This window comes from Geotrypetes seraphini, chromosome 16 (assembly GCF_902459505.1).
Source record: "Geotrypetes seraphini chromosome 16, aGeoSer1.1, whole genome shotgun sequence".
In the NCBI taxonomy this organism is placed as follows: domain Eukaryota; kingdom Metazoa; phylum Chordata; class Amphibia; order Gymnophiona; family Dermophiidae; genus Geotrypetes; species Geotrypetes seraphini.
The window spans coordinates 8,113,859-8,185,947 of record NC_047099.1 but is presented as its reverse complement, the minus strand read 5'-3'; the positions used below and the strand labels follow the sequence as shown (position 1 = coordinate 8,185,947).

Below are 72,089 nucleotides of genomic sequence, written 5' to 3'. Positions count from 1 at the left end.
AAGTTAAAACATACCTGTGTCATCTAACTATAAATAATTTAAAGAACATTATAAAATACAAATATTTTTTTAAAAAAGTAATACTTTATATGAAAGTAAGATAATATCACCATTGTCACACAGCAGATTCTCCTTCAATAATCCTTCTAATCCCCCTCCCCCCATTACAAAGGCTCAGTAGCAGCTGCCATGCAGCAAATGCTACGAAGCCCATTGAATCCCTATGGGCATTGGAGTGATTACCATGGCCCACTGTGATAATCGCCTTTGTAAAAGATGCCTTATTCCAGAGGTGGCGTTGGGCAAGTTTGGGCCTGTGCACTTTGGCATCTTAATAAACGATCTGGACATTGGTACGACGAGTGAGATGATTAAATTTGTGGACGATACAAAATTATTCAGAGTAGTGAAGACATAGGGAGATTGTGAAGATCTGCAAAGTGACATAATCAAGCTCAAGAAATGGGCATCGACATGGCAAATGAGGTTCAACGTGGATAAATGTAAAGTGATGCATGTCGGTAACAAAAATCTCATGCACGAATACAGGATGTCCAGGGCGGTACTTGGAGAGACTTCCCAGGAAAAAGACTTGGGAGTTCTGATCGACAAGTCGATGAAGCCGTCTACACAATACGCTGCGGCGGCTAAAAGGGCAAATAGAATGCTAGGAATGATAAAGAAGGGGGATCATGAACAGATCGGAGAAGGTTATCATGCCCCCGTACAGGGGCAAGGTACGCCCCCACCTGGAATACTGCTTCCAGCATTGGTCACCGTATATGAAGAAGGACACATTACTACTCGAAAAGGTCCAGAGAAGAGTGACTAAAATGGTTAAGGGGCTGGAGGAGTTGCCGTATAGTGAGATATTGGAGAAACTATGCCTCTTTTCCCTTGAAAAGAGGAAACTGAGAGGGGACATGATCGAAACATTCAAAATACTGAAGGGAACAGATTTGGTAGATAAAGACAGGTTGTTCACCCTCTCCAGGGTAGGGAGAACGAGAGGGCACTCTCTAAAGTTGAAAGGGGATAGATTCCGTACAAACGTAAGGAAGTTCTTCTTCACCCAGAGTGGTGGAGAGCTGGAATGCTCTTCCGGAGTCTGTCGTAGTAGAAAACACCCTCCAGGGTTTCAAGACTAAGCTGGACAAGTTCATGCTAAACTGGGACGTACGCAGGGGAGGCTGGACTCATTTAGAGCACTGGTCTTTGACCAGGGGGCCGCCGCATGAGCGGACTGTTGAGTGCGATGGACCACTGGTCTGACCCAGTAGCGGCAATTCTTATGTTTGGAGACAGGACGGGTTTCGTTTCTTCTACAATGCTTTTAGTTACTGGGGTTGTTTGTTCTTTTTACAGTTCAAGAAGTAGAGATGGAGCCAGGAAAACGTAGAGGGTGTGAATGATAAAGTGTAGGGTTACCATATGGCTCCAGAAAAAGGAGGACGGATTAAGGCATTCAAATTTTACTTCCAGTGAAAGCAATGGAAGTAAAATCCAGTGTCCTCCTTTTTCTGGAGCCATAGGGTAATCCTAATAAAGTGTCCTAATCCCCTGAGTTTATATTGTACCCCCAAATCTCTATTGTGCTGTCCAGTCAAACTCATTAGCTGGAGTCTCAATCCCAGGTCCTGAATAGATGAGAGATTTGAAGTAGAGGAGCTGGAATTAAAGGCGAGAAAATGCATTTCCTGCTTCCTATCCTTACAACAGAGCTGTAAAGTTACCCAGTTACAGGAAAACTTGTTGGCAAGTCCTGGTTTTGAACTTATGTCCCCAGGCATTGTGGGATTTGCAGTTCCTGATCCTAAACCAGTAGTGTAGGCCCCATAAGGTCAGAAATCCAGGCCAGGCCCAAAATCTCCCTCCTGGAAATGGATATCTTGGAAACTCTGTTATAAAGAGCTTGGTTGGCCAGGGGTGTTAAACTGCAATACTGGAGGGTTGTGTACCTGTCAGGGTTTCAGGATATCCTTAGTAAATATGCTTGATTACATTTGCATACAAAAATAGATATGTTTGTTACCTACATCTTTATGAATATCCTGGATAGTTTGTTGCATTCCAGGACTGCAGGTTGACACTCCTAAAATCTCATTGCGGCTTCCAGAACCAGGTTAACTATTAATCAGCCAGGGCAACCAGGGCTGCTGAAAGCTCCACAGGAGACACATTGAACAGAGCGAAAAAGAAGTGCTTCTGTCCTAGTGACAGCTCCCGCCTCCTTTTATAGCCTATTGGCTGGAATATCTGAATATTGAAAGCAATGGAAGTAAGGAGAACAGATTGAGACATCATGGTTGCTTTCAATGGAAGTAAAACCCGGATGTCTCAATACGTCCCCTTTTTTCTGGAGCCATATGGTCACACTAGCAGCTGAATGTTTTTGTTTTTCATTCCTACCGATATGGAGTTCTTTTACTTATCTTTATTATTTATTTATTGTAAACAGCTTTGGCCTTTATTTTGGGATCGGAGGGAGAAGAATAGGAAGGGTTTACTGGCTTGGAAAAGGAAGGCAGGAGTTGGCAGAAAGGAGATGTAAGATGAGAAGCTGGGTGATGGGGTCAGAGGATGGGAGCTGTGAGTTAGAGATAGAGGGAGCAATAAAGGGGTAAAGAGATCTGAAAGGGATTGTTGCTCAGGAGCGAGAATGTTGCGGTAAAGAGCTGGAAGTGTCTAGAAGTTTAGGAATAAAAAAGGTTCACTACTACTACTAATAATAATTATTTCTATAGTGCTACCAGATGCACGCACGTTCTGAAAAGTTCTTAATGTGAAAGCCTGGCAGGCTCAAGGTATGAGTGCTGACTTAGTAACAAGAAGCTGAGGATTCAAGTCTCAGCTAAGGAGCAGGAGTTGAGGATGGTTTTACTCAAATTTAGTCCATATTTTATACTAAAAAGTAGCTTATAACGCAGGTCCACCCTCTTCTCTCCAACCCACCTAGCTTGAGAGAAAGCTAGACTTGAACCTGTGACCTTCTATATGGGATGCAGAATATTTAGAAGGCATCTCTTCAGTATGTGTCTTTATACTTATCACATTTAGAACATTTAGAAGGCATCTCTTCAGTATGTGTCTTTATACTTATCACATTCAGAACATTTAGAAGGCATCTCTTCAGTATGTGTCTTTATACTTATCACATTCAGAATATGTAAAATGTATCTATTCATTGGTTTTATGCTTATCACTTTCAGAACATTTAGAAGGTATCTCTTCAGTATCTTTATACTTATCACATTCAGAACATTTAGAAGATATCTCTTCATTATGTGTCTTTATACTTATCACATTCAGAACCTTTAGAAGGTATTTCTTCAGTGTCTTTATACTTGTCACATTCAGAACATTTAAAAAGTATCTCTTGGTTTTATGCTTATCACTTTCAGAACTTTTAGAATGTATCTCTTCAGTGTCTTTATGCTTATCACATTTAGAACATTTAAAAGGTATCTCTTCAGTGTCTTTATACTTATCACATTCAGAACATTTAAAAAGTATCTCTTCATTGGTTTTATGCTTATCACTATCAGAACTTTTAGAATGTATCTCTTCAGTGTCTTTATGCTTATCACATTTAGAACATTTAAAAAGTATCTCTTCAGTGTCTTTATACTTATCACATTCAGAACATTTAGAAGGTAACTCTTCAGTATGTTTCTTTATATTTATCACATTCTGAACATTTAGAAGGTATTTCTTCAGTGTCTTTATACTTGTTACAATTAGAACATTTCAAATGTATCTATTCATTGGTTTTTTGCTTATCTCTTTCCGAACATTTAGAAGGTATCTCTTCAGTGTCTTTATACTTATCACATTTAGAACATTTAAAAGGTATCTCTTCAGTGTCTTTATACTTATCACATTCAGAACATTTAGAAGGCATCTCTTCAGTATGTGTCTTTATACTTATCACATTCAGAACATTTAAAATGTATCTATTCATTGGTTTTTTCCTTATCTCTTTCCGAACATTTAGAAGTTATCTCTTCAGTGTCTTTATACTTATCACATTTAGAACATTTAGAAGGTATCTCTTCAGTGTCTTTATACTTATCACATTCAGAATATTTAGAAGGTATCTCCTCAGAATGTGTCTTTATACTTATTACATTCAGAACATTTAAAAAGTATCTCTTCATTGGTTTTATGCTTATCACTTTCAGAACATTTAGAAGGTATCTCTTCATTGGTTTTATGCTTATCTTTCCGAACATTTAGAAGGTATCTCTTCAGTGTCTTTATACTTATCACATTCAGAACATTTAGAAAGTATTTCCTCAGAATGTGTCTTTATACTTATCACATTCAGAACATTTAGAAGAAATCTCTTCATTATGTGTCTTTATACTTATCACATTCAGAACCTTTAGAAGGTATTTCTTCAGTGTCTTTATACTTGTCACATTCAGAACCTTTAAAAAATATCTCTTGGTTTTATGCTTATCACTTTCAGAACTTTTAGAATGTATCTCTTCAGTGTCTTTATGCTTATCACATTCAGAACATTTAAAAAGTATCTCTTCATTGGTTTTATGCTTATCACTTTCAGAACTTTTAGAATGTATCTCTTCAGTGTCTTTATGCTTATCACATTTAGAACATTTAAAAGGTATCTCTTCAGTGTCTTTATACTTATCACATTTAGAACATTTAAAAGGTATCTCTTCAGTGTCTTTATACTTATCACATTTAGAACATTTAAAAGGTATCTCTTCATTGGTTTTATGCTTATCACTTTCAGAACTTTTAGAATGTATCTCTTCAGTGTCTTTATGCTTATCACATTTAGAACATTTAGAAGGTATCTCTTCATTGTTTTTATGCTTATGACATTCAGAACATTGAGAAGGTATCTCTTCATTGTTTTTATGCTTATCACATTTAGAACATTTTAAAGGTATCTAATCAGTGTCTTTATATTTATCACATTTAAAACATTGAAATGGTATCACTTTAGTATGTGTCTGTATATGTATCACATTTAGAACATTTAAAATGTATCTCTTCATTATTTGTCTTTATACTTATCACATTTGGAACATTGAAATGGTATCTTTACATTCCTTTTATGATTATCACATTCAGAACATTTAGAAGGTCTTTATACTGCAGAGATGCTCAGTGCTGCCCTCCTGTGGCAAACATATAGCATTAAGGCTGAACCATTTTTCCCCTATCTGAGCAGAGTTTCAACATCACCCCCATCAGCATCAAAACAGAACAGGTGGTTAATATGGAAGAAGAGTGGGAAATGTAAATCAATCAAAACTGGACACATTTAAGGAAATGAGAACTGAAACCAAAGGATAAGAAATTGGAAATTGCAACCCAGGACAATGCATCACGGGAGATATGGATCGCAGCAAATACAGGAGTGGGAAAATGGAAAAACAGAAATGTAACTGATAGGAACAGTTATTCTATTCATAGATGGCTGCAAGGTGCTGAGGGTAGTAATTTTCAATGTAGAAAGATGCAATGAAATAACATCTCACATCCTATGGGAACTTTGTAAACACTTTAGCATCATTGGACTGGAAGAGCACTGGGAGACCCACAATCCTAAGAGAATTCTCAAGAATGAAGAGATTATGATAACCTGGGTCATCCTCATTCTGACCATTAAAAAGCTGGATGCAAAGAAACTGGTGGTGAAAGAGAAAACCCTCAGATGGACATTAATCAGCAAAGTGTCTGCCCTTAGCGATAACTGTAAAAGCTGCAGGAAAAGAAAGAAGATCCGGTCAGAGTAGTTGCCAGATTTTATTGTAGTAAAACACGGACCTCTAGGCCCGCACAGTTATGCCCCAGTCCCACCCCATTGGCCTGTGCAAAGCCAGGGATATGCAGTCACCTAAAATGAGATGTACCATTTTCTGTCCTCACAATTTTTTATTTTTTCATTACTGTTGACAGTGTGTAGCCTTCTGTAAGAAAGCGCACAAGCAACGATACTGGACTACGTATCCTATGCAAAAGTGAACCATTTGGAGACACTGCTCCTGAGAGAAATTGACTTATCTGCGTGTCCTGTAACCAGAGCATTTAAAGTGTAGCCCGAGAGCCTGTCTTGATGGTTGGAAAGTAACATGGGGCTGGGAGGCTCACTTGTTGCCCATCGAGACAGGCACGTAGTTAAGGGGGGGGGGCAGTAAGTGTAGAGGGCCATAAGTTTTCCCGCCGGTGATCGCATTGAGATTGGGTGGGGAGTGTGTGGAGTAGTAGTTAAAGCTACAGCCACAGCACCCTGGGATTGTGGGTTAAAACCCATGCTGCTCCTTGTGACCCTGGGCAAGTCACTTAATCCCCCCATTGTCCCAGGTATAGGAACAGGGAAAAATGCTGAAGTACCTGAATAAACTCATGTAAACTGTTCAGAGCTCTCCTGGAAGAACGGTATAGAAAATTGAATAAATAAAAAAGGGGGTTGACTTTGTCGGGGGTACAAGACTTTAAAGCTAGGACGTGGTTCCTCCGGCAGCCCTCCAGGGTGGCTTTTCCCACCCACCTGCCTGTGCTTTTGGGGTAATGGTGGCTTGGGAGGGCGTTTCGCCTGAGATACAGGGTGCTGGGGCTCGATGAGCGGTGAGCCAGATGGGAGCCGTGCCTTGGGGTCAGGTGACCCAGTTAAAGGGGCATGTGGTCATGCCACCTCTCAAACTCTTGCTGCTGTGGCGGAGTTGGGGGCAATATAAAGTTATGTATATGGTAGCTCGGGAGGAGATTGGTTTGGGTAATGGATGTTAATTTATGTGAATATTATGTTGATAATGTTATTTGTTATCATGATCAATAAACTGAGCTGCGGCTATATTCATCATAATTGGAGACTGTGTGCTAATTTTGATAGAAGGGGTAATGAGGCAAGTGGTTGGGGGGAGATGGATGGGCAACAGACGGGACAATCCAGATCCCGATCTTAAAAAAATTTTCTAGTCACAAAAACACTACAAGGATGGCCACAGGAAAGCAGTCCAAAATGGAATCACCAACACTCTACTTTTCTATGCCCTTGGATTAAGGGCGGTTGTCGCTTATTATTGCATCCCCCCACCCCATTTCTCTGTTCTCCAGTTGGCTGTCTGTTTCATCACTGAGTTCTTCCTCCAGCCATCCGTGCTGTATTCATATTTGACGTGGCCTCAGGCTAGAGGGATCTGAAATTTACAATGGCAAGGCAGTTGGGTTCTATTGGTCCTTTTTTTCATATTCGAGAAAGACGGGAAAAGTTAAAACATACCTGTGTCATCTAACTATAAATAATTTAAAGAACATTATAAAATACAAATATTTTTTTTTTAAAAAGTAATACTTTATATGAAAGTAAGATAATATCACCATTGTCACACAGCAGATTCTCCTTCAATAATCCTTCGAATCCCCCTCCCCCCATTACAAAGGCTCAGTAGCAGCTGCCATGCAGCAAATGCTACGAAGCCCATTGAATCCCTATGGGCATTGGAGTGATTACCATGGCCCACTGTGATAATCGCCTTTGTAAAAGATGCCTTATTCCAGAGGTGGCGTTGGGCAAGTTTGGGCCCGTGCTCTTCGGCATCTTAATAAACGATCTGGACATTGGTACGACGAGTGAGATGATTAAATTTGTGGACGATACAAAATTATTCAGAGTAGTGAAGACATAGGGAGATTGTGAAGATCTACAAAGTGACATAATCAAGCTCAAGAAATGGGTATCGACATGGCAAATGAGGTTCAACGTGGATAAATGTAAAGTGATGCATGTCGGTAACAAAAATCTCATGCACGAATACAGGATGTCCAGGGTGGTACTTTGAGAGACTTCCCAGGAAAAAGACTTGGGAGTTCTGATCGACAAGTCGATGAAGCCGTCTACACAATACGCTGTGGCGGCCAAAAGGGCAAATAGAATGCTAGGAATGATAAAGAAGGGGGATCATGAACAGATCGGAGAAGGTTATCATGCCCCTGTACAGGGGCAAGGTACGCCCCCACCTGGAATACTGCTTCCAGCATTGGTCACCGTACATGAAGAAGGACACATTACTACTCGAAAAGGTCCAGAGAAGAGTGACTAAAATGGTTAAGGGGCTGGAGGAGTTGCCGTACAGTGAGAGATTGGAGAAACTGGGCCTCTTTTCCCTTGAAAAGAGGAGATTGAGAGGGGACATGATCGAAACATTCAAAATACTGAAGGGAACAGATTTGGTAGATAAAGACAGGTTGTTCACCCTCTCCAGAGTAGGGAGAACGAGAGGGCACTCTCTAAAGTTGAAAGGGGATAGATTCCGTACAAACGTAAGGAAGTTCTTCTTCACCCAGATAGTGGTGGAGAGCTGGAACGCTCTTCTGGAGTCTGTCGTAGGGGAAAACACCCTCCAGGGTTTCAAGACTAAGCTGGACAAGTTCAAGCTAAACTGGGACGTACGCAGGTGAGGCTGGACTCATTTAGAGCACTGGTCTTTGACCAGGGGGCCGCCGCATGAGCGGACTGTTGAGTGCGATGGACCACTGGTCTGACCCAGTAGCGGCAATTCTTATGTTTGGAGACAGGACGGATTTCGTTTCTTCTACAATGCTTTTAGTTACTGGGGTTGTTTGTTCTTTTTGCAGTTCAAGAAGTAGAGATGGAGCCAGGAAAACGTAGAGGGTGTGAATGATAAAGTGTAGGGTTACCATATGGTTCCAGAAAAAGGAGGACGGATTAAGGCATTCAAATTTTACTTCCAGTGAAAGCAATGGAAGTAAAACCCAGTGTCCTCCTTTTTCTGAAGCCATAGGGTAATCCTTATAAAGTGTCCTAATCCCCTGAGTTTATATTGTACCCCCAAATCTCTATTGTGCTGTCCAGTCAAACTCATTAGCTGGAGTCTCAATCCCAGGTCCTGAATAGATGAGAGATTTGAAGTAGAGGAGCTGGAATTAAAGGCGAGAAAATGCATTTTCTGCTTCGTATCCTTACAACAGAGCTGTAAAGTTACCCAGTTACAGGAAAACTTGTTGGCAAGTCCTGTTTTTGAACTTATGTCCCCAGGCATTGTGGGACTTGCAGTTCCTGATCCTAAACCAGTAGTGTAGGCCCCATAAGGTCAGAAATCCAGGCCAGGCCCAAAATCTCCCTCCTGGAAATGGATATCTTGGAAACTCTGTTATAAAGAGCTTGGTTGGCCAGGGGTGTTAAACTGCAATACTGGAGGGTTGTGTACCTGTCAGGGTTTCAGGATATCCTTAGTAAATATGCTTGATTACATTTGCATACAAAAATAGATATGTTTGTTACCTACATCTTTATGAATATCCTGGATAGTTTGTTGCATTCCAGGACTGCAGGTTGACACTCCTAAAATCTCATTGCGGCTTCCAGAACCAGGTTAACTATTAATCAGCCAGGGCAACCAGGGCTGCTGAAAGCTCCACAGGAGACACATTGAACAGAGCGAAAAGGAAGTGCTTCTGTCCTAGTGACTGCTCCCGCCTCCTTTTATAGCCTATTGGCTGGAATATCTGAATATTGAAAGCAATGGAAGTAAGGAGAACAGATTGAGACATCATGGTTGCTTTCAATGGAAGTAAAACCCGGATGTCTCAATACGTCCCCTTTTTTCTGGAGCCATATGGTCACACTAGCAGCTGAATGTTTTTGTTTTTCATTCCTACCGATATGGAGTTCTTTTACTTATCTTTATTATTTATTTATTGTAAACAGCTTTGGCCTTTATTTTGGGATCGGAGGGAGAAGAATAGGAAGGGTTTACTGGCTTGGAAAAGGAAGGCAGGAGTTGGCAGAAAGGAGATGTAAGATGAGAAGCTGGGTGATGGGGTCAGAGGATGGGAGCTGTGAGTTAGAGATAGAGGGAGCAATAAAGGGGTAAAGAGATCTGAAAGGGATTGTTGCTCAGGAGCGAGAATGTTGCGGTAAAGAGCTGGAAGTGTCTAGAAGTTTAGGAATAAAAAAGGTTCACTACTACTACTACTAATAATTATTTCTATAGTGCTACCAGATGCACGCACGTTCTGAAAAGTTCTTAATGTGAAAGCCTGGCAGGCTCAAGGGTTGAGTGCTGACTTAGTAACAAGAAGCTGAGGATTCAAGTCTCAGCTAAGGAGCAGGAGTTGATGCTGCTCTAAGAGAAGAGGATGGTTTTACTCAAATTTAGTCCATTTTTTATACTAAAAAGTAGCTTATAACGCAGGTCCACCCTCTTCTCTCCAACCCACCTAGCTTGAGAGAAAGCTAGACTTGAACCTGTGACCTTCTATATGGGATGCAGAATATTTAGAAGGCATCTCTTCAGTATGTGTCTTTATATTTATCACATTCATTGGTTTTATGCTTATCTCTTTCAGAACATTTAGAAGGTATCTCTTCAGTGTCTTTATACATATCACATTCAGATCATTTAAAAAGTATCTATTCATTGGTTTTATGCTTATCACTTTCAGAACATTTAGAAGGTATCTCTTCAGTGTCTTTATACTTATCACATTCAGAACATTTAAAAGGTATCTCATCAGTGTCTTTATACTTATCACATTCAGAACATTTAAAAAGTATCTCTTCATTGGTTTTATGCTTATCACTTTCAGAACATTTAGAAGGTATCTCTCCTGTGTCTTTATACTTATCACATTCAGAATATTTAGAAGGTATCTCCTCAGAATGTGTCTTTATACTTATCACATTCAGAACATTTAAAAAGTATCTCTTCATTGGTTTTATGCTTATCACTTTCAGAACATTTAGAAGGTATTTCTTCATTATGTGTCTTTTTACTTATCACATTCAGAACATTTAGAAGGTATTTCCTCAGTATGTGTCTTTATACTTATCACATTCAGAACATTTTGAAGATATCTCTTCATTATATGTCTTTATACTTATCACATTCAGAACATTTAGAAGGTATTTCTTCAGTGTCTTTATACTTGTCACATTCAGAACCTTTAGAAGGTATTTCTTCAGTGTCTTTATACTTGTCACATTCAGAACCTTTAGAAGGTATTTCTTCAGTGTCTTTATACTTGTCACATTCAGAACATTTAAAAAGTATCTCTTCATTGGTTTTATGCTTATCACTTTCAGAACTTTTAGAATGTATCTCTTCAGTGTCTTTATGCTTATCACATTTAGAACATTTAGAAGGTATCTCTTCAGTGTCTTTATACTTATCACATTTAGAACATTTAAAAGGTATCTCTTCATTGTTTTTATGCTTATCACTTTCAGAACTTTTAGAATGTATCTCTTCAGTGTCTTTATGCTTATCACATTTAGAACATTTAGAAGGTATCTCTTCAGTGTCTTTATACTTATCACATTTAGAACATTTAAAAGGTATCTCTTCATTGTTTTTATGCTTATCACTTTCAGAACTTTTAGAATGTATCTCTTCAGTGTCTTAATGCTTATCACATTTAGAACATTTAAAAGGTATCTCTTCAGTGTCTTTATACTTATCACATTCAGAACATTTAGAAGGTATCTATTCAGTATGTTTCTTTATACTTATCACATTCAGAACATTTAGAAGGTATTTCTTCAGTGTCTTTATACTTGTTACATTCAGAACATTTAAAATGTATCTATTTTTTGGTTTTTTGCTTATCTCTTTCCGAACATTTAGAAGGTATCTCTTCAGTGTCTTTATACTTATCACATTTAGAACATTTAAAAGGTATCTCTTCATTTTTTTAATGCTTATCACTTTCAGAACTTTTAGAAGGTATTTCTTCATTATGTGTCTTTTTACTTATCACATTCAGAACCTTTAGAAGGTATTTCTTCATTGTCTTTATACTTATCACATTCAGAACATTTAGAAGGTATTTCCTCAGTATGTGTCTTTATACTTATCACATTCAGAACATTTAGAAGATATCTCTTCATTATGTGTCTTTATACTTATCACATTCAGAACATTTAGAAGGTATCTCTTCATTGGTTTTATGCTTATCACTTTCAGAACTTTTAGAATGTATCTCTTCAGTGTCTTTATGCTTATCACATTTAGAACATTTAAAAGGTATCTCTTCAGTGTCTTTATGCTTATCACATTTAGAACATTTAAAAAGTATCTCTTCAGTGTCTTTATACTTATCACATTCAGAACATTTAGAAGGTATCTCTTCAGTATGTTTCTTTATATTTATCACATTCAGAACATTTAGAAGGTATTTCTTCAGTTTCTTTATACTTGTTACATTCAGAACATTTAAAATGTATCTATTCATTGGTTTTTTGCTTATCTCTTTCCGAACATTTATAAGGTATCTCTTCAGTGTCTTTATACTTATCACATTTAGAACATTTAAAAGGTATCTCTTCATTGGTTTTATGCTTATCACTTTCAGAACTTTTAGAATGTATCTCTTCAGTGTCTTTATGCTTATCACATTTCGAACATTTAAAAGGTATCTCTTCAGTGCCTTTATACTTATCACATTCAGAACATTTAGAAGGCATCTCTTCAGTATGTGTCTTTATACTTATCACATTCAGAATATTTAAAATGTATCTATTCATTGGTTTTATGCTTATCTCTTTCAGAACATTTAGAAGGTATCTCTTCAGTGTCTTTATACTTATCACATTTAGAACATTTAAAAGGTATCTCTTCATTGGTTTTATGCTTATCACTTTCAGAACTTTTAGAATGTATCTCTTCAGTGTCTTTATGCTTATCACATTTAGAACATTTAAAAGGTATCTCTTCAGTGTCTTTATGCTTATCACATTTAGAACATTTAAAAAGTATCTCTTCAGTGTCTTTATACTTATCACATTCAGAACATTTAGAAGGTATCTCTTCAGTATGTTTCTTTATATTTATCACATTCAGAACATTTAGAAGGTATTTCTTCAGTTTCTTTATACTTGTTACATTCAGAACATTTAAAATGTATCTATTCATTGGTTTTTTGCTTATCTCTTTCCGAACATTTATAAGGTATCTCTTCAGTGTCTCTATACTTATCACATTTAGAACATTTAAAAGGTATCTCTTCATTGGTTTTATGCTTATCACTTTCAGAACTTTTAGAATGTATCTCTTCAGTGTCTTTATGCTTATCACATTTAGAACATTTAAAAGGTATCTCTTCAGTGCCTTTATACTTATCACATTCAGAACATTTAGAAGGCATCTCTTCAGTATGTGTCTTTATACTTATCACATTCAGAATATTTAAATGTATCTATTCATTGGTTTTATGCTTATCTCTTTCAGAACATTTAGAAGGTATCTCTTCAGTGTCTTTATACTTATCACATTTAGAACATTTAAAAGGTATCTCTTCATTGGTTTTATGCTTATCACTTTCAGAACATTTAGAAGGTATCTCTTCATTATGTGTCTTTATACTTATTACATTCAGAACCTTTAGAAGGAATTTCTTTAGTGTCTTTATACTTGTCACATTCAGAACATTTAAAAAGTATCTCTTCATTGGTTTTATGCTTATCTTTCAGAACATTTAGAAGGTATCTCTTCAGTGTCTTTAAACTTATCACATTCAGAACATTTAGAAGGTATTTCCTCAGAATGTGTCTTTATACTTATCACATTCAGAACATTTAAAATGTATCTCTTCATTGGTTTTATGCTTATCACATTTAGAACATTTTAAAGGTATCTAATCAGTGTCTTTATATTTATCACATTTAAAACATTGAAATAGTATCACTTTAGTATGTGTCTGTATATGTATCACATTTAGAACATTTAAAATGTATCTCTTCATTATTTGTCTTTATACTTATCACATTTGGAACATTGAAATGGTATCTTTTCATTCTTTTTATGATTATCACATTCAGAACATTTAGAAGGTCTTTATACTGCAAAGATGCTCAGTGCTTCCCTCCTGTGGCAAATGTATAGCATAAAGGCTTAACCATTTATCCCCCTATCTGAGCAGTTTAAGGAATCAGTACTGCAGAGATGCTCAGTGCTGCCATCCTGTGGCAAACATATAGCATAAAGGCTGAACCATCTCTTCAGTGTCTTTATACTTATCACATTCAGAACATTTAGAAGGCATCTCTTCAGTATGTGTCTTTATATTTATCACATTCAGAACATTTAGAAGGTATTTCTTCAGTGTCTTTATACTTGTTACATTCAGAACATTTAAAATGTATCTATTCATTGGTTTTATGCTTATCACTTTCAGAACTTTTAGAATGTATCTCTTCAGTGTCTTTATGCTTATCACATTTAGAACATTTAGAAGGTATCTCTTCAGTGTCTTTATACTTATCACATTCAGAACATTTAGAAGGTATCTCTCCAGTGTCTTTATACTTATCACATTCAGAATATTTAGAAGGTATCTACTCAGAATGTGTCTTTATACTTATTACATTCAGAACATTTAAAAAGTATCTCTTCATTGGTTTTATGCTTATCACTTTCAAAACATTTAGAAGGTATCTCTTCATTATGTTTCCTTATACTTATCACATTCAGAACCTTTAGAAGGTATTTCTTTAGTGTATTTATACTTGTCACATTCTCTTCATTGGTTTTATGCTTATCTTTCCGAACATTTAGAAGGTATCTCTTCAGTGTCTTTATACTTATCACATTCAGAACATTTAGAAGGTATTTCCTCAGAATGTGTCATTATACTTATCACATTCAGAACATTTAGAAGATATCTCTTCATTATGTGTCTTTATACTTATCACATTCAGAACCTTTAGAAGGTATTTATTCATTGTCTTTATACTTGTCACATTCAGAACCTTTAGAAGGTATTTCTTCAGTGTCTTTATACTTGTCACATTCAGAACATTTAAAAAGTATCTCTTCATTGGTTTTATGCTTATCACTTTCAGAACTTTTAGAATGTATCTCTTCAGTGTCTTTATGCTTATCACATTTAGAACATTTAAAAGATATCTCTTCAGTGTCTTTATACTTATCACATTCAGAACATTTAGAAGGTATTTCTTCAGTGTCTTTATACTAATCACATTCAGAACATTTAAATAGTATCTCTTCATTGGTTTTATGCTTATGACATTCGGAACATTGAGAAGGTATCTCTTCATTGTTTTTATGCTTATCACATTTAGAACATTGAGAAGGTTAATAATCAGTGTCTTTATATTTATCACATTTAAAACATTGAAATGGTATCACTTTAGTATGTGTCTGTATATGTATCACATTTAGAACATTTAAAATGTATCTCTTCATTATTTGTCTTTATACTTATCACATTTGGAACATTGAAATCGTATCTTTTCATTCTTTTTATGATTATCACATTCAGAACATTTAGAAGGTCTTTATACTGCAAAGATGCTCAGTGCTTCCCTCCTGTGGCAAATGTATAGCATAAAGGCTTAACCATTTATCCCCCTATCTGAGCAGTTTCAGGAATCAGTACTGCAGAGATGCTCAGTGCTGCCCTCCTGTGGCAAACATATAGCATAAAGGCTGAACCATTTTTCCCCTATCTGAGCAGAGTTTCAACATCACCCCCATCAGCCTCAAAAACAGAGCAGGTGGTTAATATGGAAACAGAGTGGGAAATGTAAATCAATCAAAACTGGACACATTTAAGGAAATGAGAACTGAAACCAAAGGATAAGAAATTGGAAATTGCATCCCAGGACAATGCATCACGGGAGATACGGATCGCAGCAAATACAGGAGTGGGAAAATGGAAAAACAGAAATGTAACTGATAGGAACAGTTATTCTATTCATAGATGGCTGCAAGGTGCTGAGGGTAGTAATTTTCAATGTAGAAAGATGCCATGAAATAACATCTCACATCCTATGGGAACTTTGTAAACACTTTAGCATCATTGGACTGGAAGAGCACTGGGAGACCCACAATCCTAAGAGAATTCTCAAGAATGAAGAGATTATGATAACCTGGGTCATCCTCATTCTGACCATTAAAAAGCTGGATGCAAAGATACTGGTGGTGAAAGAGAAAAACCCCAGATGGACATTAATCAGCAAAGTGTCTGCCCTTAGCGATAACTGTAAAAGCTGCAGGAAAAGAAAGAAGATCCGGTCAGAGTAGTTGTCAGATTTTATTGTAGTAAAACACGGACCTCTAGGCCCGCCCAGTTATGCCCCAGTCCCACCCCCTTGGCCCGTGCAAAGCCAGGGATATGCAGTCACCTAAAATGAGATGTACCATTTTCTGTCCTCACAATTTCTTATTTTTTCATTACTGTTGACAGAGTGTAGCCTTCTGTAAGAAAGCGCACAAGCAACGATACTGGACTACGTATCCTATGCAAAAGTGAACCATTTGGAGACACTGCTCCTGAGAGAAATTGACTTATCTGCGTGTCCTGTAACCAGAGCATTTAAAGTGTAGCCCGAGAGCCTGTCTTGATGGGTGGAAAGTAACATGGGGCTGGGAGGCTCGCTTGTTGCCCATCGAGACAGGCAGGTAGTTAAGGGGTGGGGGGCAGTAAGTGTAGAGGGCCATAATTTTTCTCGCCGGTGATCGCATTGAGATTGGGTGGGGAGTGTGTGGTGCAGTAGTTAAAGCTACAGCCACAGCACCCTGGGATTGTGGGTTCAAACCCATGCTGCTCCTTGTGACCCTGGGCAAGTCACTTAATCCCCCCATTGTCCAGGCACATTAGATAGATAGTGGAAAATGCTGGGATACCTGAATAAACTCATGTAAACTGTTCAGAGCTCTCCTGGAAGAACGGTATAGAAAATTGAATAAATAAAAAAGGGGGTTGACTTTGTCGGGGGTACAAGACTTTAAAGCTAGGATGTGGTTCCTCCGGCAGCCCTCCAGGGTGGCTTTTCCCACCCACCTGCCTGTGCTTTTGGGGTAATGGTGGCTCGGGAGGGCGGTTCGCCCGAGTTACAGGGTGCTGGGGCTCGATGAGCGGTGAGCTAGCTGGGAGCCGTGCCTTGGGGTCAGGTGACCCAGTTAAAGGGGCATGTGGTCATGCCACCTCTCAAACTCTTGCTGCTGTGGCGGGGTTGGGGGCAATATAAAGTTATGTATATGGTAGCTCGGGAGGAGATTGGTTTGGTTAATGGATGTTAATTTAAGTGAATATTATGTTGATAATGTTATTTGTTATCATGATCAATAAACAGAGCTGCGGCTATATTCATCATAATTGGAGACTGTGTGCTAATTTTGATAGAAGGGGTAATGAGGCAAGTGGTTGGGGGGAGATGGATGGGCAACAGACGGGACAATCCAGATCCCGATCTTAAAAAAATTTTCTAGTCACAAAAACACTACAAGGATGGCCACAGGAAAGCAGTCCAAAATGGAATCACCAACACTCTACTTTTCTATGCCCTTGGATTAAGGGCGGTTGTCGCTTATTATTGCATCCCCCCACCCCATTTCTCTGTTTTCCAGTTGGCTGTCTGTTTCATCACTGAGTTCTTCCTCCAGCCATCCGTGCTGTATTCATATTTGACGTGGCCTCAGGCTAGAGGGATCTGAAATTTACAATGGCAAGGCAGTTGGGTTCTATTGGTCCTTTTTTTCATATTCGAGAAAGACGGGAAAAGTTAAAACATACCTGTGTCATCTAACTATAAATAATTTAAAGAACATTATAAAATACAAATATTTTTTTTTAAAAAGTAATACTTTATATGAAAGTAAGATAATATCACCATTGTCACACAGCAGATTCTCCTTCAATAATCCTTCGAATCCCCCTCCCCCCATTACAAAGGCTCAGTAGCAGCTGCCATGCAGCAAATGCTACGAAGCCCATTGAATCCCTATGGGCATTGGAGTGATTACCATGGCCCACTGTGATAATCGCCTTTGTAAAAGATGCCTTATTCCAGAGGTGGCGTTGGGCAAGTTTGGGCCCGTGCTCTTCGGCATCTTAATAAACGATCTGGACATTGGTACGACGAGTGAGATGATTAAATTTGTGGACGATACAAAATTATTCAGAGTAGTGAAGACATAGGGAGATTGTGAAGATCTACAAAGTGACATAATCAAGCTCAAGAAATGGGTATCGACATGGCAAATGAGGTTCAACGTGGATAAATGTAAAGTGATGCATGTTGGTAACAAAAATCTCATGCACGAATACAGGATGTCCAGGGTGGTACTTTGAGAGACTTCCCAGGAAAAAGACTTGGGAGTTCTGATCGACAAGTCGATGAAGCCGTCTACACAATACGCTGCGGCGGCTAAAAGGGCAAATAGAATGCTAGGAATGATAAAGAAGGGGGATCATGAACAGATCGGAGAAGGTTATCATGCCCCCGTACAGGGGCAAGGTACGCCCCCACCTGGAATACTGCTTCCAGCATTGGTCACCGTATATGAAGAAGGACACATTACTACTCGAAAAGGTCCAGAGAAGAGTGACTAAAATGGTTAAGGGGCTGGAGGAGTTGCCGTACAGTGAGAGATTGGAGAAACTGGGCCTCTTTTCCCTTGAAAAGAGGAGATTGAGAGGGGACATGATCGAAACATTCAAAATACTGAAGGGAACAGATTTGGTAGATAAAGACAGGTTGTTCACCCTCTCCAGAGTAGGGAGAACGAGAGGGCACTCTCTAAAGTTGAAAGGGGATAGATTCCGTACAAACGTAAGGAAGTTCTTCTTCACCCAGATAGTGGTGGAGAGCTGGAACGCTCTTCTGGAGTCTGTCGTAGGGGAAAACACCCTCCAGGGTTTCAAGACTAAGCTGGACAAGTTCAAGCTAAACTGGGACGTACGCAGGTGAGGCTGGACTCATTTAGAGCACTGGTCTTTGACCAGGGGGCCGCCGCATGAGCGGACTGTTGAGTGCGATGGACCACTGGTCTGACCCAGTAGCGGCAATTCTTATGTTTGGAGCCAGGACGGATTTCGTTTCTTCTACAATGCTTTTAGTTACTGGGGTTGTTTGTTCTTTTTGCAGTTCAAGAAGTAGAGATGGAGCCAGGAAAACGTAGAGGGTGTGAATGATAAAGTGTAGGGTTACCATATGGTTCCAGAAAAAGGAGGACGGATTAAGGCATTCAAATTTTACTTCCAGTGAAAGCAATGGAAGTAAAACCCAGTGTCCTCCTTTTTCTGAAGCCATAGGGTAATCCTTATAAAGTGTCCTAATCCCCTGAGTTTATATTGTACCCCCAAATCTCTATTGTGCTGTCCAGTCAAACTCATTAGCTGGAGTCTCAATCCCAGGTCCTGAATAGATGAGAGATTTGAAGTAGAGGAGCTGGAATTAAAGGCGAGAAAATGCATTTTCTGCTTCGTATCCTTACAACAGAGCTGTAAAGTTACCCAGTTACAGGAAAACTTGTTGGCAAGTCCTGTTTTTGAACTTATGTCCCCAGGCATTGTGGGACTTGCAGTTCCTGATCCTAAACCAGTAGTGTAGGCCCCATAAGGTCAGAAATCCAGGCCAGGCCCAAAATCTCCCTCCTGGAAATGGATATCTTGGAAACTCTGTTATAAAGAGCTTGGTTGGCCAGGGGTGTTAAACTGCAATACTGGAGGGTTGTGTACCTGTCAGGGTTTCAGGATATCCTTAGTAAATATGCTTGATTACATTTGCATACAAAAATAGATATGTTTGTTACCTACATCTTTATGAATATCCTGGATAGTTTGTTGCATTCCAGGACTGCAGGTTGACACTCCTAAAATCTCATTGCGGCTTCCAGAACCAGGTTAACTATTAATCAGCCAGGGCAACCAGGGCTGCTGAAAGCTCCACAGGAGACACATTGAACAGAGCGAAAAGGAAGTGCTTCTGTCCTAGTGACTGCTCCCGCCTCCTTTTATAGCCTATTGGCTGGAATATCTGAATATTGAAAGCAATGGAAGTAAGGAGAACAGATTGAGACATCATGGTTGCTTTCAATGGAAGTAAAACCCGGATGTCTCAATACGTCCCCTTTTTTCTGGAGCCATATGGTCACACTAGCAGCTGAATGTTTTTGTTTTTCATTCCTACCGATATGGAGTTCTTTTACTTATCTTTATTATTTATTTATTGTAAACAGCTTTGGCCTTTATTTTGGGATCGGAGGGAGAAGAATAGGAAGGGTTTACTGGCTTGGAAAAGGAAGGCAGGAGTTGGCAGAAAGGAGATGTAAGATGAGAAGCTGGATGATGGGGTCAGAGGATGGGAGCTGTGAGTTAGAGATAGAGGGAGCAATAAAGGGGTAAAGAGATCTGAAAGGGATTGTTGCTCAGGAGCGAGAATGTTGCGGTAAAGAGCTGGAAGTGTCTAGAAGTTTAGGAATAAAAAAGGCTCACTACTACTACTAATAATAATTATTTCTATAGTGCTACCAGATGCACGCACGTTCTGAAAAGTTCTTAATGTGAAAGCCTGGCAGGCTCAAGGGTTGAGTGCTGACTTAGTAACAAGAAGCTGAGGATTCAAGTCTCAGCTAAGGAGCAGGAGTTGATGCTGCTCTAAGAGAAGAGGATGGTTTTACTCAAATTTAGTCCATTTTTTATACTAAAAAGTAGCTTATAACGCAGGTCCACCCTCTTCTCTCCAACCCACCTAGCTTGAGAGAAAGCTAGACTTGAACCTGTGACCTTCTATATGGGATGCAGAATATTTAGAAGGCATCTCTTCAGTATGTGTCTTTATATTTATCACATTCATTGGTTTTATGCTTATCTCTTTCAGAACATTTAGAAGGTATCTCTTCAGTGTCTTTATACTTATCACATTCAGATCATTTAAAAAGTATCTCTTCATTGGTTTTATGCTTATCACTTTCAGAACATTTAGAAGGTATCTCTTCAGTGTCTTTATACTTATCACATTTAGAACATTTAAAAGGTATCTCTTCAGTGTCTTTATACTTATCACATTTAGAACATTTAAAAGGTATCTCTTCAGTGTCTTTATACTTATCACATTCAGAACATTTAAAAAGTATCTCTTCATTGGTTTTATGCTTATCACTTTCAGAACATTTAGAATGTATCTCTCCTGTGTCTTTATACTTATCACATTCAGAATATTTAGAAGGTATCTCCTCAGTATGTGTCTTTATACTTATCACATTCAGAACATTTAAAAAGTATCTCTTCATTGGTTTTATGCTTATCACTTTCAGAACATTTAGAAGGTATTTCTTCATTATGTGTCTTTTTACTTATCACATTCTGAACATTTAGAAGATATCTCTTCATTATATGTCTTTATACTTATCACATTCAGAACATTTAGAAGGTATTTCTTCAGTGTCTTTATACTTGTCACATTCAGAACCTTTAGAAGGTATTTCTTCAGTGTCTTTATACTTGTCACATTCAGAACCTTTAGAAGGTATTTCTTCAGTGTCTTTATACTTGTCACATTCAGAACATTTAAAAAGTATCTCTTCATTGGTTTTATGCTTATCACTTTCAGAACTTTTAGAATGTATCTCTTCAGTGTCTTTATGCTTATCACATTTAGAACATTTAAAAGGTATCTCTTCAGTGTCTTTATACTTATCACATTTAGAACATTTAAAAGGTATCTCTTCATTGTTTTTATGCTTATCACTTTCAGAACTTTTAGAATGTATCGCTTCAGTGTCTTTATGCTTATCACATTTAGAACATTTAGAAGGTATCTCTTCAGTGTCTTTATACTTATCACATTTAGAACATTTAAAAGGTATCTCTTCATTGTTTTTATGCTTATCACTTTCAGAACTTTTAGAATGTATCTCTTCAGTGTCTTAATGCTTATCACATTTAGAACATTTAAAAGGTATCTCTTCAGTGTCTTTATACTTATCACATTCAGAACATTTAGAAGGTATCTATTCAGTATGTTTCTTTATACTTATCACATTCAGAACATTTAGAAGGTATTTCTTCAGTGTCTTTATACTTGTTACATTCAGAACATTTAAAATGTATCTATTTTTTGGTTTTTTGCTTATCTCTTTCCGAACATTTAGAAGGTATCTCTTCAGTGTCTTTATACTTATCACATTTAGAACATTTCAAAGGTATTACTTCATTTTTTTTATGCTTATCACTTTCAGAACTTTTAGAAGGTATTTCTTCATTATGTGTCTTTTTACTTATCACATTCAGAACCTTTAGAAGGTATTTCTTCATTGTCTTTATACTTATCACATTCAGAACATTTAGAAGGTATTTCCTCAGTATGTGTCTTTATACTTATCACATTCAGAACATTTAGAAGATATCTCTTCATTATGTGTCTTTATACTTATCACATTCAGAACATTTAGAAGGTATCTCTTCAGTGTCTTTATACTTATCACATTTAGAACATTTAAAAGGTATCTCTTCATTGGTTTTATGCTTATCACTTTCAGAACTTTTAGAATGTATCTCTTCAGTGTCTTTATGCTTATCACATTTAGAACAATTAAAAGGTATCTCTTCAGTGTCTTTATGCTTATCACATTCAGAACATTTAGAAGGTATCTCTTCAGTATGTTTCTTTATATTTATCACATTCAGAACATTAAGAAGGTATTTCTTCAGTGTCTTTATACTTGTTACATTCAGAACATTTAAAATGTATCTATTCATTGGTTTTTTGCTTATCTCTTTCCGAACATTTAGAAGGTATCTCTTCAGTGTCTTTATACTTATCACATTTAGAACATTTAAAAGGTATCTCTTCATTGGTTTTATGCTTATCACTTTCAGAACTTTTAGAATGTATCTCTTCAGTGTCTTTATGCTTATCACATTTAGAACATTTAAAAGGTATCTCTTCAGTGCCTTTATACTTATCACATTCAGAACATTTAGAAAGCATCTCTTCAGTATGTGTCTTTATACTTATCACATTCAGAATATTTAAAATGTATCTATTCATTGGTTTTATGCTTATCTCTTTCAGAACATTTAGAAGGTATCTCTTCAGTGTCTTTATACTTATCACATTTAGAACATTTAAAAGGTATCTCTTCATTGGTTTTATGCTTATCACTTACAGAACATTTAGAAGGTATCTCTTCATTATGTGTCTTTATACTTATTACATTCAGAACCTTTAGAAGGAATTTCTTTAGTGTCTTTATACTTGTCACATTCAGAACATTTAAAAAGTATCTCTTCATTGATTTTATGCTTATCTTTCAGAACATTTAGAAGGTATCTCTTCAGTGTCTTTAAACTTATCACATTCAGAACATTTAGAAGGTATTTCCTCAGAATGTGTCTTTATACTTATCACATTCAGAACATTTAAAATGTATCTCTTCATTGGTTTTATGCTTATCACATTTAGAACATTTTAAAGGTATCTAATCAGTGTCTTTATATTTATCACATTTAAAACATTGAAATAGTATCACTTTAGTATGTGTCTGTATATGTATCACATTTAGAACATTTAAAATGTATCTCTTCATTATTTGTCTTTATACTTATCACATTTGGAACATTGAAATGGTATCTTTTCATTCTTTTTATGATTATCACATTCAGAACATTTAGAAGGTCTTTATACTGCAAAGATGCTCAGTGCTTCCCTCCTGTGGCAAATGTATAGCATAAAGGCTGAACCATCTCTTCAGTGTCTTTATACTTATCACATTTAGAACATTTAGAAGGCATCTCTTCAGTATGTGTCTTTATACTTATCACATTCAGAACATTTAAAATGTATGTATTCATTGGTTTTATGCTAATCTCTTTCCGAACATTTAGAAGGTATCTCTTCAGTGTCTTTATACTTATCACATTTAGAACATTTAAAAGGTATCTCTTCAGTGTCTTTATACTTATCACATTCAGAACATTTAGAAGTCATCTCTTCAGTATGTGTCTTTATACTTATCACATTCAGAACATTTAAAATGTATCTATTCATTGGTTTTTTGCTTATCTCTTTCCGAACATTTAGAAGGTATCTCTTCAGTGTCTTTATACTTATCACATTTAGAACATTTAAAAGGTATCTCTTCAGTGCCTTTATACTTATCACATTCAGAACATTTAGAAGGCATCTCTTCAGTATGTGTCTTTATACTTATCACATTCAGAATATTTAAAATGTATCTATTCATTGGTTTTATGCTTATCTCTTTCAGAACATTTCGAAGGTATCTCTTCAGTGTCTTTATACTTATCACATTTAGAACATTTAAAAGGTATCTCTTCATTGGTTTTATGCTTATCACTTTCAGAACATTTAGAAGGTATCTCTTCATTATGTGTCTTTATACTTATTACATTCAGAACATTTAGAAGGTATTTCCTCAGAATGTGTCTTTATACTTGTCACATTCAGAACATTTAAAAAGTATCTCTTCATTGGTTTTATGCTTATCTTTCAGAACATTTAGAAGGTATCTCTTCAGTGTCTTTAAACTTATCACATTCAGAACATTTAGAAGGTATTTCCTCAGAATGTGTCTTTATACTTATCACATTCAGAACATTTAAAATGTATCTCTTCATTGGTTTTATGCTTATCACATTTAGAACATTTTAAAGGTATCTAATCAGTGTCTTTATATTTATCACATTTAAAACATTGAAATAGTATCACTTTAGTATGTGTCTGTATATGTATCACATTTAGAACATTTAAAATGTATCTCTTCATTATTTGTCTTTATACTTATCACATTTGGAACATTGAAATGGTATCTTTTCATTCTTTTTATGATTATCACATTCAGAACATTTAGAAGGTCTTTATACTGCAAAGATGCTCAGTGCTTCCCTCCTGTGGCAAATGTATAGCATAAAGGCTGAACCATCTCTTCAGTGTCTTTATACTTATCACATTTAGAACATTTAGAAGGCATCTCTTCAGTATGTGTCTTTATACTTATCACATTCAGAACATTTAAAATGTATGTATTCATTGGTTTTATGCTAATCTCTTTCCGAACATTTAGAAGGTATCTCTTCAGTGTCTTTATACTTATCACATTTAGAACATTTAAAAGGTATCTCTTCAGTGTCTTTATACTTATCACATTCAGAACATTTAAAAGGTATCTCTTCAGTGTCTTTATACTTATCACATTCAGAACATTTAGAAGGTATCTCTTCAGTATGTTTCTTTATATTTATCACATTCAGAACATTTAGAAGGTATTTCTTCAGTGTCTTTATACTTGTTACATTCAGAACATTTAAAATGTATCTATTCATTGGTTTTATGCTTATCACTTTCAGAACTTTTAGAATGTATCTCTTCAGTGTCTTTATGCTTATCACATTTAGAACATTTTAAAGGTATCTAATCAGTGTCTTTATATTTATCACATTTAAAACATTGAAATAGTATCACTTTAGTATGTGTCTGTATATGTATCACATTTAGAACATTTAAAATGTATCTCTTCATTATTTGTCTTTATACTTATCACATTTGGAACATTGAAATGGTATCTTTTCATTCTTTTTATGATTATCACATTCAGAACATTTAGAAGGTCTTTATACTGCAAAGATGCTCAGTGCTTCCCTCCTGTGGCAAATGTATAGCATAAAGGCTTAACCATTTATCCCCCTATCTGAGCAGTTTATGGAATCAGTACTGCAGAGATGCTCAGTGCTGCCATCCTGTGGCAAACATATAGCATAAAGGCTGAACCATCTCTTCAGTGTCTTTATACTTATCACATTCAGAACATTTAGAAGGCATCTCTTCAGTATGTGTCTTTATATTTATCACATTCAGAACATTTAGAAGGTATTTCTTCAGTGTCTTTATACTTGTTACATTCAGAACTTTTAGAATGTATCTCTTCAGTGTCTTTATGCTTATCACATTTAGAACATTTAGAAGGTATCTCTTCAGTGTCTTTATACTTATCACATTCAGAACATTTAGAAGGTATCTCTCCAGTGTCTTTATACTTATCACATTCAGAATATTTAGAAGGTATCTACTCAGAATGTGTCTTTATACTTATTACATTCAGAACATTTAAAAAGTATCTCTTCATTGGTTTTATGCTTATCACTTTCAAAACATTTAGAAGGTATCTCTTCATTATGTTTCCTTATACTTATCACATTCAGAACCTTTAGAAGGTATTTCTTTAGTGTATTTATACTTGTCACATTCTCTTCATTGGTTTTATGCTTATCTTTCCGAACATTTAGAAGGTATCTCTTCAGTGTCTTTATACTTATCACATTCAGAACATTTAGAAGGTATTTCCTCAGAATGTGTCATTATACTTATCACATTCAGAACCTTTAGAAGGTATTTATTCATTGTCTTTATACTTGTCACATTCAGAACCTTTAGAAGGTATTTCTTCAGTGTCTTTATACTTGTCACATTCAGAACATTGAAAAAGTATCTCTTCATTGGTTTTATGCTTATCACTTTCAGAACTTTTAGAATGTATCTCTTCAGTGTCTTTATGCTTATCACATTTAGAACATTTAAAAGGTATCTCTTCAGTGTCTTTATACTTATCACATTCAGAACATTTAGAAGGTATTTCTTCAGTGTCTTTATACTAATCACATTCAGAACATTTAAAAAGTATCTCTTCATTGGTTTTATGCTTATGACATTCGGAACATTGAGAAGGTATCTCTTCATTGTTTTTATGCTTATCACATTTAGAACATTGAGAAGGTTAATAATCAGTGTCTTTATATTTATCACATTTAAAACATTGAAATGGTATCACTTTAGTATGTGTCTGTATATGTATCACATTTAGAACATTTAAAATGTATCTCTTCATTATTTGTCTTTATACTTATAACATTTGGAACATTGAAATTGTATCTTTTCATTCTTTTTATGATTATCACATTCAGAACATTTAGAAGGTCTTTATACTGCAAAGATGCTCAGTGCTTCCCTCCTGTGGCAAATGTATAGCATAAAGGCTTAACCATTTATCCCCCTATCTGAGCAGTTTCAGGAATAAGTACTGCAGAGATGCTCAGTGCTGCCCTCCTGTGGCAAACATATAGCATAAAGGCTGAACCATTTTTCCCCTATCTGAGCAGAGTTTCAACATCACCCCCATCAGCCTCAAAAACAGAGCAGGTGGTTAATATGGAAACAGAGTGGGAAATGTAAATCAATCAAAACTGGACACATTTAAGGAAATGAGAACTGAAACCAAAGGATAAGAAATTGGAAATTGCATCCCAGGACAATGCATCACGGGAGATACGGATCGCAGCAAATACAGGAGTGGGAAAATGGAAAAAACAGAAATGTAACTGATAGGAACAGTTATTCTATTCATAGATGGCTGCAAGGTGCTGAGGGTAGTAATTTTCAATGTAGAAAGATGCAATGAAATAACATCTCACATCCTATGGGAACTTTGTAAACACTTTAGCATCATTGGACTGGAAGAGCACTGGGAGACCCACAATCCTAAGAGAATTCTCAAGAATGAAGAGATTATGATAACCTGGGTCATCCTCATTCTGACCATTAAAAAGCTGGATGCAAAGATACTGGTGGTGAAAGAGAAAAACCCCAGATGGACATTAATCAGCAAAGTGTCTGCCCTTAGCGATAACTGTAAAAGCTGCAGGAAAAGAAAGAAGATCCGGTCAGAGTAGTTGTCAGATTTTATTGTAGTAAAACACGGACCTCTAGGCCCGCCCAGTTATGCCCCAGTCCCACCCCCTTGGCCCGTGCAAAGCCAGGGATATGCAGTCACCTAAAATGAGATGTACCATTTTCTGTCCTCACAATTTCTTATTTTTTCATTACTGTTGACAGTGTGTAGCCTTCTGTAAGAAAGCGCACAAGCAACGATACTGGACTACGTATCCTATGCAAAAGTGAACCATTTGGAGACACTGCTCCTGAGAGAAATTGACTTATCTGCGTGTCCTGTAACCAGAGCATTTAAAGTGTAGCCCGAGAGCCTGTCTTGATGGGTGGAAAGTAACATGGGGCTGGGAGGCTCGCTTGTTGCCCATCGAGACAGGCAGGTAGTTAAGGGGTGGGGGGCAGTAAGTGTAGAGGGCCATAATTTTTCTCGCCGGTGATCGCATTGAGATTGGGTGGGGAGTGTGTGGTGCAGTAGTTAAAGCTACAGCCACAGCACCCTGGGATTGTGGGTTCAAACCCATGCTGCTCCTTGTGACCCTGGGCAAGTCACTTAATCCCCCCATTGTCCAGGCACATTAGATAGATAGTGGAAAATGCTGGGATACCTGAATAAACTCATGTAAACTGTTCAGAGCTCTCCTGGAAGAACGGTATAGAAAATTGAATAAATAAAAAAGGGGGTTGACTTTAAAGCTAGGATGTGGTTCCTCTGGCAGCCCTCCAGGGTGGCTTTTCCCACCCACCTGCCTGTGCTTTTGGGGTAATGGTGGCTCGGGAGGGCGGTTCGCCCGAGTTACAGGGTGCTGGGGCTCGATGAGCGGTGAGCTAGCTGGGAGCCGTGCCTTGGGGTCAGGTGACCCAGTTAAAGGGGCATGTGGTCATGCCACCTCTCAAACTCTTGCTGCTGTGGCGGGGTTGGGGGCAATATAAAGTTATGTATATGGTAGCTCGGGAGGAGATTGGTTTGGTTAATGGATGTTAATTTAAGTGAATATTATGTTGATAATGTTATTTGTTATCATGATCAATAAACAGAGCTGCGGCTATATTCATCATAATTGGAGACTGCATGCTAATTTTGATAGAAGGGGTAATGGGGCAAGTGGTTGGGGGGAGATGGATGGGCAACAGACGGGACAATCCAGATCCCGATCTTAAAAAAATTTTCTAGTCACAAAAACACTACAAGGATGGCCACAGGAAAGCAATCCAAAATGGAATCACCAACACTCTACTTTTCTATGCCCTTGGATTAAGGGCGGTTGTCGCTTATTATTGCATCCCCCCACCCCATTTCTTTGTTCTCCAGTTGGCTGTCTGTTTCATCACTGAGTTCTTCCTCCAGCCATCCGTGCTGTATTCATATTTGACGTGGCCTCAGGCTAGAGGGATCTGAAATTTACAATGGCAAGGCAGTTGGGTTCTATTGGTCCTTTTTTTCATATTCGAGAAAGACGGGAAAAGTTAAAACATACCTGTGTCATCTAACTATAAATAATTTAAAGAACATTATAAAATACAAATATTTTTTTAAAAAAGTAATACTTTATATGAAAGTAAGATAATATCACCATTGTCACACAGCAGATTCTCCTTCAAAAATCCTTCTAATCCCCCTCCCCCCATTACAAAGGCTCAGTAGCAGCTGCAATGCAGCAAATGCTACGAAGCCCATTGAATCCCTATGGGCATCGGAGTGATTACCATGGCCCACTGTGATAATCGCCTTTGTAAAAGATGCCTTATTCCAGAGGTGGCGTTGGGCAAGTTTGGGCCCGTGCTCTTCGACATCTTAATAAACGATCTGGACATTGGTACGACGAGTGAGATGATTAAATTTGTGGACGATACAAAATTATTCAGAGTAGTGAAGACATAGGGAGATTGTGAAGATCTACAAAGTGACATAATCAAGCTCAAGAAATGGGCATCGACATGGCAAATGAGGTTCAACGTGGATAAATGTAAAGTGATGCATGTCGGTAACAAAAATCTCATGCACGAATACAGGATGTCCAGGGCGGTACTTGGAGAAACTTCCCAGGAAAAAGACTTGGGAGTTCTGATCGACAAGTCGATGAAGCCGTCTACACAATACGCTGCGGCGGCTAAAAGGGCAAATAGAATGCTAGGAATGATAAAGAAGGGGGTCATGAACAGATCGGAGAAGGTTATCATGCCCCTGTACAGGGGCAAGGTACGCCCCCACCTGGAATACTGCTTCCAGCATTGGTCACCGTACATGAAGAAGGACACATTACTACTCGAAAAGGTCCAGAGAAGAGTGACTAAAATGGTTAAGGGGCTGGAGGAGTTGCCGTACAGTGAGAGATTGGAAAAACTGTGCCTCTTTTCCCTTGAAAAGAGGAAACTGTGAGGGGACATGATTGAAACATTCAAAATACTGAAGGGAACAGATTTGGTAGATAAAGACAGGTTGTTCACCCTCTCCAGGGTAGGGAGAACGAGAGGGCACTCTCTAAAGTTGAAAGGGGATAGATTCCGTACAAACGTAAGGAAGTTCTTCTTCACCCAGAGTGGTGGAGAGCTGGAATGCTCTTCCGGAGTCTGTCGTAGGGGAAAACACCCTCCAGGGTTTCAAGACTAAGCTGGACAAGTTCATGCTAAACTGGGACGTACGCAGGGGAGGCTGGACTCATTTAGAGCACTGGTCTTTGACCAGGGGGCCGCCGCATGAGCGGACTGTTGAGTGCGATGGACCACTGGTCTGACCCAGTAGCGGCAATTCTTATGTTTGGAGACAGGACGGGTTTTGTTTCTTCTACAATGCTTTTAGTTACTGGGGTTGTTTGTTCTTTTTGCAGTTCAAGAAGTAGAGATGGAGCCAGGAAAACGTAGAGGGTGTGAATGATAAAGTGTAGGGTTACCATATGGCTCCAGAAAAAGGAGGACGGATTAAGGCATTCAAATTTTACTTCCAGTGAAAGCAATGGAAGTAAAATCCAGTGTCCTCCTTTTTCTGGAGCCATAGGGTAACCCTAATAGTGTCCTCATCTTCTGAGTTTATATTGTACCCCCAAGTCTCTCTATTCTTTCCCTCCCTCACATGAAAACCTCCCTAGTATCCTGATCTCTATTCAGTTCCTGAACTCACTTCAAGTTTGTTTTCAGAGCTGTGCTGTCCAGTCAAACTCATGAGCTGGAGTCTCAGTCCCAGGCCCTGAATAGATGAGAGATTTGAAGTAGAGGAGCTGGAATTAAAGGCGAGGAAATGTATTTTCTGCTTCCTATCCTTACAACAGAGCTGTAAAGTTACTCAGTTCCAGGAAAACTTGTTGGCAAGTCCTGGTTTTGAACTTATGTCCCAAGGCATTGTGGGACTTCCAGTTCCTGATCCTAAACCAGTAGTGTAGGTCCCATAAGGTCAGAAATCCAGGCCAGGCTTAAAATTTCCCTCCTGGAAATGGATATCTTAGAAACTCTGTTATAAGGAGTTTGGTTGGCTAGGGGTGTCAAACTGCAATACTGGAGGGCTGTGAACCTGTCAGGGTTTCAGGATATCCTTAGTAAATATGCTTGATTACATTTGCATACAAAAATAAATATGCTTGTTACCTACATCATTATGAATATCCTGGATAGTTTGTTGCATTCCAGGACTGCAGGTTGACACCCCTAAAATCTCATCTCGGCTTCCAGAACCAGGTTAACTATTAATCAGCCTGGGCAATCAGGGCTGCTGAAAGTTCCACAGGAGACACATTGAACAGAGCGAAAAGGAAGTGCTTCTGTCCTAGTGACTGCTCCCGCCTCCTTTTATAGCCTATTGGCTGGAATATCTGACCAATGGGCTACAGGAGGAAGAGAAAGCTACTGGAAGCAAGGATAAGGCACTTCCTACCTGCAGCTGTCAATGGGGTAAATGAATCACAAGAGGTTATTTCCCAGGACAGAGAAGTATGCAAGAAAAGAAGAGGTGATGGGTGATGAAGACATTCACCGAGAATGGAGCTTGGTGAGAGATATAAAGGGGTTAAGAAAGGATTAAGGAATCATAAGGGGAGAAGGGCTGGGTGACTTCTCTATTTATGCTTGAGTCCCTTTGAAGGTAGCTGAATGTTTTTGTTTTTCATTCCTATAGATATGGAGTTCTTTTACTTATTTTTATTATTTATTTATTGTAAACAGCTTTGGTGTTTATTTTGATAAAGGGGTCTAACAAACGCTAAAAGTATAAATTGACCATGACATTCGCTGTGATTGGAGGGAGAAGACTAGGAAGGGTTCACTGGCTTGGAAAAGGAAGGCAGGATGGCAGAAAGGAGATGAAAGAAGAGAAACTGGGTGATGGGGTCAGAGGATGGGAGCTGTGAGTTAGAGATAGAGGGAGCACAAAAGGGGTAAAGAGATCTGAAAGGGATTATTGCTTAGGAGCGAGAATGTTGCTGTAAAGAGCTGGAAGTGTCTAGAAGTTTAGGAATAAAGAAGGCTCACTACTACTACTACTAGTAATTATTTCTATAGTGTTACCAGACACACGCACGTTCTGAAAAGTTCTTAATGTGAAAGCCTGGCTGGCTCAAGGGTTGAGTGCTGACTTAGTAACAAGAAGCTGAGGATTCAAGTCTCAGCTAAGGAGCAGGAGTTGATGCTCTAAGTCGAGAAGAGGATGGTTTTACTCAAATTTAGTCCATTTTTTATAGTAAAAAGTAGCTTATAACACAGGTCCACCCTCCTCTCTCCAACCCACCTAGCTTGAGAGAAAGCTAGACTTGAACCTGTGACCTCCTGTATGGGATGCAAGCCCTTTAGCTACAGAACCACCAGTAAGCCAGACTCTAGGTGCTTTCGTTTTCTTCCCTTTATACCTTGATTTAAAATTCAAACACCCAGTCAGGGAAGTTGAACGCAGGACTCATTGGTGCAAAGTAACAAACCTATCCTCTACTCCACCACTGGACTGAGGAAGGTTGGTTTACTTTTTCTCCCCATTATACTTCTCCTTCCTTGATTTGAACCCATCACTGTTAGATAGTGAGCAAAGTACCCAACCAATAGGCCACAGGCTGCTTCATGCAATACTATTTATTTTTCTCCCTCTTCTACCTCTCATTCCGTGATTTGGATTTAAAAATTCAAACGTCCAGTCAGGAGAGTTGAACCCAGCACTCCTTGATGCACGGTAACAAACCTATCCTCTAATCCACCATTAGACTGACAAAAATTGATTTACTTTTTTTCCCCATTATACTTCTCCTTCCTTGATTTGGGTTTAAAAGCCAAACTATTTGGTCATAGAAGGGAAATACGCCAAGGATGATGTGGTAGAAAGCAACCCATCTTTCCTATGACCTACCATACCAGCAGGGAAAGAAAGGCCTGCTTCCCTTTCCTTCCCTTTATGCCCTGAAATGAAATTTACAATACACTAAAAGGATTTGAACCCTCCGCCTCTTGCTCCACAAGCATAAACACCTTCCAGGAAGCCACCACTTACCCAGTGACTGTTGGGTTGACTTTTCTCTTCCTTAAACTTTTCTCTCTCTGATTCAATTATAAAAATAGACGAAATACATTTATTTAGTCACTGAAATGATTTAAACCGGCAGCCTCTCACTCCAAAAGCATGAACACCTTCCACTAGGCCACCACTTACCCAGTGACTGTTGGGTTGACTTTTATTTTCCTTATACTTTTCTCTCTCTGATTCGCTTAATGCAATTTGTGCTTTCTACCTTCCTGATCTGCACTGAGACGTTTCCACCTGACTGTTCTGACTATCTCTAGCAAGTCGCAGGAGCGTTGTAGTCCTTCCACAGGATATTTGCTCTCATTCTGGATATTAGACGAAAGAGATTTTTCTAGCTGCTATAGTTTTTGATAACTGTTTTATTCCAGGAACTGCTATGTTCTGTTTGTCTCATGGTTTTTGTTGTGTTCATTTGAAAACATCTTTAATAAAGAATATTTGAACAACAGCAACAACAAAAAAAGATGAACATTTCCAAATCACTTTTCATAAAAAATAACTATCTACTAGATTGACAGCAACATAATAAGGACCAGTCTAGATTGCTCAAGTTTCATCTCGAGCAGAAGCAAGATGGCTCCTCGTGCAGAATGGTCTTTTAGCTTCTCATCTTGTGCTGAAAACCCTTAGTTTTCTTTACCATCTACTGTACACTTCTCAAGCCATACTACAATGACTTTAAATATTAATGTGACCATCGTTAAAACATCTAGAAGGGCATAATTTTTTTTAAAAAAACCTCAAACCCGTCTGAGTTCTTCTTTGGCCTAAGTCCATTTTCGAAAAAAAAAAAAAAAAACATCCAAAATATGTTGTTTTTTTTCGAGAATGGCCTATCTGTATGTTCAGACGTTTAATTGCCCATGCCGCCACTACGTCTATCTTTAAGCCCTATTCCTGGGGGGAAAAAAACACCCAAGTCCCAAACACCCAAAACAAGACCTTTCAGGTGTGGGAGGGACCAGTTATTTGCCTAAAACCATGATTCTTTAACTGGCATCTGTCATAAGCGCCGGTTAGAGAATTGTGGCACCATCCTCCCCTCCCAATGATCACGGCAGGAGGGGCCTAGGGGACCTGGCCAATTGGGATCTTAGGCCACTCTCAGTGCATCCCAGAATGCACTGGGAGTCAGGCCTAAGATTCCATTTGGCCCAGGTGCCTAAGGCCCCTCCTACAAGAGGGGCCTTAAGCGCCTGAGCAATCAGGGCTTTAGGCCCCTCCCTGGTGCATCCTAAGATGCACCGGGAAGCGGCAGGCCCGCCATCTCAGCGAAGGCGGGCCTTCCAGCCAGATGCAGGAAGGACCCATCCGTCCGGCCATCTAAAAAAGGGGTCCGAGTGGGGTTAGGGGGGTTGGGTGGGTTTGGGGAGGTCTGGGTGGGGTGGGCTTAGGGGTCCAGGTGTCACCCTTTCGGGGGTGAGGGGTGTCAGCAGGAGGGACTGGGCGTCTCTCCTGCCAGCAACCTTTCAGGGGAGGTGGGGATGTTGGCAGAAGAGATTGGGCATCCCTCCTGCCCTGATGCTTATGGGGGAAGGGGAGTCACAGGTGATATTGGGGGAGGTAAGGTATATCAGGGCAATGTTGAGATGTCAGGAGGATGTCAGGGAGAGGGATGTAGGGCTTTGCAGCTCAGCTGATTATTGCAGGGGAACCAGCAAGAATCCCCAAAATTGGCTCAGTTGATGGGGTTTCCTGCCGCAATCAGCCGATGGGAAGCCTAAGGGTTTTTTTTCACTCTTTGGATGGTGGGAGGGAGTCATGACCACTGGGGAAGTAAAAGTATGGGGGGGGGGGGTCATGCCTTAAATCCTTCCGTGGTCTTTTTGTCCGTTTGGGAACCTTTGTGGAACTTAGATGCAACTCAAAAGGGTCTAATTGCCACCATCTAAGTTCCCTCTAGGAAAGCTTTGATTATGGCTGGGGGGCGTCCAGAATGAAGCCTGCCCGATTCCCGCCCATTACACACCTCCCAACACGCCCCTTTGCCCTCTTGATGCACGGCAGCTTAGAAGTTCTGCCACACATCCAGAAAGTTGATTTTGATTATTGGCACTCGGACGTTTCTGCTATTAGGACATCCAAGTGCCGACTTAGACTGGTTTTTGGACATTTTAAAGTTTTGATTGTGAACCCCATTATAACTAAGCAGCTTACAATAAAATTGGCATCAGTAAATTTAAAATTAGAAAATAGTTAAAATAAAAACACAGATAAGGTAATATAGAATTCAGGAGGGTAGAGGGGAAGAACTACAATTTATAATAGGAAATCAAGGGGAAAGGGAAAACATAGACGGTCAAGGGTATGGTCAAGTTGCTCTTGGTAAAGAATCCTGCATTACTATTTTATTAATACAAATACCTAAGAAAACACATCCCTGAATAAAAAAGTTGTAAGGTCTTTCTTGCTATCTGAGATGGTTTGGGAGCAGGTTCCGCAGCCTGGTTGTCCTGTACCGAAAATATGGAGTTTCATCTGGAATCTAAGACTATTTCTCTAAATCTCGTGACTACCAAATGGGAGTGTAAGATGTCAAGTACTGACTGAGAAATGGTGGGGTATCTTTTGAACGGATTTTGAAAACTAAGAGGGGAATTTTATAAGTGATGTGATACAGGCAACCAATGGGCTGATTTAAAACAAGCTCCGATCCACATAGGGAGGAGCGAAGACAAATCGGCCGAAGCCTTGGGGCCAATCGGCAAGGAGTAGGGGGAGGGGGGCAGGCTAGATTAGGGGTGAGCGGAGGGGAGGTCGCACCTCTCGATCCGGCATCACACGAGGCGGACGAGGCTTCCCTCCCGCCCACCCTCTACTATTGTCGCAGCCAGACTGGAGGGGGAGGGTAAGCACAGCATATGAGTCAACGACTTACACCTTTACAGTGCTTATGAAATGGGGCATATCACCTTGCTTGGATGGCAGGGAAGCCAGGCCATGATCTTCACAGCAACGTACTGCTGATGAGAGGACACATCCTTGAACGGGATAGGTCCAGCGAGCAGGGGAAGCTGGTACGGCACCCCACATTGGGAGAGGATGGAGAGGCATATGCTGTGCACCTGATCATGTGGTGGTTATATCCAATAAGTGTTATGTCATCTTCAGATGTTCAGTTTCGATGTACAGTTGATCACATTTCCTGATTTGTTATTCTCCTCAGTTGATGACAGTTGTGAAGTGACAGTTGTGATGTAATAGTGCTGTTATGGCTGCGGCCAAATAAAATTCCACACTAGTTGAAAACGCTTGAGTATCGTCATTGTTTTCAGGACAGATCTCGGGGGGTAGAGCAACAAGTGCTGAGTGCATGATTTGAAGTAATGGAGTAACATGATTCCATTTTTGATGTCCTGTTATAAGTTTTACTGCAGTATTATGGATCAACTGAAGTCTTTTAAGTTCTTTTGCCTGTTTGCTTTATATAATGATCCTTATTCTAAGGCACGCTATCCGATTTAACGTGTGTTAAATGCTAACGCGTCCATAGAATATAATGGATGAGTTAGCGTTTAACGTGTGCTAAGTTGGCTAACGCGCCTTAGTAAAAGAGAGGGATAATGGCGTGGTTAGGGGTGGAGTTTGGGCATAGATTGAGTTAGGCACCGGTTTTTAGGCCAAGAAAACCTGGCCTAATTTACTGGCGTCTAAATTGTCGATGCCCACTGGCACTCAACTCAATTTAGGCACTGCTAGGGTTGATGGTACAAACAGCAGCTGACTTTGAATGACATGTGGTAGGCGACGTTTCATAGATGCCGTTTATAGAATCTGGCCCTTAGGCCCGGATTCTCGTTGGCTGCCTTAAAAGTAACCACTGATTGTGCGTCAGTCACACATTTGGTTTTGGAATCATGTTGAAGCAAAAGAAAGGCGCAGGAAATGTAGGCTCTAAATTTCTGACGCCTATCTTCACGTGAATCGCAACTATGTAGGCGCTTTAAGCTGCCTAAAGCCACTACCGGCATTGGCCATACCGCCTTTGACATTCGACGGCCTAAAACGCCTCCATAGGTGCGATTCCAGCACCAATTTTCTAGGTGCCTCAAATATTGGTGAAGCATGCCATTTGGACGGCATTTTTAATGGAGGTATGGGGGATCTACTGACCCCTAGAAAATCAGCGCCGGTTTGAGAATCCAGGCCTATGCCTACAAAATGATAAAATTAGTGCTTGGCAATTAATAGAAAAAATAGGCCACTTATCATTTAACCCCAACAGTACAAACACCGGAAAGATCAGTACAGCACACCGGAAAGATCCATGTAATGGGGTGCTAAGGTCACTTTTTGCTAAAGTTTGGTAAAAGAGTTCTAATATTTATACTGTAAAGCATCACACAGTGAGAGTATCCCGATAGCAAAAGTTTATTTAATTAATAGATCTACAAAGTATCTTAGAACAAAACTGCTACTATATCTTTTAAAAAAAACTAATAATAAAAACAAATTAATACAAGTTTACCCCCCATTTTGCTAAACCGTAGCACGGTTTTTAGCGTCGGCCGTGGTGCTAATAGCCCTGATGCTCAAAGGAATTCTATGCATAATTTAATCAGCTTTGCTATGGCCCTCTTTTATTAAGATGTGCTAACTGATTGGCGCACACTAATCGAATTAGCACGCACTAAACGCTAACGCGTCCATTGACTAATTCGATTAGCGCATGGTCTATGGAAATACCATGTAAAAAAATTAAAGAAGGGAAAATTTTCCAAACTTGCACATAGTAGATTAAACAGCACACATCATTCAGTGAGAGCCGATGGTTTCCAAAATGGTGCTTCTTTGAACAGACAGGAAATCAGTTTTTCTGCATCTCCAGTAAAGATACTTTCCTACCTCCTAGCCTTTTCATCGCACTCTTCACCTTCTTATTTCTGAGAGTATAAATACAGGGGTTTAGCACAGGGGTCACAATAGCATAGAAAACGGAGACCATTTTGTCACCTGCAAATTTCACCGAAGGTCTCATGTAGATGAAGACAGAGGGGCCAAAAAACAAGGTGACCACCAGGAGGTGGGAGGCACAGGTAGAGAAGGTTTTCCTCCTTCCCTCAGACGAACGGATTTTTAAGACAGTGGAGAGGATGTATGCGTACGAGATAGACACCACCAAGAAACAAATGAGGGTAATGAGTCCACTGTTGATTATAGCTGTAGTTTCACTGATGAAGGTACTAGAGCAAGCCAACAAAGACAACGGCAGAGCATCGCAAAAGAAATGGTCTATCTCGTTAGGACCACAGAAGGGGAGCTGAGATGATGGAAGTGCCTGTGCAGACGCATGAAAGAGACCTGCTGCCCATGTAGAAACCACCAGCAGGAGGCAGGCTTGTCTGTTCATTATTGTGGTATAGCGCAATGGATTACAGATGGCAACATAGCGGTCATAAGCCATCAGGCTAAGGTGAAAACATTCTGCACCCCCAAATAAATGCAAGAAAAACACTTGGGCAATGCAGTCCCTGAAAGAGATGGTTGAGCTTTGCTTGAGAACGTTAGCAAGGAAATTGGGGATCGTGACTGTGGCAAAGGATAAATCTATGAAAGAGAGATTGCTAAGGAAGAAATACATGGGAGTGTGCAGCTGAGAGTCCACATAGATGGTTATCATAATGAGAAGATTCCCAGCTATGGCCAGCGAGTACATCGCTAGGAACATCACAAAGATTATTATCTGTACGTCTGGATTGCTAGAAATTCCGAGGAGGAGGAATTCTGTGACTCTGGTTTCATTCCTGACTGCCATTCCTTCCACTTCATCAACTGCAGGGAAACAGAAACACAAGAGACAAAAGAAAGAATGCATAAAACCAGAGAGATGCTCAGAGAACATTAATATTCTTTAGAAGGACTTCCTGAGTTGTTATGTCTTGATCTGCCAAAAGTCCTTTTCAACTCCTGACTAAAATCTCAATGTTCTGAAGTTCCTTTTGTATCTTGACTACGTCTCTATAATACGTTTTCCTAGAACCTCTTGTTTGTCTTATGCTTCTGTTGACTAGATTGTAAGCTCTGTGGAGCAGGGACTGTCTCTCTTATTTATGCTTGCACAGTGATGCATAAACCTGGTAGTATTTAAAAAACCCAGAACTAGTAGTAATGACTTCAGATGCCAGACACACTCATTAGCCCCCTCCCCCCCCAACACAAACCTGCCCTTGATTTTTACAGATATCCGAGAGCAACTCCTCAGAAAGCAACATTCAAGTGTCGGATTCTGTTTTCTTCAATTTTTAAATATCCCATGAAAACATAGGCCCTCTTTTACAAAGGTGCGCTAAGTTAAATCAACGTATGCACTAACCGGTAACGTGTCCATAGGATAACATGCATGCGTTAGTGTTTAGTGCGTGATTAGCACGCGCTATTTACCGCGTGCTAAAAAGCATAGCGCACCTTAGAAAAAGAGGGGGATAGTTTCATAGTCAGTGTAATCCATAACATGGCTCTTTGTCTCCTAACAAGTTCTACCTGGTGATCCTGAAGACCGTGAATAAAAGCCTGCCCACACTTCAACAAATTAAGAGCTTGTTTTTAAGAAGCCATCTGAAAATCGGGCCAGTTCATCGGTTCTCTCAGTATTCCATCAGCGACAGCACCGGCAATGCAATTCCAGTCTGAAAACTGCCTTCTCGCTGTTCCTATTTCAACGTGATGATTTCTTCAAGCCTTGTTTTGCAATGGTGGTAAAAGAGACCTTGAGAAACAGCAAGTGAGGTGTGCCAAGGAGAAACAAGGTGAGCAAGACAGGAAATGGGTGTACGCCGAAACTTGAAGTGATGCCTTCTGCTAGTTAGGGATCATGCCAACACCTTTTGTTGATTCTCTGCTTAACCCTATACGTAAGTATTTTTACAAAATGACATTTAACACTTATATTGAAAGACTTTAAATTGCAAGGTGGGTAAACAATAAAGGTAATTAGAAATAATTACTTACAACACATTAGGTAAAGAGATTATCATTTGAATGGATGAGTTTTGCTTCCCTCATTTCTATATACCAAACATATTACCGTGAATTACCACAGATTATACATTTTAGATGTATCAAATTCGGAAATCCTGGAATTCTGTCTCTGCCTCACTAGCTTTGCCAACATCTCCAGGCTAGAGGTTTTCTTAAATAGGCAGAAAAGTGATAAACTTAAATTGCATTTGGGGCTCTTGAGATTATAATCTTTGGAGGATATGAAGAGAAAAACAAGGGCATAATCAACTTTGTCGTTTCCATATTTACCACTAGATCTGACAATAACACGAATTTGGAACACATCTTAAATGGATACAAGTGATATTCTGATTGATTTTATTTTTGTCAAAATTCAAAACATATGTATTATTTTTCAAGAGAAAGAAATGTAGTCATATGAAGAAAAGAGATGTGTATTCCCTCAAGAGCACACCGGAACGCCTGTGTTTCTATGACTGAAGCTGGGGCAGCAATGTCATGATTTCAATCACAAGGGGTAGGCAAGACCCCTGGACATCCCATGGAACGTACTTGCCCATTGCAATCAGAATTACCCTATTGATGCACCAGCCTCCTTGGTAGGAACCTTAGCTGAGGTCTCCCACACATTTAAAAAAAAAAAAATTCTTTATTTATATTTTAAATTTTTGACATACTTATCAGTCCAGTAAAGAAAAAATACAATATGAACAAAAATACTTCAAGCAAGCATTATCTTCTTGCACAAAGATTAAACAATAAGATAACAGTCACAAAATATAGTCAGTCTTCAATAACTGGAGAAGGAGCTGCAATTGAGCTGAAGAATTAACAGGAAACTCTTAATAAAGAAAAATCAGATGGAGCTAACAGGTGTCCGAATTTATCCTCACTGAGCTATATACATGAATGTAGCAGGTTCACGCCGTAGTTATAGACTGCCCATGGGCGGAAATAAAATATTCTTATACTATTTGACATAATTGGAACATCTTTATATTTGAAAAAGAGTTTTAACATCCATTCCCTGTCTGAATCTATAACGAACTGTACCAGCAACGTAGCTGTGACCTGTACTTCAGTTTCCGACCTCTCTATGAAATTCATTAAATCCAAACTATCAGCAGACAAATTCTGCTGGTTAGGATTTTGGGATTTAACTCTCCAGGGAAGGTAATAAATTTTTGAGAGAGGTGGATATGAAATATTTTTTAAACATATCTTGTGCTGATACAGGAAAAACGTTTGGGAAATGTATATTTCGTTGTGGCATTCTCCAACATTTCTATCTTAAAGTGGAGAGTCCCACCATCCTGAACCCAAGTTAAGGCTTGAGTTTCAACAACTTTCAATCTAAAGTCATGTTCTTCTACCTTAGTTTCAAGAGATGATACTTTATTCTTTATGTCCAAGTTTTCTGACAATACTGTCGTATAACGCGATGAAAGTTGTTGAATTTGAGATCCCAAAGAGAGTTGCAAACTCGATACTTCTTCCCATAAAGTCTCCATGTTGAATACCTTTGGCCTTTGCATAGGTGAAACTACATTTCCCAAGCCCTCTGTCTAAAATAAAGTACCTGTGGACTCAGGAAACTGCAGTAGCTTGTTGCATTCTACTCTCTGATTGCAGTGATGTTCAAGTTTATTTAAAATTTTTTATACCGCTCAATCAACCTTCTTTCCGCTCTCTGCTGGGTCGGCAGTGGATCATCCCGGGCTGGTTCCACCTTCCTCTGCTCTGCCCTTGCCTCGAGGCGAATCAGAGGACTATGCTCCTCCGGAGATAAGGTGGTGCCCTCGAGGGAGAGACCAGACGCCTCGGCCTGTGTGTCTCTCCAAGCCGAGGATCCCTTCGGTTGCAGCTTTCGGGCTCCTCACTCCACATAGGCATCCATTGACTCAGTCACGGCAGCAGATTCCTCCAGGAACACCCGGGTTTTAGAGTCAAGCAAATAGTTTTCCGACTGGAACTCCAGCGGTGTCTCCGTGGCAGCGTTCAAGCCACCATCTTTGGTAAGCTCCTCCTCCCCTCCCACACATTTTTAAGACACAAACTAAAATTTATTCTTTATCATTATCATTAACAGGTCATAGTAATTTATTTTTATACTACCAGAGGCCGCTGAAACGTTCTCAGCCCAACCACCAAAGTTGGGGTAGTCTCCATCGAGGTCTATACAAATAGTCCAGCGATTTTCCAGGTTTTTTCTAATAATAGCTCATCCCTCTGTTTCGGCATCAAAAACCTTGTAAATTTCATCTTAAAAGCCAAATTTAGATTCCTCTAATAGTAGACCACTCCCCAGAATTTGCAGTAACTGCAATTGCTCTCCTCTACCCTCCAATCCCCCTTCCCGTCGATGACTGGATACCTCTTCTTATGGTTCTGAGTCAGTGCAGGGCCTTGAGCATGCACAAGAGCTCAAGGCCCTGCAGCAGCCAAACGCCATAACCACGAGGAGAGATAAGAAGAGAGATTCAGTGATTTGGGGGGCCGTGAAGAATAATAATACTGCTTCCCATGGAGGAGCAGAGTGAAGGAGCAAAATTTTGCCTCCATTAATAGCCCGCCCTAGATTTCAGAAAAAAACATTGATTCTAATAATAGCCCAGGCAATTATTAGAGAGAATATGGTACATTAAATTTTGTTAGCAGGAGCATTCTCGCTATGCAATACTTTACAGTAGGGTAATTCCATGTCAACTGGTCCAATTTCAAAGAGGGTCTCCACGGATACAAAAATGTGGCCCAAATAAAGGGGTCCCTAACTGTGGACCGAGTTGAGACCATGTCCCAAAACTTTGGATAGCTTCATTAGAGGTCTCAATTAATTTCTGAGATGTCAAGTGGGGAGCTCTGGACCACTTGACATAGGTTGACCCAGTAAAAATATTGAATGATAGTTTATTATATTTGACAAAACGCTTTACATTACATTTCAAAGCATTGTACAATTAAAATCAAAAATAAATAATGAACAAAAACAATACAGCAACAGACATACTAAGGGGGGGGGAGGAATAGAACAAAAAGGGAAGAGTGGGAAAAATTACAATTCTTAAAAAAAATTTAAAAAACAGAGGAAAGAAACGAAGGGAAAAGGATTGGGAAGAGTTTTAAAATTGATAAAAAAAATAAGAATGTATGATCCTGTTCTAATAAATAATAACCAGATCAGTCCTCAGTTGCGTAGTAAGGGGGGGTGTCTGCCCTGGGCGCCGTCTTGCAAGGGCGCAGCATCCCTCCCCCCCCCACCCCCCTGCTCTTCTCCTTGCCATGCACATGCTTCCCTTGCCTCCCCTGTACCTTTTTTTACTTCCTTGGTATGAGGTTGCTGCTCATGTTGGCATCCGCGCACTCTCTGACATCGCCTAGGAAGTGATGGTTTTGTCGTTTTATCAAAATATGTGTCATATGAGAAGGGTGGAATTGTTATTTTTTTATTTGGGTGTTTTACTGTACTCCGCATAGAATTGCAGGATATGTGGAATATAAATGTTTATGTCTCTCTCGAACAGAGGAGATTGAGAGGGGACATGATCGAAACATTCAAGGTACTGAAGGGAATAGACTTAGTAGATAAAGACAGGTTGTTCACCCTCTCCAAGCTAGAAAGAACAAGAGGGCACTCTCTAAAGTTAAAAGGGGACAGATTCCGTACAAACGTAAGGAAGTTCTTCTTCACCCAGAGAGTGATAGAAAGCTGGAACGCCCTTCTGGAGGCTGTTATAGGGGAAAACACCTTCCAAGGATTCAAGACAAAGTTAGACGAGTTTCTGTTGAACAAGAACGTGCGCTGGTAGGGCTAGTCTCAGTTAGGGTGCTGGTCTTAGACCAGAGGGCCGCCGCGTGAGCGGACTGCTGGGTATGATGGACCACTGGTCTGACTCAGGAGTGGTAATTCTTATGTTCTTATGCTCTAAAATAAATAAATAAATTAGATTAGAGCTTCAGTAATGATGTTGCTATACCTGAGCTATAATTTATGAGCTAGCCCTTGATGGAGACGACCTCATCTTTGTTGGTTGGGTTGAGAACTTTTCAACCGCCCCTTGCAAACAATAGACAATAGGTTTCTAATGTTCGTGTGCTATTAAAATAATCTAACATGAGAGGGGGATTCAGCTAATAGTCCTGCTAAAAAAGCTGGTGCCTCAATATGCCAGTTTCAATTGCAAAGGGGCAAGCAGGTTGTGTTGGATTTTATCGGGCTTGCCGGGCCCTAATAATTTAAACTATGACATCGCTGCATCATCTGAACTAGTAAAAGTCCAGGCTGTGCATTCTGGTGTGGCTTGGCGTGGACATTGACTAAGAAAGAACGGGCATCTTTTTTCTTTATTCTTGTTCAAACAGATATGAGTTTGAGTTTTGACAACAAGAAACAGTCAAAGAAGAAAAACCAGCAACAACTTGTGTCGTGAAAGATTTATCCGTAGGCTCCAAACTTTCATTTTCACAACTGGATTGACAAACAGTGGAAATGATCAACTTGTTGCATGTACTGTTTCTGAGATCCTCCAAAGATTATAATCCCAAGAGCCTGAAATGCAGGTTAAATACATCCCTCTACTACCTACTGAAGCAAGACTCCAGCCTGTAGCTTTTGGAAGGGGTCGTGGGGATTATCCATTCTGTGAAAACTCTGAATTTACCACATCTAAAAATTGTATTTCATAGAAATTGTTGGGAATATGTTCAGTATTTGGAAATATGCAAGCATAAATCATCCATTCAAGTCATGATATCTACAAGTAATGATCTGTAAGTATCTCTGTTTACACTTTTCCATATTGATACCCAGCTTACAATTTTCAGTCATTTAACAGAAGTGTTAAAATGTAATTTTGTAACTTAGGGCTCCTTTTACTAAGCTGCATTAGGGTTTTGTTATTTTTATTGCCGGCCACTGCAATAAAATCTCTGATGCTCAAAGAATTCCTATGAGCGTTGAAGCCCTTACCGTTGAGGCCGGCAAAAAAAAACCCTTTCACAGCTTGATGAAAGGGGGGTCAACCTTTCCAAGGTAAAGTTCCTAAATTCTCCAGCCTTGTTTTCTTTGTTTCTTCTTCTCCCTTGTCACTTGTCTCCTTCCAACTCTTTCTTTTATATGTCAGAAAAGAGTAATCATTGCCAAAGAATCTTTAAGTAGACCATCAAGTTTAAATAGGAAGAACGGGTTAATTGTCAGGTCAAAACTGTATTGCCATGGCTACCAATTCTTGATTACAGAAATCATGAATTCTCTTATTCACTTTTATACGCACTGGATGTGTTGGGAAATTACAAACATTTCACTGATAGCTACATCTAAGTAATTCAATAACATCTTGAGAGAACTGATGAGCTACGTTTGAGTTTTATTAAAGGAGACCAGTAGGTATCATATAGTGAGTAGACTTCATGTCGGAAAAGTGCTAATCTCAATACATAGGATCAAAAGGGATTTTTTTTTTTTTAATGAGCTCTTCATCTGAGTACTGATGAGCAGAACTTGGTTCCTAATTTTCAGGAGAACATGATCTGAGAAAAAGCTATATAATGGTTTAAACCAGGGCTGCCCAAGTCCGGTCCTCGAGATCTACTGGCAGGCCAGGTTTTCTGGATATCCACAATGAATATGCATGAGAGAGATTTGCCTTCACTGCCTTCTTGGTATGCAAATCTCTCTCTCGTGCATGTTTATTGTGGATATCCAGAAAACCTGGCCTGCCAGTAGATCTCGAGGACCGGACTTGGGCAGCCCTGGTTTAAACACTTTTAAATCAACCTATGAAACTGTTTTCAAGATCATTTTAAAACCAAAGAAAGTACCTTAACAGAAACCATAAGTAAGAGCATATGAGCAACAGAATCCACTCAGGCATCAACGGTTACATGGGAACAGGGGCTAGTGAGTGTGCATTGATCATACAAGGGTCTACGTTAGACTAAAATAGAACAGGATGGAAAATAGAAATTGACTAATGTTATTTGGCAGCTTAAGTCCTTCCTACTATTTATCATTTCTAAAATACTACTAGGTATATACAGCAATGCAGCATTTTACATTTTCAACAGGAACCTCTCATCCAGACAAAGGAGAACCCAGTCCCCTTTCTCCTACCCCCCCCCCCTTTCAAAGGAACTAAGCGCCAAAAGATGTATGGCCACCTACTAGCAACACAGGCAGCAAAATTGGAACCCTCCATCACTAACCTGCTGACAGCAACAACCTACCTCATAGCTTTCTGAAAAGAAATCAAAACCCTACTATTCAAAAAATTTATCCAGATGCCCTAACCCCCTTCCATTCCCCCACGCTATCCTCCCCTACCTATAATATCCCCCCAAAACTCAACAATGTAACCAGCATCCACTCTGCAACCTTCTCGTATATTCCCAGCTCCTCCTGACACTCCCCCTTTTTCCACTTTGTAACCTCACCTCAAAATTGAATTAGCTATCAGCAACATTAAAGAACAAGCTCCAAACCACATAGGGAGGAGCGATGACAAATCGGCCGAAGCCTTGGGGCCAATCGGCTAGGTGTAGGGGGGAGGGGGGGAAGGGGGTGGGATAGATTAGGAGTGAGCGGAAGGGAGATCGCCCCTTGCGATCTGGCTTCACACGAGGCGGACGCGACTTCCTTCCCGCTCACTCTCAAAAAAAAAAAAAAAAAAAATTTAATTTCCTCACCTCGTTGGTTTCCCTCTCTGGCTCTGTGCCTTGAAGTGAGCGGGAGACGGCCGCGGCTTCATGGTCCCAGCAGCCCAAGCGCTGTAAAGGGATCTGCGACATTAATTGTAATCTTCTTCCTGGAAATGTCCAGTAATCTTTGATGTAATCCGCTTAGAACTGCAAGGTACAGGCGGAATAGAAGTCAGTAATGTAATGTAATGTAAAGATATACATGACTCTGAATGAGAAAACTCTCCTATAGTCTCCAGATTCCCAATTTTTGGTAACCTACAGGCTTTATAGAAGTTTAAGGGCGCCTTTTACAAAGCCGCGTTAGACTTTTTTTTATTGCCGGCCATGCGGTATTATCTCCAACACTCATAGAATTCCTAAGAGAATCTGAGCTAATACCGCCGCAGCCAGTTATAAAAAAAGCCTAATGTGTTTTTGTAAAAGGGGGGTACATTTGGCAGATATGTGAAAACTGCACCCTTCTACCTTGTATGGCTAAAACGTTATGCCCTTGCAAAGATCTAAGCATTATTTTGAGAATTTTCAAATTACATAACGAAGTCCAATTTCAGTAAAAGTCTGCAACAAAATGGACATAAAATTATGGTCTTGAAACTTTGCAAAATTAAAGTATGTATAAAAAAGAACAAGGTAATATGAAGAACGAATTTTTGATGAATTGACCTCTAACTTCTCCCACCCCCATTTACAAAACCGCGATAGTGTTTTTTAGTGCAGACTGGCGTGCTGAATGCTCTGCGCTGAATTCTATGAGCATTGGGAGCAATGCAGAGCATTCAACTCACCGGCCTGCGCTAAAAACCACTATTGCAGTTTTGTAAAAATGGTGGTGGTGGTGGGGGGGGGGGGGTTCAGGTGATTTTCCAGCTTATGAAATTTACAACTTGTGTCAGTTAGAGAAATGAACGGAGAAATGGCAGATGAAGTTTAATGTAGAAAAGTGCAAAGTAATGCATTTAGGCAGAAAGAACAAGGAACACGAGTATAGAATGTCCGGTGCAACTCTGGGTAAGAGCAAACAAGAAAAGGACCTGGGTGTACTGATAGATAGGACCCGGAAACCGTTGGCACAATGCGCGGCAGCGGCAAAGAGAGCAAATAGGATGTTAGGCATGATAAAGAAAGGAATCACGAGTAGATCAGAGAAAGTTATAATGCCGCTTTATAGGGCAATGGTCAGACCGCACTTGGTCCAACATTGGTCTCCCAACCTAAAGAAGGATATGAAAATGCTGGAGAGGGTGCAGAAACGAGCAACAAAGTTAATAAATCAACCTATGAAACTGGAGAACTTGGAATATGAGGAACGACTCAAGAAACTGGGACTGTTCTCCCTTGAGTAGAGGAGACTGCGAGGGGATATGATCGAGACTTTCAAAATACTGAAAGGCATCGACATAATAGGGCAGGAAAATAAATTATTTACATTGTCCAACGTGACACGGACAAGAGGACATGGACCGAAGCTAAGGGGGGACAAGTTCAGAACAAATATTAGGAAGTTCTGCTTCACGCAGCGAGTGGTGGACACCTGGAATGCTCTCCCAGAGGAGGTTATTGCGGAATCCACTGTTCTAGGATTCAAAAGCAAATTAGATGCACATCTCCTTACGAGAGGCATAGAGGGATATGGGTGACTAAAACTACACCTGACTGGGCCTCCGCGTGTGCGGATCGCCGGACTCGATGGACCATGGGTCTGATCCAGAGACGGCAGTTCTTATGTTCTTAACTTTAACTGGGTTTTCTCATGCAGGGTCACATATAGGAGAGAGAGTCCCTGCTACACAGAACTTATAATCTAGTTAAGGGAAATATATGAAGACTCAGAAGGAAAAATGATCAAGGTCCATCGTTTCCAAAAATGTAGTTAACGCTGCTTCATTCTAATGTTCAACCCCAGGACTTGTCATCGGTGTTGTCATTAGTACACAGCGCATCAAAAATTATATCAAGCAGTCTTTAAAAATACCTTCTCAATATACATGCATAATATAAGCCTCCTTTTACAAAACTGAGATAGCAGTTTCTAGCGCGGAGAGCTGCGCTGAATGGTCTGCGCTGCTCCTGATGCTCATAGAGTTCCTATGAGCATCGGGAGCAGCGCAGGCCATTCAGCGCGGCTCTCTGCGTTAGAAACTGCTATCGCAGTTTCGTAAAAGAGGGGGATAGGCTTTAGAACTTTGGAGTCATTTTTCTCAGCAATCCGTTTTTTGGACATCCATTGTTCTTCCCTTGTGTTGAAAAGTTCTTGACTCAACCAACTTCCTAAATCTGGCGTTATTTTGCTACTGTAGCTGAAAAAAGGGCTATTTTAGTTGATTTTAAAATTTTCTATCTCGCTTAAATCCTAAGCGGGTAACAACAGTAAGATTGTGTCATAAAATTTATCATCTAATGTCATACCTTATGGGGAATACTCCATCATCTTTCAATTTAAAACAGTCAAGGAAACAGACATGTCTTTAGTGATTTTTTTAATGTTTTGGAATCTGCACATAGTTTGAATGTGCCTCTCATTATTTTGTTAGAGTCTGCAAATTAGCTACAGTGGCAAAATGCTTGAGTACCTGAATATATAAATGCTTAAATAAATAATGTCAGATTTAGGATGTTGGCTGGGCTCACGCCAGCCATTTCCTATGAGTGATTTGCATGGGGCAGGAGCGTGAGAAGATCCGAAAACCTGCTATACCACCAGGTAAGGCTTAAAGGATGCCGGGGGGAAGCGGGGTGTGGGTCAGAGCTGGCCCGAATATTATTCGCGTTTTTTTAATATTCGTGGGCTGGATCTGCTCCTAACCCCTGCGGATATAGAGGGAGAAGTGTAATAGGTAGGTTTCCCCTGAAAGTGGGTTTAATACCTTTCAGGACCCCTGAGGAAGGAGTGTGTTTGTGAACACAGACTGTGTTGGGTCCCGGTTTTCCTCACAATTGGACCATATTTTGGATACAAACTGTTCATTGTTCCAAGTATTGCGTTTAAAGATTTGTTTTTTTGATTAAAGACTTGGCATCTGGTACATCATCTCTGCAGTTTGTTGTTTGACATATTACTGCACTCCCATTGGATTATTATTTTTTTTTTGCTTGTGTTTGCCTAGAGAAAAAGCATGACATGTCAACTCAGGAAGTCCGTTCTATTGTCTCTTCTATTTCTGTTTCCCTACAGTTGAAAGAATGGAAGGAACGGTAGTCAGGAATGAAACCAGAGTCTCACACTTCATCCTCCTCGGACTTTCTAGAAATCCAAATGTACAGATCGTATTCTTTGTGCTGTTTTCAGTGATGTATCTACTCACTGTAACTGGGAATCTTCTCATCATAGTAACCATATATGTGGACTCTCAGCTGCACTCCCCCATGTACTTCTTCCTCAGCCATCTCTCTTTCTTAGATTTGTCATTTTCTACAATCACAGTTCCCAAATCCCTTGCTAACTTCCTCTCACAGAGCAAAACCATCTCTTTTCTCAACTGCATGGCTCAGTTGTTTTTCTTGCATTTCATTGGGGCTGTAGAAAGCTTTCACCTAACTCTGATGGCCTATGACCGTTACGTTGCCATCTGCAATCCTTTGCGTTATACCACAATAATGAACAGACGAGTCTGTCTCCTGCTGGTGGTTTTTACATGGGTAGGTGGTTTCCTTCATGGCTTCTGGCAGACATATCCAATAAGTCAGCTGTCCTTCTGTGGTCCTAATGAGATAAATCATTTTTTTTGTGACACTCACCCCTTATATTTGTTGGCTTGCTCTAAAAACTTTATCAATGCCATCATGGACATGGCCAACAGTGGATCAATAACTCTTGGTTGTTTCTTGGTGTTGTTCATATCTTACGTATACATCATCTCCACTATCTTAAAAATTCATTCAGCCGAGGGAAGGAAGAAAGCCTTCTCTACCTGTGCTTCCCACCTCATGGTGGTCAGTTTATTTTTTATGCCCTGTGTCTTTATCTACATGAGACCCTCAGTGACATTTGTAGCTGACAAAATGGTCTCAGTGTTTTATGCCATTGTGACCCCTTGGTTAAACCCCTTCATATATACTCTCAGAAATGAGATGGTGAGAAAATCCATGAAGAAGCTGAGAGGTAGGAAAATGTCTTTTCTTGGGATACATATAAACTGATTTATTTCCATTTAAAGACAGAAACCATTATTAAATCCCCAATTGAAGATATAATATAGCAGAATAGATTATGATGTTCTTAATGAAATGGAGCTATATTCATCATCACATCCACCTGGATTTAAGTAAATATGAGCTCATTAAGCTTCTTTTGATTTCATGGGAAGCCCCCTGGATAATCGGGGGGGGGGGGGGGGGGCTATTAACCTTCGCTGAGCTTGCACCCAAGGGGGAAGGAGAGAAAAGAGGGGATTCAGGGGGTTCAATAAAATCAGGGGGCGGTATTGGTGGAAGAGAGGTTGAGTAGAAAATGGTTAAAGATGATAGAAAGAGGGTCATACCGCTGTGGGCAGAGGGAAGATAGGTAGGAAGGAAGTTGGGATGTGATTGGTGGGTAGAGTGACTAAGGTGGGGAGAAGGTGGTTGAATGGGAGAAACTGGGTGGGCAAACGTTATTTGAGATTGGGAGATACAGGTGGTGAGTGAAGGGCTTCAGCAGTGGGCTTGTTTGGGCAATCCCCACCCTCCCGACCCAAAAGGGGGATATGGTGCAGCGGGAGTGGGGTTTGTGTGAGTCAAAGCTGTGTACTAGGTAGTGGGCTATAAGCCAGGAGGTCATTTAAAAGGAAAATGGGGAAAACGGAATTAAAGGGGGCGGTTGGTTTAAGGGACAAGGGCTCAGCTATGATACCGCATTAAGCCAAATCAAGGGTCTTGGCGTCACTGCAAGGCTCCCCTTAAGTGGAAGCAATTAACTTGCTTGAAGCATTAGGATGTGTTGGGTTGGGGGAGGTATGGAGGCTAAGACATCACTGTCTAGCTTTCTAATTTAGGGGGTAAGAATAAGGGAAGACTGTCCGGCATAAATAGGATGGTAATGTTATGTGTTGGTATTGGTGGTTGAAATTGTTAATAAAAGAAGCTGCGGCTAATTTTTGCCCAACAAGTCAGTGCTGTGTTTATTTGGCGGTAAGTGATGCAATGTTTGGGTGCAGTGTGAGTGCTGAGGTTAAGGTGGTTTGTTTGCTTTTTGAGTGCTGAGGTTAAGGTGGTTTGTTTGCTTTTTGAGTGCTGAGGTTAAGGTGGTTTGTTTGCTTTTTGAGTGCTGAGGTTAGGGTGGTTTGTTTGCTTTTTGAGTGCTGAGGTTAGGGTGGTTTGTTTGCTTTTTGAGTGCTGAGGTTAGGGTGGTTTGTTTGCTTGCTTTTTGAGACTCAATAGAAGTTTTGTTCCACGCCAGCAAATCTCACAATTGGTCTTAACCATCCATAAGATTCAAAACATCATTCAAGACAATTCTATTTCTTGAGAATCTTCCAAGCAGCACTGATAGTGACAATTTGTAATTTACAATACAATTCAGTTCTTCTGCACAATACCTACACTGCTCAACGCGGATCACAAGTTCAAGAAGCGGGATAGCCAGGATTATTGTGCATAATTAAACAGACAAACCTAATTCAAAATGTAATCATGAGGCGTGCGATAAATGCTAATATGTCCATAGAATATAATGAATGCGTTAGCATTTAGCGCATGAGGTATTCCTCAAAAAGAACACATTTAAACATCTTTCTAAAACTAAGGCCATAATGGTCTATCTAGCCCAGTATCCCATCTTCGCGGAGGCCAATCCAAGTCACATGTACCTGGCAAAAACCCAAATAGTAGCAGCATTTCATGTTACCGTCGCAACAGCAGACTATGGACTTTTCCTCCAGGAACTTGTCCAAACCATTTTTAAAACTAGCTACATTAACCGCTCTTACCACATCCTCTGGCAACACATTCCAGAGCTTAACTATTCTCTGAGTGGGAAAAAAAAAAAAAAATTCCTTCATCGAGTGTCAACTAGGGCTCCTTTTACTAAGATGCGCACGCTGAAGATTAGCACGCGTAAACCCCACGCTAAATGAAAAATACTAACGCAAGCTCTATGGAGGCGTTAGCGTCTAGCCCGCACGGAATTGTAGCGTACGCTAAGCGGGCGCTAAAACCTCTAGCGCACCTTAGTAAAAGGAGCCCCCCCCCTAGTCTTTGTAAATCTTGGCGCAGAAAAAAAAAATCGATCCACTTGGATTTTGTAGACTTCAGTCATGTCTCCCCTCGGCCATCTCTTTTCCAAGCTGAAGAGTTTCAAGTTTATTTAAGTCTCGATATACCGTTTTTTTATAGTCAAAGCGGTTTCCAATTAATACAAAGTGTTAAAGAGTTTAAAATATAAAAATATAACATAAAGGAAGCGAATACACAATTACAATACAGAAGCAAATAGGGTAGGATAGAGTGCTTAAAATAAAAGAAAGGGAGGGAAAAGAGCAAAAGGTAAAAAGGAATCCTTTATGTAAGGCCTGTTGGCTGAGTTTTTTGATTTAAAAAAAAAAAAAAAAAAATTAAGTATAGATCTCAAAAGCATCTCTGAAAAGAAATGTTTTTTCTCAGGGTAAGAGGTAAAATATTCCACAATGTTGTAGAGGTTACAGAAAAGATTGTTCTACGTGTTGTATCATAAAAGAATTGGCGGACTGAGGGGACCGCTAAAAGATATTGATGGGAGGAGCTTAGCGTCCTATGTGGGTCATATGGGATTAACATCCTATCTATAAAGGATGGAATGTGATTAGATTGGACTTTAAAAGTAAGAAGTAGCATTTTGAAAGTAATCCTATGTGAAATGGGTAGCCAGTGAGCTTTCCTGAGGAGTGGTGTTACATGGTCGAATTTTTTAGCGTTAAAAATGATTTTTACTGCCCCAACCCCTCTAGTCTTTCCTCATATGAGAGGAGTTCCATCCTCTTTATCATTTTGGTCACTCTTCTTTGAACTTTTTCTAGTGCCGCTATATCTTTTTTGAGATAAGGAGACCAGAAATGAACGCAATACTTCAGGTGAGGTCGCACCATGGAGCGATAGAGGGCCATTATAACATTCTTAGTCTTGTTAACCATCCCTTTTCTAATAATTCCTAGCATCCTGTTTGCCTTCATGACCACTACCACACTGGGTAGAAGGCTTCAGCATATTGTCTACAATGACACCCAGATCCTTTTCTTGAGCGCTAACCCCCATGGTGGTCCCTAGCATCCAATAACTACGATTTGGATTATTCTTCCCAATGTGCATCACTTTGCATTTGTCCACATTACATTTCATCTGCCACTACATCAACTGGCTCACCTTTATCCACGTTTATTCACACATTCAAAGCAGTCAAGCAAATTGATGAGGCAAGATCTCCCTCGGCTAAACCCATGCTGACTATGTCTCATTAAATAACATAGTAACATAGTAGATGACGGCAGATAAAGACCCGAATGGTCCATCCAGTCTGCCCAACCTGATTCAATTTAAATTTTTTTCTTCTTAGCTATTTCTGGGCAAGAATCCAAAGCTCTACCCGGTACTGTGCTTGGGTTCTAACTGCTGAAATCTCCGTCAAAACCTACTCCAGCCCATCTACACCCTCCCAGCCATTGAAGCCCTCTCCAGCCCATCCTCCCCAAATGGCCATATACAGACACAGACCGTGCAAGTCTGCCCAGTACTGGCTTTAGTTAAATATTTAATATTATTTTCTGATTCTAGATCCTCTGTGTTCATCCCACGCTTCTTTAAACTCAGTTACCATTTTCCTCTCCACCACCTCTCTTGGGAGCGCATTCCAGGCATCCACTACCCTCTCCGTAAAGTAGAATTTCCTAACATTGCCCCTGAATCTACCACCCCTCAACCTCAAACTATGTGCTCTGGTTTTACCATTTTCCTTTCTCTGGAAAAGATTTTGTTCTACGTTAATAGCCTTCAAGTATTTGAACGTCTGAATCATATCTCCCCTGTCCCTCCTTTTCGCTAGGATATACATATTCAGGGCTTCCAGTCTCTCCTCATACGTCTTCTGACGCAAGCCTCCCATCATTTTCGTCGCCCTCCTCTGGACCGCTTCAAGTCTTCTTACGTCCTTCGCCAAATACTGTCTCCAAAACTGAACACAATACTCCAAGTGGGGCCTCACCAATGACCTGTACAGGGGCATCAACACCTTCTTCCTTCTATTGGCTACGCCTCTCTTTGTACAGCCCAGCATCCTTCTGGCAGCAGCTACCGCCTTGTCACACTGTTTTTTTGCCTTTAGATCTTCAGACACTATCACCCCAAGGTCCCTCTCCCTGTCCGTGCATATCAGCTTCTCACATCCCAGCATATACGGTTCTGTCTGACAGCCAGTTTCTGACCCAGTTCACCACTTTGGGTCCTAACTTCAGCCCTTCAAGTTTGTTCAACAGCCTCCTATGAGGAACCGTATCAAAGGCTTTGCTGAAATCCAAGTAAATTACATCTAGCATATGTCCTCGATCCAGCTCTCTGGTCACCCAATCAAAAAATTCAATCAGGTTCGTTTGGCACGATTTACCTTTTGTAAAGCCATGTTGCCTCGGATCCTGTAACCCATTAGATTCAAGGAAGTTCACTATCCTTTCTTTCAGCAACACTTCCATTATTTTCCCACATGTTCCACTTCCATGTTAGTCCACATGTTCCACAATTTTAATTTTTAGAATTGTTTCCACTATTTTGTCCAGCACCGAGGTCAGGCTTACCGGTTTGTAATTTCCCGAATTTCCCCTGGCACCTTTTTTTTTTTTTTTGTAAATCTTTATTCATTTTTAAAACTACAATTGTGCATAATCGGTGTAACATTGGCCACCCTCCAATCTTCAGGTACTAGAGATGATTTTAATGACAGGCTGTGGTGGTATTAACTCTGCCGTGCATAGAATTCCTACGAGCATTGGACGTAATACCAACACAGCCGTCTATAAAAAAGCCTAACGTGGCTTTATACAAGGGGGTAAAATAATTAAACATCTGTTTTACCTCTAATGGAAAAGTGTTCTAGGCCAGTGGCTCCCAACCCTGTCCTGGAGGACCACCAGGCCAATCGGGTTTTCAGGATAGCACCTAATGAATATGCATGGAGAAAATTTGCATGCCTCTCACTTCTAATATATGCAAATCTCTCTCAAGCTTATTCATTAGGGCTATCCTGACAACCCGATTGGCCTGGTGGTCCTCCAGGATAGGGTTGGGAACCACTGTTCTAGGCTACAACAGATTGGTATAAGAAGTATTTATTTAAAAAGATAGGCGCTATTTCCCCCATAAATTCCCCCAAAACAATCATATAAGAAACATACAATACATACGAAGTTAGTAGTTTTTTTTTTTTAAATCTGACATTTTATCCAAAATATTTTCTGGTCTTTTTCTGAGTTTTATAAGCTCCTCAGAAATTAAATCCTACAAATGCTTTAAGTTTTACAGTTTTAAGGCCCTCTTTTACTAAGGTGCTAAATCGATTAGCGCATCTTAGTAAAAGAGGGGGTTAGAGGCAGAGTTGGGAGTAATATATTACTTTTACAAGTAACTTAAGAACATATGAGTGGTCTATCTAGCCCAGTATCACATCTCCACAGTGGCCAATTCAGGTCACAAGTACCTGGCAGAAACTCAAATAGTAGCAAGATTCCATGCTACCAATCCAGGGCCTTCCCCTTGTTTGTTTCAATAGCAAGCTACGGATTTTCCCTCCAGGAACTTGTTCAAATCTTTTTTTATAAAACCAGCTGCATTAACTGCTCTTACCACATCCTCTGGCAATGCATTTCAGAGTTTAAGTATTCTCTGAGTGAATATATATACAACTGAACATTGGTTTACGAGCATAAGTCGTTCCAGAAGCATGCTCGTAAACCAAATTGCTCCTATATCAAAGCGAGCTTCCCCATAGGAAGTAAGGGAAACTCGCTTTGATTCGTTCCACCTCCTCCTCCTCTCCCCTCCGAGGCTACCGGCGCTGCTCCATCACCCCCCCCACCCACGCTCAAACCGGCATCGCACCACCCGCCCGCGAACGCCCCCCCCCCCATGAGAACCGCATCGCACCCCCGTGCTGGAAGCGGCATCCACCCACCCTCTCAAACAAGCTCCTTACCCCATCTGCTGCGTGCCGTTGCCATTTAAGGAAAGATCCTGCCTCTTGCCTGGGCTGGGCCTTGAGCACCTACGCATGCTCAAGGCCTTCTGGCTCTCGTTCTCTCCGAGATATTGTCTTAAGTAGTGTGATAATTGGTCATGCCGTTAAAATCCATTAAAATAATTAGGTGCCACTAGGTGACATACGGAGCTGGCACCTGGGCCTATAGTGCCTAGGAGCACCAAATCACAGAGGTGGGTATATTTAGAGGTGGCACCAGACTTTGGCATCACTAGGCACGGCAGGCCACAATTCTGTAAGAACCCTAGGCACTGGAAATGTAGGCCTGTAAAACCGGGCCTACATTTCTGGCACCTAGAATCCTTGGTAGATGAGATTCCATAAGAGGCCCCTGTCCATGATTTACACGTGGCAGGCACTGCTTACAGACTCAGCCCTTTACTCTAAATTCACTTAGGCCCTCTTTTACGCTAACGCGTCCACAGACTAACATGCATGCGTTAGTAAAGGCCCAAATTCTAAATATGTCACCTAAACGCTGACTAGTGTGGACTCGGAGCTAGGCGTGGTTCTTTAAAAGTTGTACGCACTGTGTAGAATCATGCCTAGCCACTAGGTATCCCAACATTTAGACCTATTCTATTGAAAACAGTGTTTTATTGACCTGGGCTTAATTTGTATGCACAATAGTGCCTAAGTCAAAAACATACCAATGCACAGAACTGCCTTGTTAAACGCGGAAAGTGTGGTCGTGAAGCTCTTAAAATGTTACAGCAAGTTTAACCCAAAATTCAGTCGCACTCTCTCAGACACATCTTCCTCATCTGCCATGTTGAAACATACACATTCTTCCTCTTGCTGTGCCCAACAGCGAAGACGTGGCAGTCCAACAGCAGGCTCAGAAACATCGATGTATGAGCTTGACATGAACCAGCTCAGAAGATAAGAACTAAACTACACCTTGGGTTTATATACCGCACCATCTCCACGAATGCGGAGCTCGGCACGGTTTACAGGAAGAAAGATGAGAGAGGAACTACAGTGGAGAGATTAAAGAGTTAGGTGTAAAGGGGGAAGGTGAGAGACCTAAGAGGGGGGAAGTGTTACAGTTTTGAGAATAGCCAGGTTTTTAGGTGTTTGCATAAGAACATAAGAACATAAGCAATGCCTCCGCTGGGTCAGACCTGAGGTCCATCCGCTCACGCGGCGGCCCAACAAGTCCAGGCCCTGTGCAATAATCCTCTATCTATACCCCTGCAGCAGGAAATTGTCCAATCCTTTCTTGAACCCCAGTACCGTACTCTGCCCTATTACGCCCTCTGGAAGCGCATTCCAGGTGTCCACCACACGCTGGGTAAAGAAGAACTTCCTAGTTTCAGGGTTGCCACGTCTGCTTCTTGGAAGGAAAAAGAGAGGCAGCCTCATTACTTTTCAAACAGCCCTCATCGTTTGAACTTTGTGAATGAGAAAAACAGATTCATCCACTTGGATTCCGTAGTTTTCAAACCTTTTTTTTTTCCACAGGTGGCAAAGATGTTAATGTATTGCTTGTTTTGACATCCAACGAAGAGTACAATCCCAAGAGCCCCCAATAAAGTTTAAATACATCACTTTGCTGCCACTTGGAGAAAGAGTTCAATCTGCAGCTGTTGAAAGAGCTAGTGGGGCAGAGACCATGTATAGTTCAGAATTTCTGAATTTAATACATATAACCGTTGAGCTTTTTGTTCATTTTTCATGCCATATAAAGAAATAAGCAAGCCAGTCATTATCCATTCAGGTGACGATCCCTGAAGGGACATCAAACCTCTTTTTCACTTAGGAGGACCAGCAAGCAAACCTGGCTTTGTTCCTGGCTGGAGATACTGTAAAAGCAAAAATTTGCTAGTGCCATGGCCCAACCTGTTCTGCTGCCTATGGATCTTTCCAAATATACGATGTAAGTATTTATCTTTCTTTATTTCTTTTTTCATTCACAATTTTGTGTTAAACTTGCAGTAACATTTCAAGAGTTTCATTACCACTCTTTCCAATGTTAAAATGACACGTTATAATTAAACTTCACTTTGGGGTAAATCAGGGAACCGGCTATGATCCCTAATTGGCAGCAGGCATTTATGCCAGTTTCAGTAAATATTCCTCTCTTGCCCTAATCACTTTTTTTTTTCTATTTCTGCTGTGTCTCGTCTCTTAACATATCAAAAGGGAACAATCATGCACAAACAAACCTTAGGCTTTGCCTGAGATGAAACGCATTTTATTCATTTCAAAAGGAATGGAATTCTTCTTTGGAAGTGTTGAGAGATTGTAAAAAGTTCCTCCGATGTATTCTTTTAGGCTTCCGAGGCTGGCGTCATGATTATTGCTGTTGCCTAGGTCTCGTTGCATCTGGGTAGGTGGAACCGACATTTCCGCCATCATGCCGTGGCTTTCTACCCATACGCGGCGAGACACGGACAGCAGCAACGATCGTTATAGCCATGTAATTAAATGGCATCTTAAGAACATAAGAACAGCCTTACTGGGTCAGTAGCCCAATCTCACGGTGGCCAATCTAGGTCACTAGTACCTGGCCAAAACCCAAGGTATAGCAGTATTCAATGCTATGAGTATGGGGGAAGGAGGTCAGTGGATATCATACGGTGAATAGATGTCTTGCATGTGGGGAAAAGTGTCAGTCTGAGGGTTTGTCCAGGTCGTCATACAGAGGATTGGGATGGATTTGTTTCTACAAAGCCGTGCTAGCGTTTTTAGTGCCGGCCATGGCGGTAACAGCTTGAACACTCGTAGGAATTCTATGAGCGTCCGAACTGTTACCGCAGCAGCCGGCACTAAAAATGCTAGCGCAGCTTTGTAAACGAGGGGCTAATGAGCTCTTAATTTGTCTACAGATGGGCAGACCTTTATTCACTGTCTTTAGTCTCACAGTGTAGAAATTTTGCTGAGGCAACGAGCTCTATAATGGTTTCAAGAAACCCTTTCAAGTTTCAAGTTTTATAAAAATTTTGATATAGCGCAATATCTTAAATTCAAAGTGATTTACCATTAAAAACAGGGTCTCAGTTACTAACTCCAACAAACACACAAACATTACAGACTTATACATAGGCCGGGGAAGCTGGGAGAGCTACGATAAGCAGAATAAGGTAAACAGGAAAGGTAAGTACAATCTAACTATATTACCTGGAGCAATGGATGGTTAAGTGACTTGTTTAGGGTCAAAAGGAGCAGTGCTGGGACTGAACCCACAACCTCAGGGGGTTGAGGTCGTAAATGTAGCCTTTAGCCCACTCCTTTCTTCCTAAGAAAGCATTACCGTTTTAAGGTCACGCTATTACATTTTTTCCTGAGGTTTCTAGGACTTTCCAGATGAAGAGAAAAGCTTTCCTTCAATTTTAATCAAGGGTTTTGGAAGTCGGGGCGTCCCTTTTCCTTAAATTTCCGTGTAAATGCTTGATTGATTATGATAAAAATAGATTACATTACATTACATTACAGATTTCTATTCCACCATTACCAAAAGCGGATTACAAAAAGAGTTACGGAAGAAGGGTTACAACGTTAGATCAGAGAAGGTTTCCAAGAGAGGGAAAAGTAGGATCTGGGGTTAGGGAGGGGATGGTTAAGCTTTATCATGGGATTAAGCTTTATGAAGGGATTTCTTGAAGAGTAGAGTTTTGATTTCCTTTCTGAACATCTTGTAGTCTGGGGTTGTTGTCAATAGGTTGGAGACTTGGTTGTCTATCTTCGCTGCCTGAGTGGCCAGTAGTCCGTTGTATAGTTTTTTCTATTTTACTTCTTTGATTGGGGGGTAGATTATGATAAAAATATGATAAATAGATCTTTTACAATTAGAATCTTTCCTTGCTGGGAAACCAGTTAAGGGAGAATTACCTCTTCATAATTTAGCCACCCCCCACCCCCTTATCAAACCGCGTTGTCATACAGTGCGAGCTAAATGCTGAGACACCCATAGGATTAGAATGGGCAGCTCAGTATTTAACATGCACTGCTTGGCAGTATGGCTTGATACAAGGAGGGGTGGATTAGAAAGATTTTCTTGATATTCTATTACAGGGGAGGATAGTAGGAAAGTTTAAAAGAGATATTAATTTTATTGCCTGTAATTCTTTATATTAGGCAATTCCCCCCAAAAATCGTAGCGTGGCCCTCTGACGCACATATAATTCCTATGAGTGTTGGAGCTGTTACCGCCACGGCCAGTGCTAAAAATCATTCTACGGGGGGTGATAAGTATGAGGATGTTTCCATGATATGGACGAATGGGAATTGAGGTGTATATGTTTATGTTTTGTGATATTTCTCTTTCAAAAGTAATGTAAATGCATAATTTAAAAAAATATGACGCAACTTAGGACGTCCTTAGGAACGGTCTCAGCATCTGTCTCATTTTATCGATTCTTTCTACTGTCTCTTGTGCTTCTTTTTCCCCACAGTTGACAAAATGGAAGGACTGGCAGTCAGGAACGAAACCAGAGTCACGCACTTCATCCTCCTCGGACTTTCTAGAAGCCCCAACTTAGAGATCGTATTCTTTGTGCTCTTTCTGTTGATGTACTTGCTTGCCGTCGCTGGGAATCTTCTCATCCTGATAACCATCTATGTGGACTCTCAGCTGAACTCTCCCATGTACTTCTTCCTCAGCAACCTGTCCTTCTTAGATTTGTCCTTCTCCACAGTCACCGTCCCCAAATCCCTTGTTAATTTTCTGATGCACAGCAAAATCATCTCTTTCGGTGACTGCATTGCTCAGTTATTCTTTGTGCATTTCGTGGGGGGCACAGAATGCTTTCACCTGACCCTGATGGCTTATGACCGCTACGTCGCCATCTGCAATCCTTTGCGTTATAACACGATAATGAACAGACGGACGTGTCTGCTGCTGGTGCTCTCGACCTGGGTAGCTGGTTTCCTTCATGGCTTCAGTCAGGCATTTCCATCAACCCTATTGACCTTCTGTGGTCCTAATGAGATAGATCATTTCTTTTGTGACTCCCATGCCTTATCGTTGCTGTCTTGCTCTAATGCCTTTATCAGCGAGACTGCAAATATGGTCAACAGTGGATCTTTAACCGTTTGTTGTTTCTTGGTGGTGTTTATATCCTATGTATACATCATCTCCACTGTTTTAAAAATTCGCTCAGCTGAGGGAAGGAAGAAAGCCTTCTCCACCTGTGCCTCCCACCTCATGGTGGTCACTTTGTTTTTCGGCCCTGGTGTCTTCATCTACATGAGACCCTCGGTGACGTTTGCAGGCGACAAACTGATCTCTGCATTTTACACAATTGTGACCCCTTGGTTAAACCCCTTTATTTATACTCTTAGAAATGAGAAGGTGAAAAAATCCATGAAGAAGCTGGGAGGTAGGAAAGTGTCTTTTCTGGAGACACATGTGGACTAGAGAATGACACGGGGACAAATTTGTCCCCGTCCCCACAGGAGTTCTGTCGCTGTTCCTGCCCCATTCCCGTAAGCTCGGCCTTAACCACACAAGCCTCAAACACATGATTTTAAAGTGTTTGAGGCTCGAGTAGATGAGGATGGAGGTAAGGTATTGGTGGAAAGAGGCATTATGACATCACAATCTGTGCTCTAGAATGTTGCTAATTAGGATTTTAAAGTGTTTGAGGCTCGTGCAGATGAGGACGAAGGTAAGGTATTGGTGGAAAGAGGCATTATGACATCACAATCTGAGCTCTAGAATGTTGCTAATTAGGATTTTAAAGTGTTTGAGGCTCGTGCAGATGAGGACGAAGGTAAGGTATTGGTGGAAAGAGGCATTATGACATCACAATCTGAGCTCTAGAATGTTGCTAATTAGGATTTTAAAGGGTTTGAGGCTCGTGCAGATGAGGACGAAGGTAAGGTATTGGTGGAAAGAGGCATTATGACATCACAATCTGAGCTCTAGAATGTTGCTGTTTAGAATTTTAAAGGGTTTGAGGCTTGTGTAGATGAAGACGGAGCTTGAAGGAATGGGACAGGGACAGAAAATAACTCACTGGGACGGGACGAGAAAATGAGTTCCCGCGGAGACAAGGAAAAATTTGTCCCCGTGTCATTCTCTAATATGGACTGATTTCCTGTCCATTTAAAGAAAAACACTGCTCGCTCATCCTGATGTATGCTCTTTAATCTGCTTAATACAATTTTGGCTATTTTTCCCCTTGATTAATTTTTTACGGCATTTTTGAATTGAAAGATATAGTAAAGCTGACTGGCTTTTGGGGTTCTTAGTGAAAAGTAGAACAAGCTCCGATTCCATATAGGGAGGAGCGTGGCCAAATCGGCTGAAGCCTGTGCGAAAGGAGTTGGGGGGAGGGGGGAGAAAAGGGGGGGGGAAGGCCAATCAACAGAGGATGCAGGGTGGGATGGGAGGGGGGGTTAGGATAGAATAGCGGTGAGCGGAAGGGAGGTCACCCCTTCCGATACGGCAATCGCAAAGTATGTCCATTTGAGAATATGGATGTCTGTCTGTACAGTGATATGGAAGCTTACCCCCCTTTTTACAAAGCTGCGGTATCAGCTTTTATGTCGCAAACTCTCCGATACCCATTAAATCCCTGTGAGCGTTGGGGCAATTACCACAGCACAACTGCTCCTGTGGCTTTGTAAAAGATCCCTTAATATTATGGAAGTAACACTGGGTTTTACTATGTAGCGGTAGAGGTTTCTACCGTGGGCCAGTGGGTTAAATGCTCTGACACGCAAAGAATTTCTATGAGTGTTGAAGCAGTAGAAATCTCTACCACAGTTTAGTAAAAGGTAGATCTCTTTGTGTAACAGTGTCAACTTTTTAGATTTTTTTTTCGTAATCTCTTTGTTTTCTCAATTTCTTGTTTACCTCAACGAAGAGAAAAGGTGTGATAACTGCCTTGAGCTATATGAGTAAGACAGATATATCCTTTTGTCTGTGTTTTTTTTCTAATAATGTAAACTTGTAAAATTATCAAAAATTATAAATATAAAAACAAGATAAGGCATCCATGTCTCATGCATTTTAGAATATGATCTTCCAACATACAGGGGTGCTTTTATCAAGTCGCGCTAATGGGGTTAGCGCGTCGGACATTTCATAACCCGCTAATCCCCGCGGCCAGCTAAATAACTAACACCTGCTCAATGCAGGCATTAGCGGCTAGTGCAGCAGGTGGTTTAATGCGCGGTATTACGTGCGTTAAACCCCTACCGTGGCTTGATAAAAGGACCCCACAGTCTGTTCTAAAATGCATGAGAAATGGATATCCAAGTGCTGGCTACGTCCAACATGAACAACCGTTTTACAAAATGAAACATCTATGAATGGGGTAAATGACGGGACAAGAACCACTTTCTGTCAGCAAAAGAGCATCCACATATATTACAAAGTGGCCACATCTGTTTCTGTATGAAGCATGGTTAGAGCAGTGGTTCCCAACCCTGTCCTGGAGGACCACAAGGCCAGTCGGGTTTTCAGAATAGCCCTAATGAATATGCGTGGAGCAGATTTGCATGCCTGGCACCTCCATTATATGCAGATCTCTCTCATGCATATTCATTAGGGCTATTCTGAAAACCTGACTGGCCTGGTGGTCTTCCTGATTCTGGTTCAAAACCCGCTTTAGCTATTTATAATTTTCTTTACTTTTTTTTTTTTTTTCAAAATTGTAAAATACCTACTGTTTTTTTCCCCCCTTACTTCATCCAATCGAGAATTACTCAATTGGAATACCTTTTAGTAACCTGGAAATGCCAAATTCCAGCATTAAATATGGATGTCCATTTTTGAGGACATGCTCATCCCTTCCCTTTCTGCAATCAGATTTGAACATCCATATTTTGGACCCTCTTTAGTCTCAACCAAAAGACCATGCCTCCTTCTCATATGGTTGTAATGCAGCCTTAGACATCCATAATCTGGCTTTACGAGGGGGTGCTGAAAAGTTCTCAGCCCAGTCGACCAACTTGCTAAATTCTGAGCATTCTTTTGCCACCCTAGGTGAAAAGAGTGTTATCTTATTCCATTACGGGCTCCTTTTACGAAGCCACGTTAGCCTAAAAACTGCCGCCTGCTCAAGAGGCGGCGGTAGCGGCTAGCATGGCCGGCAAATTAGCGCGGCTTCGTAAAAGGAGCCCTAAGTGTCAATTTGCAGAAATTAAATTCTCAGCTTTTTGACGTTTCAGGTCATTGATTAAACCATATCCACGTCATTCTGAGAACCTTTCAGCACCCCCTCGTAAAAAAACCGGGATTTGGATGTCTAAATGTCATTTTTCAGAAGTCCAAAATCCAACTCGAGCTTCTAAAATAATCATCAGTATCTCTTGTTACATAAATACTGCATTCCAGAAACCATGGTTTTTGGAAATATATGTTCATTAAACTTTTATTGATTGTGTTTCTGTGTGTCTTCTGCAAAACATCCAAACTGCCAATGAATCTCAAAAACAAAATCACAAAAAAACACAATAAACTAGTACCAAACATACCCAATTTCAAAACTGCAAAATACCTATCTTGTTGGTTTTTTTTTTATAAATGACCACATTTTACCTTAAAATATGGAGTCCAGTCAACTCTTATTGTAATATGGGCTGATGTCATCCAGTTACTCTGCTGGTCTATAGTTAACAATATTTGAACATATATATTATTTTGTGGCTCATCTCTTATCTCATACCTATAGAGCAGTGGTCTCAAACTCGCGGCCCGGGGGCCACATGCGGCCCGCCAGGTACTAATTTGAGGCCCTCGGTATGTTTATCATAATCACAAAAGTAAAATAAAACAGTTTCTTGATCATATGTCTCTTTAGCTATAAATGACAATATTATTATTAAGACTTAGCCTAAAGGAAAGATTTATAAGCTATAAAGAGTTTTACCTCATGCAAAATTGTCATTTCTTTAATAAGACATTAACTATTTTTTCTGCGGCCCTCTAAATACCTACAAATCCAAAATGTGGCCCTGCAAAAGGTTTGAATTTGAGACCACTGCTATAGAGTATGATTCTGGTGTCTCTCGGTGCTTTGAATACTGTGCACATCGTTGGCTACAGGTTCTGCTGACACTCTCCTACTGAATAGGCATGGTTCAATCTGTTGTATTGTATTGTTTGTCACACTCTAAGATTTCTTGCCTTGTACAGCTTATTGTTTTCATGCCCTCTTAACAATTTCTGTTCTTGCTATATATTAAAATCAATACAATAATAAACCACACAAAACAAGCCATTCGGATGTAGGAGGGACCAGCATTTTTTAGTTGACTGGCCACACAGACATTCCAGCAGAGCAGTGGGTCACCTCTGGGGGGCACTGCAGTGAACTTCACCTAAAAGGTCCCCAAACCCCCTTATATTGTGTGATGAGTCCTCCAAACCCCACACAAAACCTACTAAACTGCAGCAATAGCCCTTATGCCTACAGGCTGCACCTACATGATGATGCAGTAGGTCTTTTTGTATGTTTTGGTGATGGAGTGTCCTAGAGGTTAGAGCAGCTGTCTCAGCAATTTAATCACTCAGGATATACAGAGGCATCAATACCTACTAGGAAAAAGACTCTGTATAAGACTCTGGTGAGATCTCATTTAGAATATTGTGTACAATTCTGGAGGTCGCACCTTCAAAAAGATATAAAAATGATGGTCCAGAGGAAGGCTACTGAAATAGTGTGTGGTCTTCATCATAAGGTGTATGGGGACAGACTTAAAGATCTCACTCTTTATACTTTGGAGGAAAGGCGGGAGAGGGGAGATATGATAGACGTTAAATACCTATGTAATGTAAATGCACTTGAGTCGAGTCTCTTTCATTTGAAAGGAAGCTCTGGAATGAGAGGGCATAGGATGAAGTTAAGAGGTGATAGGAGTAATCTAAGGAAATACTTTTTTACAGAAAGGGTGGTAGATGCGTGGAACAGTCTCCCAGAAGAGGTGGTGGAAACAGAGACTGTGTCTGAATTCAAAAGGGCCTGGGATAGGCATGTGGGATCTCTTGGAGAGAGAAAGAGATAATGGTTGCTGCGGATGGGTAGACTAGATGGGCCATTTGGCCTTTATCTGCCGTCATGTTTCTATGTTACGCCCTTGAGATTTAAATGAATTATCACAGTGAAATACAAAAGAAATATCATCTTCCTTACTTTCATACTGTTGGAGCTGGTTTCATTGGTGAGGAGCAGGAAGGTTCCCGAGAGACACAAAGAACTTGTGTGTCCTTCATAATTGACACTGTGATATTGGTGTACCATCATTGATATCAGGAATGTGGATTGCAGACTTCTGCATACTTTAGAAGGAACATTTGCAGGAGTTGGGATTCAATTCCAATATTAAGAGGAGGAAAAGGGATAGAAAAAGGTTGATGCTTAAATATACTTCTGTTGAATTTTCAGTCACAACTAGTACAACAACCTATTATGACCTGTTAATGATTGAAAGAGATTTGCTCGCACGCTATGAACAACAAACATAGAACATAGAAACATGATGGCAGATAAAGGCCAAATGGCCCATCTAGTCTGTCCATCTGCAGTAACCATTATCTCTTTCCCTCTCCGAGAGATCCCACAATCTCTCTAACCTCCTGTTTTACTAATCCATGACAGAGATTTCTACCATGGCCCAGAGTACTATATGCTCCGATGCTGCTTCAACACTCAAAGAATTCCTATGAGCGTTGGAGCATTGGATGCCGTAAACTTAGTAAAAGGGGACCTAAGGTATATGGGAGTCTTCAGGAAGAATTCAAAGCATGAGGACAGAAGCATCAATAAGTCATCTTGCACTTCTCATTTCTTCATATGACTATAAACATTTCTCACAGATATGCTTTGAATCTGACACACAAGCACAAAAAAAATCAGTGGTAAAATGACTTGTACACTTTTTCCTTGCAAGAGTAATCAACGTGGACTCCAGAGGTTCCAAACTATTGCAATTCTTAAAAGATGAGCAGTGTTGATGAGAAAATCATGTGTAGCCATTTGCTTCTTTAGGGATCATCCAAAGATTACAATCCCAAGAGCCCAAAATACAGTTTAAGTTCATCATTTTGGTGCTTACTGGAGAAAGCCTTCAGACTTTGCTGTTGGAAGGGCTAGAAAAGGTGAAACTACTTATTCTCCAGAATTCGCTGCATCTAAAAATCATGCTTTGTGGTAATATGTAGGAAAATGTACAGTATTTGGAAAAGAGAACAAAAAATCATCCATTCAGGTTATGATCTCTCCAAATAATATGTTGTAAGTATCTACTTATCTTTATCTACAGTATATTGTAATGTGGGTGAACTGCTACACTTTAGATTACCCGTCATATAATGCTCTACCCTACCAAGTCACCTCCTGAGATATAATATACAGCCTCCACTGTGCAAGATCCCAGCGTTCTATCTACTGTATACCATGTCCGACCACATCACGCTATGCCAGACAATGCTTTGCTACATTTTGTTGCACTGTCACCTTTCTCTCTCACTCGACTCTACTCCACATTGCATCTTTCATGCTATGACCACTACACAATGTTTGCCTTCCCATGTCGACCATGCTAGGATTTACTTTGTAACATTCCATATTGTCATGCCATATTAGCTTAGCACACTTGTATACGGTATCTGCCATGCTATGTTAATTTAGGGGCCATGCCATGTTTTGTATATATAATACTAGGCATGCCAAGTTATGTTAACCACACTTGTACTACAATGTCCTGTCATGCCATGTTTGCCAACACCTTTTATAAAATGACTTTAATATGTGTGTAAACTTGTAACTCATTCTAAGCTCCCCTGAGAAGATGGGCTATAAATCGAACTAACTAAAATAATGCTATGTGTTAACTTGTCATTTTGTAAATACATTTCAAAAACAAGATAAAGCTGGGAAACAGGATATCTATTCAGTGTAGCACTCATTAAAGGAATTGGGGCTCTCAGCATAGGCTAATTCCATTAGTGTACTCGAATCTTTAGTTAAACGGTCCCCGAATAGGGTAATTTGTAACTAAGACTAAGGGCTCCTTTTACTAAGGTGTGCTAGCGTTTTTAGCGCACGCAGAAAATTACCGCACGCTACGCTTCTAGAACTAAAGCCAGCTCAATGGTGGCGTTAAGGGCTTCAAAGAAGGTTTGGATAGGTTCCCAGAGGATAAGGGGATTGAGGGGTACTGGTAGGAGTTGAGCTAGGTTATAGGAATAGTCAGGGACCACTGCACAGGTGATAGGCTTGAGGGGCCGCCGCGGGAGCGGACCGCTGGGTGGGATGGACCTCTGGTCTGACCCAGCGGAGGCAAATTCTTATGTTCTTATGACAGCCGAAAATTATCTAACAGTTTAACGCCTTACTATTATTTATCATTTCTAAAACACTAACAGATATACACAGGAATGTATGAACTTATGTAAGATAAACAGTCCCTGCCCCACAGAGCTTATCAACTCATCAAGAGTAGCCATATATTTTGAAAAAGACATTCTAATAGGTGACCTTTTTTGCCTAGATTTGTAAAGGTCAAGAGACAGAGCATGACACAGCAACTCAGGAAGTCCTTACAAAGAATATTAATTTTATCCGAGCATCCGTCTCATTTCATGTATTCTGTCTAGTGTCACTTGTGTTTCTGTTTCCTGCAGTTGATCGAGCGGGAGGAATGGCAGTCAGGAATGAAACCAGAGTCACACAATTCATCCTTCTAGGACTTTCTAGCAATCCAGACTTACAGATAACATTCTCTGTGACACTTCTAGTGATGTACCTGCTCACCTTAGCTGGGAATCTTCTCATTCTAGCAACCATCTATGCGGACTCTCAGCTGCACACTCCCATGTATTTCTTCCTCAGCCACCTGTCTTTCTTAGATTTGTCCTTCGCCACAGTCACTGTCCCTAAATACCTTGTGACCTTTCTCACACACAACAAAATCATCTCTTTCAGTGACTGCATTGCTCAAGTGTTTTTCTTGCATTTAGTTGGGGGTACTGAATGCTTTCACCTGACCCTGATGGCTTACGACCGCTATGTCGCCATCTGCCATCCTTTGCGCTATACCACAATAATGAACAGAGAAACCTGTCTCCTGCTGGTGCTTTCTACGTGGGTAGGTGGTATAATTCATGGCTTCGGTCAGACAGTTCCAACCCTTCAGCTGCCCTTCTGTGGTCCTAATGAGATAAATCATTTCTTTTGCGATGCTCATCCCTTATCTGTATTAGCTTGCTCAAGTACCTTTTTCAGTGAAATTGCGGATATGGTCAACACAGGATCCTTAGCCCTTGGTTGTTTTTTGGTGGTGTCTATATCTTACGCTTACATCATCTCCGCTGTCTTAAAAATTCGCTCAGCTGAGGGAAGACGAAAAGCGTTCTCTACTTGCGCCTCCCACCTCATGGTGGTCACTTTGTTTTTTGGCCCTGGTGTCTTCATCTACATGAGACCCTCGGTGACGTTTGCAGGTGACAAACTGATGTCTGTTTTTTACACAGTTGTGACCCCTTGGTTAAACCCTTTCATTTATACTCTCAGAAATAAGAAGGTGCGGAAAGCCATGAAGAAGCTGGGAGGTGGGAAAGTGTTTTGTTCCGGCGTCAAACATTAACTAATTTCTTCGCCATTTAAATAAAGATACTGTTATACAAACCATCTACTCTCACTGACTGATGTATATACTTTAGTTGACTATAAAATTCTGATTATTTCTTTGTTAATTTTTTAATGGAATTTCCCTTGAAATATATAATAAATTTGAATGACTTACTGAAAAGTAGGAGCTATAATTCTTATCACATACACACTGACCCCCCCTTTTTAGCTAAATGTGTCATGCACGCCTTAGCATTTAGCGTGGGCTAAATCGATTAGCGCGCCTTAGTAAAAGAGGGCCTGAGTTTCAAGAACCCTTTTTTATGTAAATAAATGCTCATTAAAACACATGTTTATCTTGTTTTATAATTATTTTTTGAGTCTTTAGCAGTTTTGTTCTAAAGCACTTAGAGGTGTATGTACTAACCCCCTCTTTTACTAAGGTGTGCTAATTGAATTAGCGCGCACTAACGCATCCATAGACTAACATGCACGCGTTTGCATTTAGCGCATGCTAAATCAATTAGCGCGCGCTAATCGGTTAGCACACCTTAGTAAAATAAGGCCTAAGTAGTATTGAGCAACTCGCATATCTGTTACCACATGTTAAATGTTAATGCCCTCCTATGTTAACATGCATTGTACAGTAACACAAAAAAAAAGTGCTGCACTCACTCCCAAATGCATGTCCACGGAAGAGTAGGGACTGGTCTCATCTGTCAGGTAGCGTACTAGGTATTGTTGTTACCCACATAGATGCTGGATATGTGGGCTATAAATATTTTAAATACAGTACTCCCCCGATATTCGCGGGGGTTCCGTTCCAGGAACCCCCGAGAATCTTGAAAAACCGCAAATACGGTTTTTCATGGGGGAGCCTGAAGAGGGCAGCAGGAGAGCAGCCGGAGCGCCGCGAGTGCAGGAAATCACTTGCGGTACGCTCCGACCACCGCTTCCTGCACTAAGTAGGGCCTTATCCAATCAGGAGCTCCGGCTGCTCTCTCCTGCCTCTCCCGCTGCCCTCTACTTGTCGGCGGATCGCGGTCGGAAAATACCGTGAATGACCGGGACCGCAAACCACTGTACATAAATATACCAATCTAAACTAAACTCAACCTTAAGTTTGTATACCACATCATCTGCATAAAGATAGAGCTCAGCAGGGAAGGACATAATAAGAAATTAGAGGTTAAGAAGAGGATAGCTAGCTTTACATTTTAAATAGATAGCTTTACGTTTTGGAGAAAAGCCAGGTTTTCAGATGCTTTTGGAGTAATTGGAATGAGCCTAGGTTCCGCAGTGGGGCAGGGAGGTTATTCCAAAGCTCAGTGAATTTGAAGAAAAGGGATTTCCCTAATTTACCTGCATACATGACGCCTTTTAACGAAGGGAAAGATAGTTTAAGTTTGTGGGTGGATCTGGTAGTGTCAGGTCTCGAAGAATTCCAGGATAGTGGAATTAGGGGAGGAAGAATGCCATGTAGGATCTTGAATATTAGGCAGGTACATTTAAAATGAATTCTAGAAATCACCGGAAGCCAGTGAAGTTTTGACAGAAGCGGGGAAACATGATCGAATTTGCTTTTTGCAAAGATCAACCTAGTCGCAGTGTTCTGGATCCGCTGAAGTCTTTGAAGATTTTTCTTGGTTAGACTTAGATAGATGTAATTATAATAGTCCAGTCTGGAAAGAATGATCGATTGTACAAAGACAGCAAAATGTTGTTGGCGGAAGCAGGATC

At 40.2% G+C, this 72,089-nt stretch overlaps 4 protein-coding genes across 5 annotated transcripts; 3 read left to right on the top strand and 1 right to left on the bottom strand.

The window, feature by feature from the left end:
• Positions 1 to 37,785: 37,785 nt before the first annotated feature.
• Positions 37,786 to 38,733, bottom strand: LOC117350443 (olfactory receptor 1509-like). The gene has a single exon (XM_033924732.1). It carries the CDS (start codon positions 38,731 to 38,733, stop codon positions 37,786 to 37,788), a length of 948 nt encoding a protein of 315 aa, XP_033780623.1.
• Positions 38,734 to 45,598: 6,865 nt separating this feature from the next.
• Positions 45,599 to 50,771, top strand: LOC117350761 (olfactory receptor 4S2-like). Of its 2 annotated transcripts, XM_033925323.1 has the most exons (2): positions 45,599 to 45,615; positions 49,847 to 50,771. In XM_033925323.1, exons 1-2 carry the CDS (start codon positions 45,599 to 45,601, stop codon positions 50,769 to 50,771), a joined length of 942 nt encoding a protein of 313 aa, XP_033781214.1. The 2 variants fall into 2 exon arrangements, with proteins under 2 accessions (XP_033781214.1, XP_033781215.1); XM_033925324.1 differs by lacking the exon at positions 45,599 to 45,615 and having other exon boundaries at positions 49,836 to 50,771.
• Positions 50,772 to 61,228: 10,457 nt separating this feature from the next.
• LOC117350442 (olfactory receptor 4S2-like) lies at positions 61,229 to 62,185 on the top strand. The gene has a single exon (XM_033924731.1). It carries the CDS (start codon positions 61,229 to 61,231, stop codon positions 62,183 to 62,185), a length of 957 nt encoding a protein of 318 aa, XP_033780622.1.
• A 7,235-nt stretch (positions 62,186 to 69,420) lies between these two features.
• On the top strand, positions 69,421 to 70,365 carry LOC117350441 (olfactory receptor 1509-like). The gene has a single exon (XM_033924730.1). The coding sequence runs from the start codon at positions 69,421 to 69,423 to the stop codon at positions 70,363 to 70,365; it is 945 nt and encodes a 314-aa protein (XP_033780621.1).
• Positions 70,366 to 72,089: the final 1,724 nt, after the last annotated feature.

Bases quoted from the DNA above. Each gene is read 5' to 3' on its own strand.
- LOC117350443 (XM_033924732.1), bottom strand. From the start codon at position 38,733: ATGGCAGTCAGGAATGAAACCAGAGTCACAGAATTCCTCCTCCTCGGA.
- LOC117350442 (XM_033924731.1), top strand. From the start codon at position 61,229: ATGGAAGGACTGGCAGTCAGGAACGAAACCAGAGTCACGCACTTCATC.
- LOC117350441 (XM_033924730.1), top strand. From the start codon at position 69,421: ATGGCAGTCAGGAATGAAACCAGAGTCACACAATTCATCCTTCTAGGA.